We start from the raw sequence: 67,457 nt of genomic DNA, 5'->3' as shown, positions 1-67,457 counted from the left end.
ACAGTAATTTTACACAGTGAGACGATCCTATGTGCCCCCTGGCAGTGTTTATACTTTCCATCCACCTCCCAATCCCATAGGCCTCCGATCCCTAAAGTCTGGGAGTTTCTCCCCCAGCCCAATTTAGAGGCCACTTACCCACCCACCCACCCCCGAACACACACTGTCCTAAAACTAAAGACAAGTATGATGCTGGTTCCTGCGTGTACAGGGCCTGTTCTGGTCACAAAGGAGTTGTCGTCTTATGGACCTTTTCTGGATACCTGCTTCCCCTCTTCCCAGGAGATCAGAGTGAACCCCAGGTGCATTCCTAAGACCCCAGGGAACTTGGGACTAGGCAAGGATTAAATTACCAGGCTCCCAGTGCTTGGGGGCCTCCAATGGCCTCCCCAAAAGTGTGTCGTACTGGCCTGTGTTCATGAGAATGTGGGTGGGCTTGTTCCTATGGGGACTTGAGAGGCCACTCACCGATGACCCAAGCAAGCTCCACCTGACAAGGATCTGGTTTTAACCATTCATGCTGTTCTTCCTGACTGTTGTTTTACAAAACAAGCATTCATCCCAAGGAAGGCTGAGAAGTTTCTTTGAGCTGTAAGAAAAATAAGATCTACTCTCCAGAGAAACGTGGCCAACCCCCTAGCCGCCTGCTCTCCACCTGCCTTGATCCTAGATGCCCAGAAGCCAGTGGACAGAGCCAGCTCCCTAATCTGTACTAAAGTCAGGAGACAAAGGAGCTGGGCTACTCGCACGCCATCACCTCTTTGGGCATACTTGTAAAAACAGCACATGAATAGAGGAAAGGCCCTGGGCGTTCTGCCTTCTCTTTCCTAATGCCCCGGGGACCCTTGCATCTCTTGTCCCTCGACTCCTACAACTTCATCTTTGCTTCTGCATCATCTCATGAACAATTCCAAGGCCTGGTCTCCATCACCTCCACACCAGAACACACTTCTCCCCTGCAGCCCTGCAGGCACCAAGGTTTCTAGTTTGCCTGCATCCCCTTGCCCCACCAGCACGACTCTCAGTTCCCCATCCTCATGGCCTTCTACCTGCTCCTGCGGCAGGTGTGTCTGCAGCTCTCCTTGCTTAGCCAGAACCCAGAACCCACTAACCTCCCCAGGTGCCTCATCCACCGTAAAATAGTGCATGTAGGTGATAGTGCAGGCAGGTTAGGAGAGGTAAGACTTGGAGGACTATCTGTCGCTCAGCCTTGAGGCACAGGGGTGAGGGATAGGGTGCGATGAGAGCATGCCACACCCTGGTGCTGAATCCCGGCCGGGCTGGCTTCCCAGACTCAAGCCAATTTTGCCTTAAATTGGGGGTAAGTAAGGAAGTGTTTTTTTTTTTTAATTTTGTTTTGCTTTGTTTTGATCTTCTTTGTATTCACTCAGCATCTAGCAGGGTGCATGGCGCAACCTGGTTGCTCAATAAACTTTTGATGAAATGGAATAATTTTACTTCCACAGATGCAAACGGAACATTGAACAACCTGTGTCCCTTTTCTTCCTTTACTGCCTTAACTTTCTTTCCATATTGCAAATCTTCTGTTTCCAAGCCATCGCTCTCATTCATTCATTCATTCATTCATTTGTTCATGTGTTCTCTTAGTTACTAAACAAGTAACTTAGTACAATGTGTACTATTGACTATATCCCAGACACGGGATAAAGATGTAATTATGCTGTGACTTCTACTCAGAAACAATCTCACAGAGGAAGGGCAGTAAGTGAAGAGATTGTTAGAATACAGTGGGTAGGAGCAATAACAGAAATAGACACAACATGGAGTACTCGGGGAACATATATCAGGGGTTACAAAAGGATGGGGGACACATTCCAAGGAGAAGCATGTACACATAGGGAATTCAGAATGCTGAGCACTTGACACGGATGAATCATACAGGAGAATGTGTGGGGCAGGAAGTAAGGAAGCCTTGATAGGCCTCTGGGAGCCCAGACATCGTATTTCGTGAAGTTGAGTTGAAAGGATCTCACCAAGAAGGCTAAAAAAAGCAGCATATGGAGAAAGACCGGTTGAAGTATAGGGGGAAAGGTGGTCACATGACCAAAGAAGGGTGTGACGGGACAGGTGTGATAGTGCATGTCTGTAATCTCAGTGCTTGGAAGGCTGAGCGGGGAGGACCTCAAGGTCAACACCAGCTGAAGCACATGGCGATGCCCTCTCTCAGAGAAACCAAAGGGGTGGGGTGGGGTGTTAGAACAGCGGGGACCTTAGAGCACTTCATGCATGAAAAAGAATTCAAAGTGAGATTAGGGATTGACATGTAGCTCTATGATACGGTGCTAGCCTAGCGTTTGATCCCTAGAAAAGAAGATGAGTCCCTAAGTTTGATCCCCAGGAAAGAAGAAAAATAATCACAAAAGAAAACAAAAACATTAAATTTGACAACGAGGGGGCATAAGGAGTTCCAGTCGTCTGTCTTCACGAGCAGAGTTAAAGCCAGGTTGCAGTGGGTGAGTCATGGCTAACCCAGCTGAGACTGGATCCTCAGACCGGATTCCAAAGTTCTTCCTGTTTCAGAACTGCTTGATCCTGCCTATATTTAGTTTATATTACCAGGAGAAATTTCCAGGGAACCAGAAACAAAATAAAATCCAGACAAATCCAGAGTGCTTTAGTACTAATAAAATAGGGAATTACCCTGGGTATTTTGTTTGCATTAGAATTGTATTGAAAAACTATGCTTAGCCACTGACGAAGTAAGAAGAACTGGATCTGAGACACGTAGATTAAAGTGATGTCCTAGAGAGGGAACTCACTGCTGAAGGCGCACAAGACAGCTGGCAAATGAAACTGCTAATCTTCTGTGGAGAAAGGGATTCTAAATTTTCTGTTATTAAAAATCAATCAAAGACGAATTAGCAGATATGGTGATACCTGTGATCTCAGCAACTGGGATGTTGATGAAGGCGAGTCACATGATTAACAGCAGTAAAACTCTATTCAAGTATTGGGGAAAATTAACATAAACAACACAAGAAAAAGGTTAATAAATATACTAGGAAACAAAATGCCATGACTGGGCATTAGACAATTTAAGATACAATAGATTCAAACCCGCAAAGCCTTAAGATACTGCAATTATCAGATACGAGATAATGACGGAATGCTGGAACAGAAGACAACAAAGACTGCAAAGGCTGTAACAGTGATCAAATTAGAAAAGGGACAAGGTAAACTTTCATAAAAACAGGGCTGGTGAGATGGCCCAGCGGGTTGTGGCACTTGATGTCAAAGCTTACACCCTGAGCTTGATGCCCAGAACTTACCTGGTGGAACTGACTCCTACCAGTAGCCCTCTGACCTCCACATGAATGTGTGTCGCAAACACACACACACACACACACACACACTAAATAATTAATGTAATATATACAAAATTAATTGAAATAAACTATAAAGTGGATGTGGGGGCTCACACCTGTGAGCATAGCTCTTTGGAGATGACGACAGGAGGATCAGGAGCAGGGAGGTTCAAGATCAGGAATGGGTAATATGAGACCATGTCTCAAAAAAAGCACAAAAGAAGCAAAGAGTAATCAAAATCATTAAAGTGCACATTAAACAAATCTGAAGAGACGGGTAGCTAATTTGAATATAGCTCTGACACTATACAAACCAAAAGGCAGGAAGATGAAAATGGGAAAGGAGATTAAGGTCACGTAGAATGAAACTGTAGCACATTTTATTCAGACCTGCATGGAGAAATTGGAAGGGAAAACATTATTCATTTTAAAGATGTATCTTATTTTTCTGTGTGTGTGTGTGTGTGTGTGTGTGTGTGTGTGTGTGCACATAAGTGCAGGTACCCTTGTAGGCTAGAGGCATTACAAGTGTCACAGCCCTTGGAGCTGCCTGACAAGAGTTGGGGACCCCAGCCCAGGTCCCCTGCAGTAAGCGGTATGAACTCTGACTGCTGAGCCGTCTCATCAGTCCCAGAAGGCTTTATGTGTGTCTTTTCACACACATTGTCTCAGTATGCTGCCCTGGCTGCCCTGGAACATTCTACGTAGACTATTAGGCTGCTTGCTTCTGCCTCCTGAGTGCTAAGATTAAAAGCTTGGCTTAGCACATCCAGCCTGGAAAGCCATTATTTTAAAAGATAATAGATATTTTTTTCTTTTTAAAAATTTTTTTCCTTTATTTTTATGTGTATGGATGTTTTGTTTGCATGTATATCTGTATACTCATGCATGCAGTCTCTTCAGAGGCCAGAAGAGGACATGGGATACCCTGAATTTAAGCTACAGACATGAGCTACCATGTGGGGTGCTAGAAATCAAACTCAGATTTTCTGGAAGAACAGCCAGTGTTTTTAAACACTGAGCCATCTCTCCAACCCTAGATGTTTTCTAAAACTTGTAAATACAGGAAATAATTAACAAGCAATAAATATGCATAAATGGTAGTAAAAATCCAGTAGGCCCACCTGGTGAGATGGCTCAGTGGTTAAGAGCACTAACTCCTCTTCTGGAGGTCATGAGTTCAAATCCCAGCAACCACATGGTGGCTCACAAACATCTCTAATGAGAAACAATTTAAAAAACCTACGGGCTGCAGTGAACAGGGTTGGGGCAAGAGGGAGAAGGGAAGGGGAAAAAAATCCAGTAGGCCAAAGACAAAATGAAAAATCTTAAAAGCAGAGAGAGAGAGAGAGACAGACAGACAGACAGAGAGAGACAGAGAGACAGAGAGACAGAGAGAGAGGGAGGAACCTTCTACCTTTAGAAGACAGTAATAGTGAACATCATTTGGAAGTAGAACAATTTCTTTCAAGAGAACAACAAAAATGACTGCAAACTAAAAGTATATTGCCTAGTAAAACCATACTTTCCTAGATGAAAATAAAATAAATATATCATCAAATAAAACAAAACCTGGGGTTTCCCATGAATATCAAAGGAACTTCTCACAGAAATACATGACAGAAAATTATTCCAAAGTAAAGGCTTGAGAAACAAGGATAGGCAAATAAATAATAAGTAGATCTGAACAATGCCTTATAAAATAATAGTGTCTCTTCTGCATTCCTCAAAGTCTGAGAACCAAAACACGGACAAATAATAGGGCTTAAATAGGGAGGATTTATCAGAATTAAACTATTTCAACATATTTGAGTTGCTTGGAAAAAAGGAAGTAGTTAAGGTAATAACTTAAGTTTTAATAAATATTCATGAAGAAGATATGAATAACAACTAAAGATTAAAAGTACAAGGTCAAAATTGGCTCTATAAGGAATTTCAGGCCAGCTTGAACTGCATGACATATATCAGTTTATACTTTTATAAATCAATCAGTTTATACTTTTATATATTGATCAGTTTATACTTTTAGTACATACATCCACATAGTATACCTACTATGCTTATAATATGATCCATATGTTATATACTATATTTTTATATATTACATATATATTTAATTCACCAATAAAGAAAGAAACATATTAACGATACAGATATAAATCCAATCCATTCTTCAACTTTCAAGAAAAGAGAAAAAGAGGGTAAAAAAGAAAATGTATACAATACAAAGGAAAAAAATTAAATAATAGGAAAAAGGCTAAATTGTAAATGGTCTAAATTATCCAGTGAAAATATAGAGATATGTCAGACTGCAGTTTTAAAAATCCTTACATATGCCATTGAATTGAAGTATACTGAAAACAATGGTTTGGAAAAGTTGAAAGTAAAATTACTGGAAAAGACAGACCAAGCAAATGCTAAGCAAACAGAAGCTTTGTGACTATTTATATAAAACAAATGGACTATAGGCTGGGTGTGGTGATGGCACACACCCATAATCTAGGCTACTCATACGTTAAGGATGGTCAAAAAGTCAAGGTCTGTCTGGACATTGTGAATTCAAAGCCAATCTGGGCAATGCAGTAAGACCTTGTCTCAAAATAAATTACAAAGGGTGAGAAAAGGAACTAAGGTAATTCAGTGATAGCACCTGTCTAACAATGCAAGGCCCTAGATTCAATACCCCATACTGCAAATAAGAGTAGTATAAAAATAAAGAGAATGTCTGTAAGGGTTCAAAAATCTCTGAAGAAAGACCCCAGACTCAAATAGTACGCAAAGACAAATAGCTTCTTGCATCTAACATGCAAGAGTTACTATTGTTTCCAAATGGCAACACCCACAGACACATTTCTTTTATAACAGGACTGCTTAAATGCTTCTGAGATAACCGCAGACTTCTAAAACTTAGGGCACATTCCAAGGAGTTACAGAAACCATTAACTGAACATCATAAAGAAGGTATACACTACAGGACCCCAGGTGCGAAAACAGGAGAGAAGATATTGACTGAGTTTGTCCAAACTTTAAAGACAACTTAGTTACAGTCTTACACTCTCCATGACCCTGCAAGCTTGTAACAAATGGTGAAAGTTAAGCCAGATAATTGCTCCTAGTGTATGCATGTAGGTGTTCTCTGTTATAACCTCTTATTCACTTTATGACTGAATTTATGTGCAGACCTGCAGTGAGGTTTTTTTTTTCCACCGTGTGAACACAGGCTCTGAGAATCTTACAAGTACAGAGAACAAAGGGTAGAGATAAGTCCCAACCCCCTTTCTCCCTTCAACTTGGAGTAGCTTAATCCCCTGCCTTTACCTAGCCTCCTGCTGTGTCAGTATAAGTCAGGTGGATCAGCTGCAGAAGCAGAATACCTTACACTCAGGATCCATAGCAAATGCTCCATTGTCTAGTTTCTGAGTGGAGATAAAATGAAAAATGAACTCCTCATGTTTATACAGAGAAACTCTGTCTCGAAAAACCAAAAATCAGCCAACCAGTTAATTAATTAATTTTAAAATAAAAAGAACATCTAGAAGATAGACAAGCAGAGTCAGCACTCCTATCTTACTAAGATGCCTTTCTTACTGAGCCTTTTTTTTTTTTTTTTTTTACCAAAACAAAGCACCTGAATCAGGTAAGCCTTAAAAAGAAAAGGGATTCATTTGATGCTCAGCTCTGGAAGTTTGAAGATATGGCACTGACATCCACTCAACACTGACCGACAAGAACAAAACCATGTGTAGGTGTGAGAGACTGCCCCTGAACAGGAACCCTAAGAGTAATTAAATGGTCAGGCTCAGGCTTTTACAACGTGCTCTTAGGAGAACTCCAGGGCACCAGGATTCCCATCACCTTTCATAAATATCATTGACCACATTAACAGATTAAAGAAGACGAATCATCTCAATACATTGCAAAGCAGATATTTGTAAAATATATGTTTATTCTTGACTAAAAGTTTTTAGTAGGGCTAAAGAGATGACTTGGTGGTTAAGAGCACTGTTTATTCTTCCTACGAACCAGGATTCAATTTCCAGCACACACATGGCAGCTCATAACTGTCTGTAACTCCAGTTCCAAGGGATCTGACAGCCTCAAATAAATGCACATAAAATAAAATTCAAAATTTACCTTTTAAAAGTTTTTAGTAAAGTAGAAAAGAAAGAAAGGAAGGGAAAAATTTAAGTTCTGATAACATCTACAAAACCCACAATGCACATTATTAGCAGCTATACATCAGAAACAACCTTTTAAAAATAAAGAAGTAATGATGCTTACAACCATGTCCATATTTAATATTGTACTGATAAAGCAAGAAAGTAATAAAGGTAGGAAACAAAGACAAAGCTGTCATTTATTTAAACGAGACAATTTTTTCTATGCAGCAAACATTACCATCTGCCCTGCAACTAAGTGACTTAAAACAATAACAATTTTATTTGCTTTCAGTCTCCCATATTAACAATTTGTGCTGGGATCAAAGAGGCAATTCATTTGCTGGGGCTTCCTGGGGTCATTTATATGATTGTGTCATCCGACAGCTTGAATCGGAGCTGGATGACTGAATTCCTCACATGTCTAGTGACAAATGTCCAAGTAGGCTTAGAACTCCCTGGCTATAATAGATGATCTCTGTTCTCTGTGCCTAAACCAAGCTAGCGGTCCCCCGAGTCAGAGCTTAAGATGTGAATGCAACGTTTGCAAGGCTTCTAAGGCTTGGTCCTGCAAGTTCTCACCAGAACTTCTGCTGTATTCTGTTGACCAAAGCAAATCATGAAGCCAGTCCAACTTCATTGAGTTGAAAAAGTGGTTTTTTTTCCTTCAAAAAAAATTTTATCTATTATTATTGAGGATTGGTGTATATGTGTTCATGTATGGTGTGTGTGTGTGTGTGTGTGTGTGAGAGAGAGAGAGAGAGAGAGAGAGAGAGAGAGAGAGAGAGTTAATGTATACACGTTGTATGAAGAGGTCAGACATCAATTTTGGGGAGTCAGATCTCCCCTCCTACTATGGGCTCAGTCTGGGTTGTAGGATAAGCATTGTTTTTTTTTTTTAAAGATTATACATATACATGTATATAATATTATGTTATATTCTGGCGTTGTCTTCAGACACTCCAGAAGAGGGAGTCAGATCTCATCACAGATGGTTGTGAGCCACCATATGGTTGCTGGGATTTGAACTCGGGACCTTTGGAAGAACAGTCAGTGCTCTTAACCACTGAGCCATCTCTCCAGCCCAGGGCAAGTGTTTTTACCTGTCTCCACTTTGCTGGTTGCAGGTCTCTTCTTGCTGAGAAGAAGCAAAGCTTGCAAGGGACAGCATAAGGTCTGGTGCGGAGCACTACAGCTACCCTTGCAAATAATCTGCAGTATAGTCCAAAACGTGAGCTAAAATACAGCTAGTGCATAAGATTACACAAATTATAAAACTTTACTGAACGGTGTCAAAGATGCCCCAAATAATGAAGCAAGCCTATTCAGGAGCAAGGAGGCTGTATCGTAGAATATCAGTTCTTTCTATATGTTCAACCTATTTGAATAAAAATTTCACAAAAATATCAGACACTCCTGAGAAAGAAGTGAGGGAAGTAGGTTGAAACTTCAAAGCTCACCTCCAGTAGTACATCTCCTTTAACACAGTCACACCTCAGAATTCTTCCCAAACAGTTCAACCAACTGAGAGCCAAGAATTCAAACACAGCATCCTATGGAGGCCGTTCTCATTCAACCTCCCACATTGGTGGTGGGCGTGCTCATAATCCCAGCACACAGAGGCTGAGACTGGAGGATGGTGAGTTCAACTCCAGCCTGGGACACGTAACAAGACCCTAGACAGACAGACAGACAGACAGACGGACGGACAGAAGGATGGATGGACAGACGGACAGACTGACAGATAAATTTTAAAGCTGATCACTTCTGAGGATTCAGTGTTTCAAGAACATCAAAAAGAAAACTGATTTTGAGCAAAAACTGCATATCTTCTACGGTTGAATATGTAGACATCCCAAGGCCCAGACATTCTTCTCCTGGGCATATGACCTTGAAACCTTATTTTACTATTTCTTTGTGGAGTTTTTGTTGTTTTATTTTATGGCAATCTCTGGCTATTCTCAAGTTTGTTATGTAGCTGAGGATGGTACTGAACGCCTGAACCTCCCACCTCTGCTATCAAGTCCTGGGATTCTAGAGTAGAGAACTACCTCCATTCAGCTTGCTCTAGAGAAACCATTAAAAGTAAGATTAGACTGGGAATCTATCTTGGTTCATTTTGTGTTGCTGTAACAGAATACCTAAGCCTGGGTAATATATAAAGAACACAGACTTATTTCTTACAATTTTGGAAACTGGAAAAGCCAAGATTAAAGTCCCTACACCTGGTAAAGTCCTTCCTGCTTCATGGTCCTAGGCTTTGGGGAGGATTTATTCAAATGAAATTCTGAGGTAGTTGTGTTGACTAGTCTTTAACGTAAATTTGATACAATCTAAAGTCATCTGGAGGAGGATGCCTTAAAAAGATACCTCCTTAAGATCTGTTGTAAGGCATTTTATTAGTTAGTAATTAATAAAGGAGGGCCAAGTCCTTTATAGGTGGTGTCACCCCTGGACTGGAGATTCTGGGGTCTATAAGAAATTAGGCTGAACAAGCCATAGGGAGCAAGCCAGTCAGCAGCACTCAGCGTGGCCTCTGCATCGGCCCCTGCTCCCAGGCTCTTTCCCTATTGAGTTTCTGTCCTGACTTCTTTAAATTATGAACAACAATGCTATGGAAGTAGAAGCCAAATAAACTCTTTTCTCCCCATGGTGTTTTATCCCAGCAATAGAAACCCTGACTAGGGCAGCAGTGCTGTTTTTCATAAAAGAAGATGAAAGGAAACTATTTGACTAGGCACTACATTGGGAAGAAAGATCCTGTTTCTGTTCTGGAAAGAAAGCATTAAAGAATGCTTAAAGAATCTTCCAGATTGCACCTGATTCAGGGTCCTTCTTTCCTTGTGCCTTCTTCATAAATATTCCTGATATGACCCAATTCTACAGGAGTGGGCCCTTCCTAATACCCTCTTATTGAGACACCACACATTCCCCCAAGGCACTAATGCTTCCCAGCTGGGAACAGTAATCAACACAATGTGCTCACACACAGGTAAGCCTGGTGGTCTTTGGCTAGGAGGCATAACAGATGGATATCTATAGATGACATCAGCCTTTGAACCCTCCAGTTGGACAATGTTCACTGTAGGTGTGATCCATAATTACTTGAAAAAATGGAGGTGATGTGGAGTTGAGAGAAAAGATGTGTTGCAGCTGGTAAGATGACTTAGAGAGTGGGTAAAGGAGCTTGCACCAAGCCTGACAACCGACAACCTAGAGCTTTGTAGAAAGAGAGAACCAACTCCTACAAGGTGCCCTCTCCTCTCTCCTTCCTTCACATTCTCACTCTTTCTCTCTCTCACTCACTCACAGACACACACACACACACACACACACAAAAGTAAAAAATAAAGACTTTAAGAGAGCGTTTGTGTGTATACACAGATATGATTTCAGGCTTTAGGATCAGGAGCAAGCACTAAGATATAAGTCGAGCCAGCAAAATGACATCAGGACACTATCGTAGCCAACAAAGGGGAGTCATCATTGTGCCCTGGCTTGACTCAGTTTCCCTCTAGCCGTGGGCAACTTGGGACAAAGATGAAAAGCTTACACATACTGACACCAATCCTTACTTGAGAAGGACTACAGAAATGGCTCTGTACTTAAAAGCACCGCTGCTCTTGCAGAGGACCAGGGCTCACTTTCCCACACTCCCAAGTTGGCTCACAGCTGTCTGTAACTCCAGTCCCAGGGTATCCTATATGTTCCTAGGGCACTGCAGGCAGAAGGAGCCCAGACACACAGGAGGGGAAACACCCATAAACATAAAATAGAAGTAAATAATTTTTAAAAAGAAGAAAAGAGAAGACACAAAACAGGCAAGGCCTTTAGGCCCCGTGTATCTAAGGTTGGCTGTGGTTCACTGTAGCCAAGCTGGTCAGGAAGAGGGCGGTGCTTTATTGTAATGCCCCCAGTTAACCTGTAAGCACCCCCAGCCCAGGGACCAGGCAACTTCTTAGAATTCTGGGAATTGTAGTTCTTAACAGAACCTCATGGGGAAAGTACCAATCAATTTGTCCTTACTAAGGGCCATTCTCAGCTGGAAAATTTCAGAGCATGGTCCTAACTTTAGTCCATCTCTCAGTCAGTATTTAATATTTAATAAAGCTTGCCTTAAATTTGGCTAAAATGGTGGGCTTGTTATTTCTCTGGCAAATCTCAAGATTAACAGTACCAGGAACATTTAAGGGTCAATGAACATATATGGAGTTTTAAAAAGCATACTTAAATGCTCATGACTCATGTGGTAGGCTCTTCCTTAGCCTGTGGAAAGGAGACAATTGGAGTGCTGGAAATGAATGTGTATTACTGAGTTTGCCTGGATGCATTTGGAGTTTTAATGTCCTACAGGAATGGTTCACAGTCGATGTTTGCTGTGATCGACTTCATAGCCCTTAGGATGTTTCATGGATGAGGAAATGACCTCAGAGGGGTTTTACAACTAATTTCAGGTCACTTGTTCAGAAGAATAGATTCTTATCTGTATCTGGCTTCAAATACCACTTAAGTTTGCCCTTTGACCCTGACAGCTTGCAGAGGAATCCCCAGCTGCATGTGCATAAAACACAACTACAGGAATCCAGAGAAACAAGGAGTCAGACATAAAGAGACATTTGCTCTGAAGGACCACTCAAAAGGCTGCCTGGTCCTTTTCCTCTCTTCTCTCTCTTGCAAACAGCCAAAAATAGACTACTCACAAAATATTAGAACTAGGGGTAAAGAAAGGTACAATTTAAACGGTCACTGGGGCTTGCATGTCGCCAGCCCCCTAACGTAGCCAACTTCCCCAAAATAGAAAGAGACAGGAGGTGGCTCCCATGCACGATGCAGTCTCCTGACTCATGGGGTAGGCTCTTCCTTAGCCTGGGGAAATGAGACAATTTGAGTGCTAACGGACCAGGTTGCTGGAAGTGAATGTGTATCCCTGAGTTCCGCCTGGATACATTTGGAGTCCTCATGTCCTGCAGGAATGGTTCACAATGTTCCTGGTTGGCTTCAGTTCTCAACAGACGGCTCTTCAGAATAGTGAACTTTGAGTGTGGGGCAGGACACATGACTATAGGTAGAGGCTTCTCTTCCGCTGCCATGGACTCTGGGTTCCAGGCCTATGTGACCCCCACTCCGTCTTTCTGCTCCGATGTTCTTTCTACTCAGCTGAGCTCAGAGCTGGCAATGAATCTGAGCTCCTTTGAGACTGACCAGTTTTTTTCTTTTGAGGAAAATATATGCAATCTTTCTGGATCATAGAAACTGAATAGAATCACGTTGGCGATGGAACATTAGCAGAGAACTTGGTAAGTTTTCATAAGTAGAAGCAAAAATGCTGAGAAAGGACTGTCGCCAGTAATAGCATTCTTGTGGAACTCGGCCATTCTTGGACCCTGTGTACCTGGGAAATCCCAGGTTCATTGGATCTGCCTGCCACACCCTTTCCTGTCACATCTCTGGCTGACTTCAGCCAATGTAAATGTCCCTTTCTTCAATCTGACCTCACACATCCTTGACACAAAAGGCCCAGACTTGGCCAACAACACCCTTAGTGCTTCCATTTTTGCTTTGCTTTATGTTTTGTTTTGTTTTGTTTGAGACAGTGTCCATCCTGGACTAGACTCAAATTCATAATCCTCTGTATGCAGGGATTCCAGCCATGTGCCACCACACCATTCCTGAAATCTCACATTTTAGTTGGACCACAATCCAGACCCTTCTATTTAGAATCACTCTATTCACATCTACTCTGTAGCCCACGGACCCACTCAATTTGTTGAGACTGTCGTGTTTTCTTTCATTGATTCTGCCTTAAATCTGTCTTAATCAGTCTTAATTTGTCTCAGGAGAGAGCGGGGGGTGGGGGGGAGAGAAGAAGAAGAAGAAGAAGAAGAAGAAGAAGAAGAAGAAGAAGAAGAAGAAGAAGAAGAAGAAGAAGAAGAAGAAGAACAAAAGTCCAGTGGTTAGGGCTGAGGCTGATCCTGAAACCCAACAGGGAGGGGAGGAAGGGAGAAGGGTCAGCTGTGTTGGGGGCCTCCAGAGAAGCTGGCCAGAACAATTAAGAACAAAGCCTGCACGCTCTTCCGCTGAAGCCCAGAGGCTGGCCTTGGCCTTCCGTGAACAGCTCTAGGAAATGGCTGAGATTCCAGATTTGGAAGGAAGAGACTGGTAAACAGGGGCTGGGCTCTGAGAAGAATGCAGCCTCTCTGGGTTTTAGGGAGGAGACAGTGCAGTCAGCTTAGTTGCTGTGTGGGTTGTTAGCTACGTAGACGCCAAAAAAGACGAGTATCAGGCCAGCAAGCCTCTGGGAAGGCTTCATTCCAGCCATCTTCCCAAAGCCCACACTCACCCCACTGATGATGCTTCCAAGACCTTCGGAGATGGGACATGCATAAAAATGAGCCAACGCAGGTGGCACTCGTGTGTCAAGTGTCCTGTGTCTGTGCTCGGTAGTTTTATGTCTAATCTCATTCCAGTTTTACTCTGGATCTCAATGTGGCGTCTACTATTAATATCCCCATTTCACAGATAAGAAAACTGGCTTTTCAGATGAAGGCATCTGCCCAGGAGCCCACAGACACCATTTCCAAGTCTTTTGAAGAAAATGTGGACACAGTCCGTGGGTTTTCAAAGTTTTAAGGTTCTGGGGTCATTCCTACTTTCTAGCCTCCCAAGACTCAGTCTATCGGCTCCTGGGGAACCGACCAGAGCTACGCACTCGCTACCTCCTAACCCCCATGCGCCCCGGGATGTCTTGGCCTGCAGCCCCTTTGGATTCTATCTTCAGCTCCTTACTCCTGTGTCTGAGGCTCGACTCTGGTCTTCATCCTTCTCTGTTAGGTGACTGACTAATGGGGAAAAAACAGAGACCAAGATTTAAGCATGAGCTTTGAATAGAGCTGTGACGTCGGCAGATTAAGAGTATGGGTACAATTGGGATCGGTGTGAGGATTTCATTTAAGAAACCCTAACTCAGACGTGAAGTAAGCCCTTAGCCTGCCTGCTGTCAGCATCCTGCCTGGGGGATTACAGCTGAAGTGTGGAGGTCAGAGAGTTTCTCACCTCTGGTCCCCTCCCAGTTCTCTAAAGCACCGAGGGCCAGGCAGGAAGCATCCATTTCCTCAAAGCTGCTTCCCTACTGGGACAGAGTCTCAGTCACAAACAACTACCACCACCCCACCCCTCCCCTTCTTCCCTTACTGCTGTGAGCTCAGAACAACAGGACAAAAGTGTTTGGGACAGGAGAGGAGCTGAAAGCAGCCATGGGCTCGGGAGGAACGGGCCTCCTGGGGAGTAAGTGGCCTCTGCCTCTGCTGCTTCTTTTCATCATGGGTGAGTGGGGCCCTCTCTCTCCTAACCCACGCACTCCTGGGTTCTGGCAGGATCCACAGTCTGGATCCACGGTCTGGGTCCAAGGCCTGCAGGACAAAGGACGATCTCCTTTGTCTGGCGTCTTTCTTCTAATTCGCAGTGAAGTTCCAGAGACATAGATGGGGGTTGAGGGTCTAAGCATGAGCGTGGTGTGTGTGTGTATGTGTGTGTGTGTGTGTGTGGCACAGACCTTGACCTATGAACTCAGATCCTTTCTCCTCCTAGTTAGCGTCTTATTTGGAAATAAATGATCAGTAATGTAAGCCTACACAAGACTGCAGATTGCTACACAAGACACAGAAGGGGTGCAGTACAGGAGTCTCTCTTTCCCCCTTAGGAGGCGAGGCTCTGGATTCTCCACCCCAGATCCTAGTTCACCCGCAAGACCAGCTACTTCAGGGCTCTGGCCCGGCCAAAATGAGCTGCAGAGCATCAGGACAACCACCTCCCACTATCCGCTGGCTGCTGAATGGGCAGCCCCTCAGCATGGCGACCCCAGACCTACATTACCTCCTGCCTGATGGGACCCTCCTGCTACATCGGCCCCCTGCCCAGGGACGGCCACAAGATGATCAGAACATCCTCTCAGCAATCCTGGGTGTCTACACCTGTGAGGCCAGCAACCGGCTGGGCACAGCAGTGAGCCGGGGTGCTAGGCTGTCTGTGGCTGGTGAGGCTTAGGAGGGTAGGCCCAGGGTGAAGTCGATGCTTGTGTCCAGGGAAATATGAGGGTCTGTCTATGAAGGGAGCCCTGGGCTGCGGGTCTTGGGATGGAGAACCAGGTTAAACTAGACATAGAGGGGCAAGGAAATGGTAGAGCAGAATTGGGTAAGCGTGTTAGGATAAGCCAAAGAAGGACTCGGGGCAGGTAGACATGCTCCCTGCTGATTTGTTGACCTCCCAATAGTCCTCCAGGAGAACTTCCAGATCCAACCCCGGGACACAGTGGCCATGGTAGGGGAGAGCTTGGTTCTTGAGTGTGGTCCTCCCTGGGGCTACCCAAAGCCCTCAGTCTCGTGGTGGAAAGACGGGAGACCCCTGGTCCTCCAGCCAGGGAGGCGCACAGTGAGTGAAGCCCCCTTGCTGGGAACTCCTTTGCCCATACATCATCCTATCCTGGGCACATCAAGCAGCTGACCCGCTCTCCAGTGGCACGTCCCTGGGCAGATCTGAGGACGGGAGGGCGAGGACACTGCAAATTGCCCTCCGACCTCTAAGCTTCTCACATTGAAGACTTCATGGAGTATCTGCACCTGACAGGTATCTGGGGATTCCCTGATGGTGACAAGAGCAGAGAAGAATGACACGGGGACCTATATGTGTATGGCCACCAACAATGCTGGGCAGCGGGAGAGCCGAGCGGCCAGGGTGTCTATCCAGGGTAAGCCCAGGAGTATACAATCCAGTAAGGACTCGGAAGGGAGCTCTATGGGTAAGGGGCTTGCCTCAAGCATGTGAAGACTCGGGTCCCCGGCACCCATATAAAATCAGAGTATGGCAATGTATGCTGATAATCCCAGTAGTGATGTGGCATACAGACAGGTGGACCCCAGAAGCCACACAGACAGTCTAGTCTACACAGTGAGTTCCAGGTTCAGGGAGAGACCTTGTCTCAAAAAAATAAGACGGAGAACAATAATAAGGGAAGACTCCGTTGTCAACTTTTGGCTTCCATACACACGCTCATTCACATACATGCATGTGATTTTTAAAAAAGATTTATTTATTATTATATGTGAGTACACTGTAGCTGTCTTCAGACACACCAGAAGAGGGCATCAGGTCTCATTACAGATGGTTGTGAGCAACCATGTGGTTGCTGGGATTTGAACTCAGGACCTTTGGAAGAGCAGCCAGTGCTCTTAACCGCTGAGCCATCTCTCCAGCCCACAGACACGCATGTGAACATATACTTAAACCCACACTCAAAGTTCAAGGTAAGGTAGGAGACTCCAGTCAGTGTGGTGGCCACGTATGGGGTTTGGGATCCAAGTGGTGAGACTAGAATGGACATAGGAATACCCTAGACCTCAAAACTCTGGCAGCCCAGTCTGTCGACGATGAAGATATGTTCTACTCCTCCATCCCAGCCCCATGTTCCTCCACAGAATCACGGGACCCTAAGGAGCATCTAGAGCTTCTGGCTGTTCGCATTCAGCTGGAAAATGTGACCCTGCTGAACCCAGGACCCGTGAAAGGCCCCAAGCCAGGGCCAACTGTGTGGCTCAGCTGGAAGGTGAGACAGAGGACCCAGGAAGCACCCAGAGTTCAGGTGAGGACTGCCGTGAGCTCCTTAGTCCCTTTTCCTTACTGTGACTTCTTCCCAGGTGAGCGGCCCTGCTGCACCTGCTGAGTCATACACAGCCCTGTTCAGGGCCCCGAGGTCCCCCGGGGACCAGGGGTCTCCATGGACAGAAGTGCTGCTGGGTGGCTTGCAGAATGCCAAGCTTGGGGGTCTCCACTGGGGCTGTGACTACGAATTCAAAGTGAGACCGTCCTCCGGCAGGGCTCGAGGCCCCGACAGCAATGTGTTGCTCCTGAGGCTGCCTGAGCAGGGTTAGTGGAGGACTCTGCTTGGCTCGGGTGGGTGAGGGGGTGGGGAGGTGGTGTCTCACCTATGCCAATCCAATCCAGCCTGGAAGTGCTGGGAGCTCAGGGGAACTTCCATTTGTGGATTCTCCTGTGCAGGGTGAAGCAAACAGCTGTAAGACATGGCTTTCCTTAAGGAACTCTGGCTCTCCACACCCCAGTCTCTCTTTTCACCCTCTCACAGAGTCCCCTCCTTTAGCACTTCTAACAGCCTCTTCCTCTTCTCCAGTGCCCAGTGCCCCACCTCAAGAAGTGACCTTAAGACCTGGCAATGGTAGCATCTTTGTGCGTTGGGCTCCACCACCTGCTGAAAACCACAATGGTGTCATCCGTGGTTACCAGGTATTCCTACAGAGTGACCCTGACCAGCATTTCTGTCCCCTGGAGTGCCACATAACCTTTCCCTGACTGCTACAAACCAGCCTCGAAGTCAAAAAGTGAAGGGATTGGTTTTTCTTGAGCAGGGAGCAAGGGCCTATTTACTCTGTCAGATCCTGCCAACTCTCTTGTAAGCTCCTGTCTCACATTATCTCACAAGTGGCCTTAGGCACATGGAAAGTCAGATTGTGGTCATAGATGGAAGAGGAAGGTAGAAATCGAACCAGATTGGGTTAGGCATAAGTCTTTAAGACCAGAGTGCTCCAAATGTAGGTGCTGGGCTGGCAAGAGGCAAATCACCTGGAAACTCCTCTTGGGTCCTTTCCTAGGCTCCCTGGATTGGAAAGTGAAGATGATGCTTGGTACCTGTGTTTTAGCAAGCCTCTTGGCGACTCTAAAGCAGACCAAACCACTTGTCCTAGGTGTATTGTAACAGATTACTTTGCTTTTCTGTCTAAAAGGAAGTCTCTCTTGATAGAGGAGGGGGCATAGGGGCTGTGGTGTGTCTTGTGGGACAGCCCCCAGGAAGATAGCACCCTTAGGAAGACCACAGGCCCATCTGCATATGAAGTGTTCTGCTGCTGTTGCCTGGTACAACAGGCAACTGATCACCTTTGCTGGTGCCCTAGGTCTGGAGCCTGGGCAATGCTTCATTGCCTACTGCCAACTGGACCGTAGCGGGTGACCAGACGCAGCTGGAGATCGCCACACAAATGCCAGGCTCCTATTGTGTGCAAGTGGCTGCAGTCACTGGGGCTGGAGCTGGAGAGCTCAGTACCCCTGTCTGCCTCCTTTTAGGTGAGGGAAAGGTTCTATCCATATCCTCCACCCCTCCCCCATGTCATCCTGTCTCCCTGTCCCTGTCTTACATTTCCAGCTCCTTTCTCTCCTGCCTGTCGGTCCCCCTCATTACCCCACTTGCCCTCCCTCTGAGCTCCGCATCCCTAACAGAGCAGGCCATGGAGCAATCAGCACAAGACCCCAATGAACAAGTTCCCTGGACCCTGGAACAGCTGAGGGCCACCTTGAGACGACCGGAAGTGATTGCCAGTGCTGCTGTCCTGCTCTGGTTGCTGCTGCTTGGCACTGCTGTGTGTATCTACAGACGGCGCAAAGCTGGGGTGCACCTGGGCCCAGGTAAGAGAACAGAGCCCATATGTTCAACTCTCCCCAGGGCCCACACAGAGGCCATGGGGATCCTGCCTAGATCTCTAGGAAGATGCTGGGCTCTTCACGCAGCTGTTCCCTCATTTTCTTCCAGGTCTGTACAGATACACCAGTGAGGACGCCATTTTAAAACACAGGTGAGAGGCCAAAAAGGAACCCTTAGGGAGATCCGAGAGGTCAGTGAGTAGAGTCCCAGCAGAAATTCAGGTGGAATTTTTTTTTTTTTTCTGAGACAGGGTTTCTCTGTGGAGCCCTGGCTGTCCTGGAACTCACTCTGTAGATCAGGCTGGCCTCAAACTCAGAAATCCACCTGCCTCTGCCTCCCAAGTGCTGGGATTAAGGGCATACGCCACCACCACCCAGCAGTCAGGTAGAACTTTTCTCTACAGTCCTGCCAGGCAGTATAAGGTCCTAGTACCTGAAGCTCTCCTGGACTCAGTGTGACAATGAATCTATAGTCCTCTTGTCAGCTGAGCGACCTACTTCAGGCCTCCTGACCACCTATGTGTTGTCCTTGTCGCCTACTCTCACTACTCTTGCTGTGAAGTGAGTAGTGGCCTGCAGAAGATGAACCCCGGTGTGTCTACCTCTGTGTTCCCACTGTCTAGCTGACTGCATCTTTCCATTCTATAGTTGCCTCTTGAGCCATCCAACTGTCTTGCACTTGCTGCACACTTCCAGTAGGGGGAGCCTAGCTCCTAGGTCATAGATTGTTATTCATTGTTCCAAACCAGGGCCAAACAATAGGTACCTCTGCTCCTACTGCTTAATTACCAGAGTTAGTCTCCCTCCAACCTCCCCCCACCCCTGCATACATACACCATTAGCTGAGTTTTACATTAGAAAAACATTTCCTCTCATTGTCAGCTTCATTAGTCTTTTCTTCGCTCTGGGTCTGAATTAGTTAAGGAGGGTTTATTGAGTACCTACTGTGTACTGGATGTGGCAGTGAGTACCTACTGTATACCTGATGTGTCCGGCCCTCAGGCTACCAATTTTCTCTCCTATTCTCAGCCCAGAACAAGGTTCCAGGCTGCCTGGCACTGTGTTCCTGAGTTTTATTTTGTTCTCTGGCTTCTCTCTTGCAACTATATCCTGCCTTAGTCCGCTCTGCTCCTCTGAAACCTCTTCCCTTGTCCTCGAGAGAACTTCTATTCAGATCGGTTCATCCATTCCTTTGGAATAATCTTGACCACAAACTTGCAGACTAGGCAGCTACAGGCAGGAGAGCAACCTGGAGTTGGACATGCAGTGTGGACCAGATACATGGAAGGGGACAGAGAAACAAAAGAAAGAGGCGCCCACACTTACTGTACAAAAGAGTGGGTGAATAGCTTGCTATATTCATGGGAAATGTGAGCCATTGTTCTGGCTGGGATATATGGTATATAAGCCAGAACAAAGGGTAATGCTAAAAGCTGGAAGTCCAACCAAAGAAGCTTGGCCGTGCTAGACATCTGAACTCTGCCTTGATAAACAGGGAGCAGTTGAAGGTTCTAGGCAAATTAATTTTAGCAGACTGCTGATCGTGAAGGATTGATTATTCAGGCAGTGGGAAGCCAATAGCCATTATAGCAAGCTTCTAGTCTACCAACAGAATGATCGCAGATCTCCTCATCTCAGATTTCACAACATCAGTCTTGTCTTTTAACAGCTGAGGCTCTCTCTGTTTCCTGGGTTGTGCAGCTAAACTGTAGCAGGTGGGAATTTTCTATTTGTGTTTGCCTGGTTCCATATTCGTTCTTTTCATCTCAGTGTCTCTAACAGTTGCTCCTAAACCCCCCAGCTCTGGACAAATTAGCCTTCTCCTGATTCCAAGATCGAAAATATATGCTGAATTCAGGGACACCAAGTCAGAGAGAGGCCCTCGGGGGACTGCAAAACCTGAAAAACAGCTATAAAGTTAAAACAAACACTACCATTTCTGCTCCTCTGAGCTGCACGTCTTGATGATTCCTATTCTTCCCTGCCTTACCTTGTCACTCTACCACCCCACCACTGTCCCAGGATGGACCACAGTGACTCCCCGTGGCTGGCAGACACCTGGCGTTCCACTTCTGGCTCGCGAGATCTGAGCAGCAGCAGCAGCCTCAGTAGTCGGCTGGGAATGGACCCTCGGGACCCACTAGAGGGCAGGCGCTCCTGTAACTATGCCTCCTGCCCAGGGACCTCGGGGATGCGAGGGGGAGGAGGAGTGAAATGTGCTCACTATAACTCCTTTTGTCGTTTTTTTTTAATGTCAGTGATCTCCTGGGACCCCCGGAGCCCCGGTGTACCCCTGCTTCCAGACACTAGCACGTTTTACGGCTCCCTTATTGCAGAGCAGCCTTCCAGTCCCCCTGTCCGGCCAAGCCCCCAGACACCAGCTGCTAGGCGCTTTCCAGCCAAGCTGACCGGAACCTCCAGCCCCTGGGCTAGCTCAGACAGTCTCTGCAGCCGCAGGGGACTCTGCTCCCCACGCTTGTCTCTGGCCCCTGCAGAGGCTTGGAAGGCCAAAAAGAAGCAGGGTAAGTATGGGAGAAAAGCCACACTCTGGGGCAGATGGGGGTGGGATTAGTAGTGGTAATGTGGTCCGCTGGCTTTAATCAGGCCCGACTTGTCATTGTCTCCCAGAGAACACAGACCTTTATCTCCACCCGCAGCGGAGATAAAGTTCTTCTTTACAGTAGTGGGCCTTGGCTCTGCACTCAATGTGACATAGAGAACATTTGACAAGCACCACTGCATGCCCAGCATGGTGGATACAAGAGACTTAGGGCACATCTTTTTCTTTCTTCTGAACACCATCTGTGACCACCGGCAAACAAATACAGGTGGAGCCTGGCCAAAGAGGATCAGCGCCGGGCGGTGGTGGCGCACGCCTGTAATCCCAGCCCTCTGGGAGGCAGAGGCAGGCGAATTTCTGAGTTCGAGGCCAGCCTGGTCTACAGAGTGAGTTCCAGGACAGCCAGGGCTACACAGAGAAACCCTGTCTCGAAAAAACCAAATACAAAAAAACAAAACAAAAAACCAAAAACCACCCCCCCCAAAAAAAGCAAAAAAACCCAAAAAAAACCCAAACAAAAAACAAAGGGGATCAGTGCTAAAAATATAAATGAATAAATAAATAGACAAACAACAACAACAACCTAGGTTTTTTCAGAACTCATGTTCCACACATTACACAGACCACTGCTTGGACACTGACTCACAATTTGTTTCTCAGAGAGAAATATATATAATCAGCCCTCCTTATACACAGAGTCTGTATTTGCAGGCTCAACCATCCAGGGATGAAAAATGTTCTTCCAAAAGATGCTGGATCCAGTCCCCTATAACATGAAGAGATACCTGTAATACTTACAGGACAGATTTATCTGTTTATTTCCAGCTGCCTGTTTTGACTTTCTAGAAGACAACTATAATCTCCATTTCTCATGCAACTACTTGTGTTGTTAGAGAAATGTGCCAGCTGCTTTACTTAGATTTGTTATCGTGTTTAATCCTTGAGGCAGATTAGGTGGATGAACATTGTTTCTGAAATTTTACAGGGAGAAAAAAAATGACACAATGATTGGGTAGCTTGTTCAAAATTCCAAAATAAGATGCAGAGCTCAACTTTGAAGCCAGGATGATTTCTCTCCAGAGGCTAGAGAATTTCCAGGGAATGACTTAGGAAGGCCCCTGCTTTGAGGGCTGTTTTCCCAGCTGCTGCCCTACAAAGCAAGGCACTATACTTCATCTGCCATCTTTATGGACTTTCTGAATGGCTTAAAGAGACTTAGCCAATGTCTTTATAGTCAGTTGTTTTTAAGTAGATAAAATCCAACTTCAGGAAAAAAAGGGCAAGGGTAGATGAAGAGTGATTAAAGAGCTTGCTCAAAATGGCCAGTTTTATGTGACTGTAAATATTAATAAGCTGGCACTCTTTCCCATTTTGCCTCAGGGCTATTGCATGATCAATCTTGAGTGGTAATGAAGCGACAGCTATAATAGTTGGAATAAGCCTCACTTAGGGGTCATAAACTCATGGATTAAGCCTGCAGTTGGCACGCAGCTGGTCCTGAATTCAATCCTCAAAACCAACCAACCAAATAAACAAACAAACGAACAAGCAAACAAACAACAGTTTTCTTCTGTGGAAAGCCACAGTGACTTAAATGGAATATATATGGTCCCTCTTGGAACATTAACCGTTCTAGGAAAAGAGAAGTTATTTTCTCCAGCCATTTATTTCTTTTCTTCCTCCCTCTCTTCTCTCTTCCTTTCTTCCCTTCACTGCTGGAGCCTGAATCAGGGGCTTCACATGCTAAGCACGAGCCCTACAATTGAACCACACCCTCATTTCTACAGCCATTTCCTAGGAAGCTTCTAATTTTGCCTCAGGACTTCCTAGCATGTCTTTTAGCGCTTTGGTGGCTCACCTCACTCTAACCCCGTCTTCCCACCTCCCCAGCCAAGAAAACAGTCAAGTAGCTCAGGACAAGGGTAACCACTTGCAAGTTGAGAATTGAAAATCACTAGCAGATTCCCTCTGAGAAGAGGAATACTTGTCTTCGTGGAGCGGAAATCGATGGGAGAGCGGAAGGAGAGGCTAGAGATCAGGAACATCGAAGAAAAGAACGTTGGTTTTGGAATATCTGTCTGGAGCCAGAAGCTTTACAATCCGTTTTTATTGACTCCTCAACATCACCCTTTGAAGTGGCTGTTGAGAAATGAAGTTGATGTTCATAATGCTTCGTAGCGCTTCGTAACGCTTGATGCATTTCATGGAAGTCATACAGCTAAACCAGCCAGTGGGCTTTCCAGTTTATCAGGGATGGAGGAAGATGGGAGCAGAGAGGAGGAGCTCACTCCCTCCTTCTCCCTGTAGATTCAAGGTCCTCAGTGAGTGAATAAACAAGGCTAAAGACAGGGCCTAGGATTGGGGCTGAAAGCCTTCTCTTGCTGCCCCTAACAGCTGTCTTTCCCTTGTAGAACTGCACCAAGCTAACAGCTCCCCATTGCTCCGGGGCAGCCACCCCATGGAAATCTGGGCGTGGGAGTTAGGAAGCAGAGCCTCCAAGAACCTTTCACAAAGCCCAGGTGAGAGATATCCCTAAGGGCACGTGAGGGATAAGGCAGGTTTTCAGGCCCACCAGTCCAGGCGCTCCTTGCTTCTGCTATGGTGTGAATGTGGGGTGGGGGTGGGGGTGAGGGGAGAGTTGTGATTAAGTGGACTGGGCAGTACACTGGTGGTCTGAGCAGGTTGGGATCTGGACTGCATGGAATTCTAGGGAATCTGTTGTTCTCAGGCCCAAACTCTTGTTCTCCACGAGAAGCGCCCCGAGCCGTGGTAGCCTGGCGTGCCCTAGGACCACAACTTCACCGTAACTCCAGTGAGCTAGCAACGCGTCCACTCCCTCCGACGCCCCTTTCTCTTCGTGGAGCCCCAAGTCATGATCCACAGAGCCAGTAAGAGGGCATGGGTCAGGAAACAGAGTTGGGACACTGAGGGCGTCGGGGTTGTTGATGAGACAAGACCAAGGCTGAGTGAAGTGGCTCTGCAGAATGATTGAAGAGTAACTAATGAATCTGCCGTCTCTCCCATCCCCCACCCAGGTGTGTGGAGAAGCTCCACGCTGCTCCCTCCTCTGACCCACTGCCAGCAGCCGCGCTCTCCATCCTCAACTCTTCCAGGCCTTCCAGCCCCCAGGCCTCTTTCCTCTCTGGTCCTAGCCCATCCTCCAGCAACCTGTCCAGCTCTTCACTGTCATCCTTAGAGGAGGAGGATCAGGACAGTGTCCTCACCCCTGAGGAGGTAGCCTTGTGCCTTGAGCTCAGTGACGGCGAGGAGACACCCACGTGAGTATCCGAGGAGAGCCGAAACACTACAGCTAAGCACGCTAGGGAGCATACATGCCGGGTCTCACTTGCCATGCTCCCGCTACTGTACGCTAACCAGTGTCCTGTCGCCCATTTTCCCCGTTCAGGAACAGCGTATCACCTATGCCAAGAGCTCCTTCACCCCCAACAACCTATGGCTACATCAGCATACCAACATCCTCGGGCCTGGCAGACATGGGCAGAGCTGGTGGGGGCGTGGGGTCTGAGGTTGGAAACTTACTGTGCTCACCTCGGCCCTGCCCCACCCCGACGCCCAGCGAGGGCTCCCTGGCCAATGGTTGGGGCTCAGCTTCTGAGGACAATGTCCCCAGCGCCAGGGCCAGCCTGGTTAGCTCCTCTGACGGCTCCTTCCTCGCGGATGCTCACTTCGCTCGTGCCCTGGCCGTGGCTGTGGACAGCTTCGGTTTCAGTCTGGAGCCCAGGGAAGCCGACTGCGTCTTCACTGGTATGTGGGCCCGCCCACCGCCCTTAGAATGGACACAGCTCCCTTTCTCCCTAAACAAAAGTCAAGGTTTCCTAGTCACCGTTAACAAATAAAAAATATATAAATAAAAAAATAATAAATCTATATAAAAATAATATATCCGGGTCAAAAACGCCCATTACAAAAGGAAGAGGATATCTAATGGTAGGAGAAGAGTAAAGGGAGTCAGAGCTGGTCTGGAAGAAAACAAGCCAAACCACTTTCTATAAAGAAACACATATATCAGCCGGGCGGTGGTGGCGCATGCCTGTAATCCCAGCACTTGGGAGGCAGAGGCAGGTGGATTTCTGAGTTTGAGGCCAGCCTAGTCTACAGAGTGAGCTCCAGGACAGCCAGGGCTATACAGAGAAACCCTGTCTCAAAAAAACAAACAAAAAAAACAAAAAAAAAAAAAAACAAAAAACAAAAACAAAGAAACACATATGTCAGGTCCCAGCGGCTGCAGCAGTTAGGTTATATGTAGGGGTAGAGATGTATGCGGACTCTAAACCAGTCCTAAGCTTTCTGCTGTAAATTGGTCCCTAGGAGGTAAATATTACACTTTCTACTGACTGATCTACTTTCCTTGTCAGATGCCTCATCACCCCCATCCCCTCGGGATGATCTCTCCCTGACCCGAAGCTTCTCTCTGCCTCTGTGGGAGTGGAAGCCAGACTGGTTGGAAGATGCTGAGATCAGCCACACCCAGAGGCTGGGGAGGGGGCTGCCTCCCTGGCCTCCTGATTCTAGGGTCTCTTCCCAGAGAAGCTGGCTAACTGGTGCTGTGCCCAAGGCTGGTGGTAAGTATCTGGCTGACTGGTTAATATGATGACCTTGATTGAGAAGTCCTAGAGAACAGTCCAAGGGAGCCTGGAATCTTAGTAACTATTCTCCTTCAACTTCCAGATTCCTCCTGAACTGTCCCTGAGATGGCCAGAAGAGCACCCAGACCACTCTCTTGTCTGTCCCCAGGCCTTCTCACAGGTGGAGGTCTTGGTCTATACTTCTCTGTAATAGAGGTCCATCATTACTGGGCTTCTGGAGAGCTCTGTCACTGTGATTATCAAAACACATGAAAGCAAACCAAAATATGATCAAGGGAGTCTTGGATTCCCACTGAGAACAAGACACCATCTTCAGGACATCAGACTCTCCACAACCAAAACCTTTGGCTTGAGTAAGCCTGGCTCTGTTCCCCACCCATGTGGATCACGGAAAGACAGGAAGCCAACCATGTCTTCAGGAAGGACAGAAATGTTTGTTGGGGAAGGCTATGGTGGAGGACCTGTGGAAGAACCCTCTCATAGCTACTTGGACTCTTCCCTTAGAGGCCAGCTTAGCCCTTTTCCCCAGTCACACCATGCAAGGAAACTAAAGGAGGAAGGTCATGGATGCAGTGGGCCCTATCCGGTGTCACAGTGGGATCAGTGGGGGAAGCTGAAGGAGAGGACGCGGGAGAGCATGGAACCGAAGCACTATTCTCATGCTGCTGGCACTGTGAGCTCAAGGAACTTAATTCTATAAAACTGTAAAGACTTGAGTTCTGTGACATCTTTCCTTGGGCTCTATTTTGGGAAGGGCACCTGCAGAGATGTAAGAGATACCTGGCTAGCGAGGGAATCGAGTGTTCATTGTTACTCAGAGAGCAGCCTCATTTCTTTCTGGTGTGCAATCGAAGGGAGGGAGATACACCCAGCAAGTTTAAACGAAATGTAAAGAAGAAGAGCAGGTGGATCTAAGGGTCTGTGGACCTTGGGGGGCCAACTCCGGTCTTCTCTAGCCCCAGCTTTGCTCCCTAGAGTTCAGTACCAGGTGGTGTCTTAAAAATAGACAGACAGCTAAATTCCACGGAAGGTAGAATCATCTGGAATACTTGGCTAGTGGACAGGTTTTAGATACAGCTACAGGACAGTCTGGTGGAGGACATGGGTTCCGAGCCACTGAAAGCCACTAACGGGAGGGCTATCTGCATCTCTCACACATGCTGGGTAGGGTCCTGGGCAGAATTGTGCTACTGAGTACCGTCGTAGCCAAGAAGATACTTCTGGTGTGTGTGGAAGGAGGGTGTGTCCGCAGCAGGGCCCAATGGTGCTACTTCTTAAACCCTGCAGCTCTTCTTGAAGACCACTCTGAGTCAGGAAGCCAAAGGGTTTGATCAGGGTGACTGATTTCTGAGATATGCTCAGTGAATCAGCCTGACTGGTTGGCAGGATCTTGAAAAAAAGCAATGAGTGTTGCAAATCCGTTCAATTCCTTTCCTATTTTAGATTTTTCTTTCTTTCTCTAGCTTTCTGGCAAAATTCCTCTCAAAACTGTTCCAACTCTCTTTGCCAGACTGAAAGGGGAAAGGGTATCTGCACGCACCAATATTCACGTCAAAGTGGAGGGTGATGTCATAGCTCTGAAGGTCCAAGCTATTTAGAGCACTGAGGATAAAGCAAGCAGCCAATGTGTGGGTCAGCTCTGGGGTGAGAGTGATAGGGACTATGACGCAAGTCTATGACTGTCAAACTTTAGATACAATGTTGCTAAGAAGTATCTTTTGCAGACACCCTCAGTGAAGGAGCCTGGGGCCATGAAGCACCTATTTTCTTCTTGGCTGTGAGGTCACTCATATATTCTTCGTTTTGTTTTTGTTGGAGACAAGGTTTCATGTAGCCCAGGCCCACCTCAAACTTGCTGTGTAATTGAGACTGGCCTTGAACACTTAATTTTCCTGCTTCTCAAGTTCGGGATTTATAGGCAAGTGCCACCACACTGGCTCTCTTTGGGTGTTTGTTTGTTTTAAAGATGTATTTATTTTTTATATGTAAGTACACTGTATAGCTAGCTATCTTCAGACACTCCATAAGAGAGCATAAGATCTTCTTACGGATGGTTGTGAGCCACCATGTGGTTGCTGGGATTTGAACTCATGACCTTCGGGAGAACAGTTGGTACTCTTAACCACTGAGCCATCTCTCCAGCCCTGTTTGTTTTAAGATGAGTGAGCAGATAGACCCTGGAGAAAGGCACCAAAGAAGAGGTTGGCTCAGTTCTCTGAAGGAGGAACAATGATCTATGTGTTGGCTATCTGAATATCCCTATAGTAACAGAGTATTATGGTATGGATATAAATTATCCCTCCAACAGGCCTATGTGGTGAGGGGCTATATCTGGTGTCACTATATGAGAGGTGACTGGGTCATAAAGGCAGTAACTTCATCTATGGGCTAATAAGGGGTGTGGTATGACTGGAGGAAGTAAGTCACTGGGATCATGTCTATGACCTTGGCCACTTGTATACTTCTTTCTGCTTCTTGGATACTATAGGTGAGCAACTCTGTTCCTCCATGATACTTTGCCTCACCGTAGCCACGAAATAAGACCCAGCCAACCATCAGCTCAGTCCTGAAAAACTGAGCGGAAAATAACCATTTCCTTCCTTAAGTTGTTTTTGTGTCAGTGAATAGTGGACTAACATACTGGGAGACAGTAGACTAACACACTGGGGGACAGTCCTCTGTGACTCAGTCCAGGCCAGTGTCACTTATCATCTGTCCTTATCTTGAGATTTTAACAGAAATTCAAGAGCATGCAGAAGCTACCAGTGTGTTCTGCTCTGTGGACCTTCATAGCCTGCTCTACTTACAACACTGCACACAGCAAGCAGGGGCCAGGACTCAGATCGGGGACTTTTTTTTTTTTTTATCCTTTTGTACAAACATGTCTCCATCAGAAAGAGAAAGAAAAAAGCTAGCTCTCTGATTCCCAAGACAACTAAAGCTGTTGTGGATAGACTGTGCTTCAGTGAGTCACAAGCATCATTGCTGGAAGGAGAGGCCGCCCTGGCTCCTCTTGGCTCACATCTGTTGACCAGGGAAGGGGTTGGCATTCTTGCCCTGTGGAGCTTTCCAGAGGCTCCTTGCTTCATGAAGGGTCATCTTGGTTCCTAAGGAGAAAAGAATATGTGTAATGCAGGGGGAGGGCCTGCTATTTTGTCACTGGCCATGCACAGGAAGGCATCTGCCTTCTTTCTAGTCTGCTCTTCCAATGGCATACCCAGACTCTCCTCTTATGTGTCATTACACCCTCAGCCCTTGTCACTTCTTCTCAAGGATTCCTCCCTTACAACCCTCTCGGGGACCTCTCTCTGTGATCTCCTCTGGGACCCTTTACTACTTCCCTGTTTCCCTTTGGCCTATCCTCCCAGCCCTTTGTTCTGTTTCTTCATGTCCTCTGGTTCCCACCTCTCTGCGTTTCCGTCCCGGCCTCTGGCTCTGACTCTGGCTCCGGCTCCGGCTGCGTCCAGGGCCCCGAGAGCCCCGAGAGCCTCGAGAGCTGTTGGAACCCCTAGAAGAATTGCTACCGGCGGTAGAGCAGGTGCTGGCGCCCTGGCCGTGGCTCAGGAAGCTCGGTCTGCCGTATGGAAGCCAGGCCTCTTCTGCAGCACAGCCCAGAAGTGCAGCTGGGCCCACAGGAGGAAACAGAACTTCCTTCACCACTTGTCCACTGCCACCCTGTACTCTCTCCCAGCTCTGGGTGATTTCTGGGGGATGGGCACTGGCAGGTTGAAGGCCTAACACATGACCTTGACATGACATGGGTTCATAAACATGGAGTGCTCCTGAGCACAGAGAGATTAGGGAAGGGAGGACACAGCACCCAGACCCTACTTTTTCCTTATCCTTGGCTTCAGTCCTTGGGGGGGAGGGAATCTTGGGACTCTGAGGACTTTTACTTAGAGGGAGTGAAAGAGACAAGAGACAGTATCAATGTTGACCAGACACACGAAACCAACTTAAGTTGGGGACTACTGGGACGTCTGCAAGCCTCCATCCCCCTCCCTCTGCCCTGGCTCTCCTTACCATCTGGGTGGGGCCCACGTTGGGCGCCTAGAGGTTGAGTCCCTAGAGGCACTGCTTGCCCTACTCTCTTCTCCCCACTGCGCTCTCGCTCTAGGGAAGACATGCTGCCTGCTGCCCGCAGACCCGAGGGCCAGCTTGTCTCCTCCTCTGGTGGTGGCAAGGGTGGTGGGGGCAAGTCTGAGGAGAAAATTTGTTTTCAGCCAAGTCTCCTGCTTCTCCTGACACTAATACTCCTTGTGCTCCACCCCCCCCCCCCATCCCTGACACTGGGAGGCAAATAAATGACCCAAGGTTTGGTGTCACCTGTTCCATTCCTCTTGGTCTCCTGCCCATTCTCTCTACTAACTGTCACCGACTCCCAGGCCCAGGGTTCTTCTCACCCCCAGGACTGTGCTCCCTTCTGTAGGAAAGAGCCTTGGGTTTCTTCCGGATTCGAGCACGGTGTCCATGGAGTGGGGGAGTCATCTCTCCAGTTACCTGGCGGGTTCTCCCTGTAGTATTAAGAGACAAAGGGGGACAGGTACGGGAAGGCATTGAGAAAAGAGGTTGAAGATAAAGCTTTGAAGAGACACAGATGAAGTGGAAGCAAGTCAATTGTTGGCAGACTCACCTGGTGCACTGCTGGCTGTACTAGGGACAGGACTGGGGCTAGCGTAATAGGAGACTATGGGGCCAGCACCCAGGCCAACAGCCCTTCCATCATGGCTACTCAGAGTGGGCTGGGATGCACTGAGAGGAGAACTTGGCCCAAGGGGCACCCTCCTGTAATGACATAAGGCCTCAGCATGTGTTCACGCCACAGAAGCAAGAGTCTACTATGCACCAGGCCTTGTGCTGTACACTCAGGCTAGTATTTAGATAAGCAAGACATGAGTTGTCCCCCACACAAGGCCTCAAACCAGGGAAACGTGAGGACATCCATGTTTGTATGCAATGCCTTGGAAGACTGCAGACCTACTCCAAAGGGAGACAGCCTGAAAAACGAGCTAGAACTCTGCTCCACGACATCTTCCTTCCCACGGCATGCTATCCCCTGAACACAGCCATGAGACCTCTGAGCCCTCTATATATCCACCTACCCACCGAGCAAATGTATATGAAGAGGCTATCACATGCAAGGTCTTCAACACCTCCTTACCTGGGCATCTGATGGAGATGTGGGATGTCAGTAGGGGGCTGGGGAGGATCAGGAGGTGAGGGGGTAAGAGTGGCCGTGGACTGCTGTCCATAAGAAGAGGTAGGGGAGGGAGTTTCCCCTCGGGCTGGAGCCACCATGCACGCACCACTGGAGCTTGACTCAATCAAGCGGCTTTTCTCCGGCACTGGTGGGCACCACTCCTCCAGATCTGAACTGAGGTGGGGAAGGAAGATGAGAAGAAGCAAAGGAATGAGTGGCTTCACGTTTCCCTCTGGAAGCAGCTCTGCCCATTTGCCGCTCTAGGAAGTCTCGGGCTTCTCTAAATGTGAGGGGCATCTGCTGTTGGCAGTACCCTTACCTGCCCTTCTGTTCCTCCTCAGGGCCCTCTGGACAGCTCAGTTCACAGGAAGGAGGAGGTGGTGGCAGGGCTTCCGGCCAGCTCAAAGATGGCATTTGTACAGGTTTGCCCAGAAGCTTCCCTTTGCCTCCCCTGGCTCCTGAGGAGAGGAGATGGGGGCATGTCAGGAGCATGCAGAAACGAGTCAGTGTGACAGAAGGAAGTGACAGGCCAGGCACCAGAGGATGGAGGATACTGTGGAAGGGACTAAAATGAGGAAAAGAATTGGGGTCATACCACTGTCCCCCTCGCTCCATTCGGGAGGAGCATACTGACTCCAGGTGCTTGGGTCCCCAGAAGAATGTTGAGGGAACCCTCCGTGGAATGTCTGCAGCTCTTCCCCTACTGGGTCAATGGTGCTGTAGACAGGACCCTCACCAGGGGCATTGGCACCCCGTGCAGTCTGAGCCAAGTACAGGGAGATTCCTGCCTCTGAGGAGGAGAAAGAGGGAGGCCCAAAGGAGGAGGCAGACACGCAAACATAGGGGGCAGAGGAAGATGGAAGGCAGGAGATTCCATAGGGCCAACTTCCTCCCCCACCCCAAATCTGACACGTCAAGCCAAGGCAAAGGTTAAGGTCTGACAGCTGTGCATAGCTCAAGCCCGAGATCCATTTTCCCAGTCCTCCAAGGACTAACCAAACTCAGGAAGGCCAGGGTTCCTCAGATCCCTTCAGTGTGCCCCAGGAAGCTGACGGAGTGAGAAGCGAGGGTGGGAGAGGGCTAAGCCTTGGGGGATGGGGGAGGTGCACCCCCTTCAGGGAATGAGAGCGCCTCACCATTGTAGTATCTATCATCTGGATCAGGATTGCTGGGGCAGCAGCTCCCCCGGGGCTCCTGAGCTGAGGGACTTCGAGGTGGGTGGGGCCAGGAGTCTGCCAGCCATGGGTAGGCAGCAGGGCCAAGGCCCATGGGTGGCCTGAGGGGAGCAGGTGAATATTGGGAATGGGGAGCCAAAAGAGGCCAGCAAAGGAAGGAAGACGGCAGAAATCAAGAGTCACTGGGCAGAAATGATGGTCAGGGGTGGGAACTGAGAGACGCTGAACATGGAGAGAGGTGGCCGGGCCTGGCGCGGGAGGGACACTCTCTCTGTAGAAACAATTATCATCAGAAAGGTCCCAAGAATTACCTGGAACTGGATCCAGAAAGGCCCTCTGAGTGTGGAAAGGACACTGAGGAAGATAAAGGGGGAAAGTGGTAAGAGGAGAGCTGGTATTGGGGTTCTGAAGCCCACAGAGGAGAGACGCTTACCTGCAGGTGTGTAGGCAAAGGAGGCTTCCGAAAAGGAACCCGGAAGACAAAGAAGAGGGGAGATGAGCTGAGTGGTTAGGAGCCCCATTTGTTTGTCTACCCCTCGATCCTGGTCCCAAATCTACTCATGTTTGTACTAATTTCTTGGAATGAGATTCAAGTCCCTCTCTGTCTCTGACTCTCTGTTTCTCTGTCTTCTGTCTCTGTTTCTATCTCCTCCCAAACCCCCTTGAGACAAGATTTCACTTAGCCCAGACTGGCCTTGAACTCACTATATGCCAAGGGTGGCTTTGAACTCCTGACCCTCCTGCTTCTGCCAGTCTGCCTTCCCCTGTCCTCAGAATACAGGTGAGAGCCACCACATCTAGCTCCATTTTCACTTTTTTTTCCTCCCTAAAACTTTCCCAAGTGATTCCTACATGCAACCAAACTTCCGAGATTACTTTTATTAAGGAATAGATCTTTGAACCGACCAGTCTAGACGTCAAGGGGTCATACAGACCCTCCGACCTGAAAAGGTACTTTCCTGTTTACTGAGGTTGAGCTGCAAAGCCAGTGTCCCGTCCGAGTATTAAATCTAACCCCTCTGTCCAAATCTGGGTACCCGCCCTCTCACTTCCTCACTTCCTCGCTTGCTCTCCACTTTTAGCGCCACTTTTTGGCCGTGCACTCTTGGACCCACCTCAGGCCCCGCCCACCTGCTCAGTTGAGGCCCCGCCTCCCCTGAAGCCCCTCCTATGTAGGATCCTAGTGCCCGGAGGCGTGGCTCTCACCGGTATAGTGACTGAGCTCTTTGCGCTGCTTCTGGCGCCGGTAGAGGGCGGCGCAGAGCCCGAGTAGCAGCGCCCCGCAGGCCGCGCTGCTGCCAGCCAGGAAAGCGGGCTTCCTCAGCACCCTAGCCAACCGTTCCGCCAGCCCCTCGCTGACCTCGGGCCCGGGCTCCGCCGCCGGAGGCAATGCTGTGGGGGTCAGAAAGATGAAAGGAGACGAACCCGAAATCCAGGGGCTCGGAAAGCATCATTCCAGATCCATAAGCCCAACTACCCCACTATTCCCCTAAGTTATTTTTTATTACTTTATTTTTTTTATTGCACAATTTCATTCTATTTATTTATCTTGAGACAAGATCTCACTGTATCCTTGGCTGACCTGGAACTCTCTATGTAGACCAGGCTGGTCTCGAATTCACAGAGAGTCAACCTCCTCTGCCTCCCGAATGAGGGAGTTAAAAACTCTGCCACTCTTGACTCCCCCAAGTCCTCTAGCTCGGCTCTCCCACGCCCATCACCGGACTCACGCAGCTGCACCAGCACTGGGGCACTGGCCACGCCCACGCCAGCGCTGGTAGCTGCTGCCACCAAGGTTCGGTAGAGCAGGCCAGGTAGCAGTCCCCGGAACATCACAGAGCGTGCCCAGCCTGCTGCAGATCGATTGAGGTGGAATCGGCTTTCGTTACCCAGGCACCATATCTATGGAGATCCCAGATACAAGTGTGGTCAGGAATTGGATTTAGGTCCCAAGGAGAAACTTGGGGTTGCAGCTAGAGGGAACTCAGCCCTGGAGACAATGCTTTGAACCCCTTTCCTCTCTCCCAGACTCTTCCCAAACCCAAAGATTCCCTCCACCTGCCACCATAACTTTTGGTCCTATGTCTCACCTCCCCCACCCCACTCCCAGCCCCCAGTCCACTCACCCAACCCCCAGGCTTACTCTATACCTGATATTCAGTGATGACCCCATTTTGCTGGGAGGGAAGTGGCGGCTCCCAGGACACAGTGATACTGCTGTTGCTATCACCCCCCAAGGCCACAGCCACTCCCTGAGGGGGGCCACTGGGGGCTAGCCCAGGGTGGAGGAGCATGGTAAGAAGAAGGACACAGACGGTCATTGCAAGCTGCCCCAAGCTTTCTCCTCCGAGCCCTTACGCGACAGAACAGAAAGGCATCCTCCCTTCCCGCCTTGCTGTTTGCATCTCCCTCCTCTCCAGTCTCCAACACTCTGCATCGCATCCTTACCCTCCTCAGGGATGCTCCTGGTCACAAAAGGGCTTTCAGCCCCCAGCCCCTCCTGGCCTTGGACTTGCACCTTGATCTGGATTTGGGCCCCTGGGGGGAGTCCTCTTAGCACAGTACTTTGCTTGTGGGGACTCTGTAGGTCCAGCACTGTCCAGCTTCCCTGGTCAAGGCCTGCCATCCTCCAGGACACACGGAATCCTTGCACCAGCTGGACTGGACCATCCACCTATGGGAAACAGAGAAAAGTGTGTTTCAGTCCCGGAAGAGGCTGGGGCCACACAGGACCTCCAAGCCCAGCCCCTATTCCACTGCAGTGTTCCCTAGCCTCTCGCCCACTGCTCCCCTCACTCCTCAGATGCCCCCATGTCCCTCGTTGCCATGCCATCTTTAACCACATCCTGTGGCACACTCACAGTCCAGGACACCTGCAGAGTTCTGGGCCCAAGCACGATGGGCTCCTGCATTCGCACGGCCACTTCCGCTAGTCCTCGCTGGCCTTTCCACGGGTCCTCCACGGGCCTAGATAGGCTGCTGTCTGCTGAGCAAAATGCCCAGTCAGCAGGGGGCGCCAAAGGCAAGAGGTTGGTGCTAAGGCTGTGTTTATGTTCTGTCGCTGCCGGGCTCGCAGACTGTGATGCATTGCTGCGTAGCACAACTACCTTAAGGAAGACTTTAACAGAGGGAACCAGGAGGAGCGGCTAATAGGAATTTTTTCCTTCTGCATTCATTATAAGGCTTCAAATCATTGTTTGTAATGTGCACTTGATTCCCCCAAGTCCCTTTTAGTCTTAACAAAGTGGCTAAGAAATACAGTGGTAAGGGAGCTACTGAGACGGATGGCCATCACACTCCCTCATTTTCCTCTCCTCCCTTTCTTGGGCCTTCCGTGAGAGAGAAACGTGGCTTCCTGGTGTAGTCTGGGTTATCAGTATAGGCCCGGCATATGAAAATAAAACCTGGTGAACCGCCACCATTCTATGGTTTGGATAGGGTGGAGGTGGGGCTACTATTCTGTTGTACGCTCATTCATACCCATACCCACGAGACCTCTGGCCTTACCCTGGGTTTGGACAGGCTCAGAGACAGGACTGGGCTCACTGAGGCCCCAGGCTCCCACGGCTCTCACTAGGAATAGGTAGATGGTATTGGGCTGCAGACCACCGACGGTGTACGTTTCCAGCTGCACCCCATCTGCCACCGTCCGCCACGTGTTGCCAGCTGCTTGGCTAAGAAGGAATGAGATGACAGAACCGTGTAAGCCAGGGACGCCCAACCTATCTACTCAGTCCCACCCATTCCCTATAGAACCTTACCTTGGGAGAGGAGGCCTGGAGAATCATTATCCCAGAATAGCAAAGGCCCTAAGGACATAGGATCCCCCTCTTTTTAACTCTCCAGCTTTGTATTCAACTATTGTCTCCATGGGCCTGGAGAGATGCCTAAGTAGGTAAATGCCTTCTGACTAAGCATGAGGACCTGAGTTCAGATCCCATGCACCCACATAAACCCCAGGTGTGGCAGCATGCATCTGTAATATTAGCATGGGTTGGGGGAAGAGGATAGAGACAGGCAGATCCCTAGACCTGACTAGTCAGCCTGTCTGACCAATTAGTGAGTCCAGACTTTGTGTCACAGACCATGGGGGCGGAGGTCTCTTGCACTATGCTGTGGTCTCTAGGTGCACGTATACATACACGCATGAACACTTGCAAGCACACATACACAGACACACAGCATCGTCTCCATACCTGAAGGCCTCTATCACATAGGAGGTAGCAGTGGCCCCGGACTGTGGATTGGGCTTCCAGGTCAAGGTAATGCTGTTTGTGGTCACCTCTGTGACTACTGGCTGAGAGGGAGGGCCTGGAGGGCTACTGGGTTCTGTTGCTGGACCTGGTGATGCTCCCCAATCTTCTGCGGTGATAGACTTATTGTTAGACAGAGAGACTGGGGAAGAAAGTGAGACACGCCTCCTTCCTAGGAAAGCTGTGGCGCTCCAGGATTGGCACTGGTTATGAGGTAGCATGGTATATTAACCCAGACTCACATCTGCCTCCCGAGTGTACCAGTCCATCCTCAGCCCCACCCACAGAGCGTTTGGAGGATAAAACTAATCCTGGGGCTTGGAAGATATTGGCTGCTTTTAAAACAAATCTGAAAAAGCTACTACTGCAGGACTCGACTGATGGATAAACTTACCTCGCTTCCTAAGCCAGCTAGTCCATGTGGCCTCCCCTATGGAACTCTTGGCCACACAGCTGTAGAAACCCAAGTCTGTCTCCTGTAGGAGAAGGTAGAGTGCTGGCCCACTGGGAGTGGGGCAAAGTAAGGTGAAGGGGTGGAGAAGGCAGGTAACAGAGGATGAGGAAGATGCTGGATACTTTAGGAAGTCTGAGAGAGCAGAGAGGTAGAAATGGATTAGAGGCCTAGTTGGTACTTACTAGAGTTGGAAGGTGGACCAGATAGCTACTCTCCAGTTACAAGGATTCCGGGGATGACACTCACCTGTACGCTGGCAATGTAGAGAGTGCCGTTGTCCATTAAGGTGAACTGTGAGTCATCCTCCTGCAGCCACCTCTCATCCTTCTTCCACTGCACATTGGGCTGAGGGTTTCCAGTCACTCTGCATGGCAGCCACACAGAAGAGCCGAGTACCAGCGTCTGATTGGCTGGTCCCTGGAGAATGACGGGAGGTAGTCCATCTATGGAGCCTGAGAGAGGGAGAACTCGGTCAGGAAACCTTTGTCCTGCCAGAGTCGTTTCATCAGCTCATTCCTCCCTCCTCGTCATCCGAGAAGGCTTTAACAACCATTTCTAGTCTCTGCCTGGGACCATTTTGCTGCTAGTTTCCAAAGATCAAGAATGTCCCTCAGGAAAATGCCTTTTCCCTTGCAAACACATTGAACAGCACCCAAGGGGAACAGACCTCTTTAAACAATGCCTTTTATGGATCCTGGGTCCAACCCTCTCTCCAGGAACACATACCTCCTTTTATCTCTAACAGGGCCTTAGCCAGGATGCTACCAGCCACGCTGACAGCCTGGCACACGTAGTAGCCACCATCCCCGATCTTTACTCCAGTGATGTTGAGCTGGCCTCTGGGAGACACTAAGAGGCGCCCCATGGGCTGGAGGGTCTGACTAGGGAAAATCAGGACCTAGGATGGAGCAAGAAACAAGATGGGCAGTGGGCAGGATGTAGAAAACCCTACACCTGCCGAGAGAAGCCCTAAGGTTTTAGTTTGCACTCTGCCTCCTGCCATTGACATGACCCTGGCAAGATTAGTTAGGTCAAGCGGCAAAAATGATGGACATTTATTAGAAGCTCTTGGGGTCCGTGCCCCAGTTCTGTGACGCTATTGGTTGAGAAACTCTAAGGAACTAAGCTCTGAGATAAAGCAGGAGGATCACAAGCTAAAAGACTGGCTTCATCTCAGAAGATGACCCATCTGGGTCCTGGAGAGATGGCTCAGGGCTTAAGAGCACTGGCTGTTCTTCTAGAGGCCCTGGGTTCAATTCCCAACATCCACATAGCAGCTCACAACTGTCTGTAACTCCAGCTCTAGTAGATCTGACACTCTCACACTGACATACATGCAAACAAAATACCAATGAACATAAATAACTCTTGAAGAAGAAGAAGAAGAAGAAGAAGAAGAAGAAGAAGAAGAAGAAGAAGAAGAAGAAGAAGAAGAAGAAGAAGAAGAACCAACTAACCAGCAACAACTAAAATAAAACCTCTAGGCCAGTATATGAGCTCCAATTTCCCCAAATTTGACTCTCAAAGCTTAGGGGTCAAACTCAGTATGAAGGAATCATGTGAATGTTTTATAAAACACAGTGATAAATGTTACATGTTTTCTGGCTTAGCATTTTACTTTAGTGAGACCCGTGGAAAAGAGAGAAAACAGGTTTGGGTCTCTGAACAGCAGACCAGCTGAGACTCTGACTGACCCCCTCTGACTCCCCCCTATCAACACCATTTTCATCCCCATGGGGACCTAATTAAAATATAACAGTCACAAGAACTGGAGACAGTGGGAAATTGTGACCATAGGTTTGGGACAAAAATCTTGCAGTTTTCTTGAAGTATGGAGAGCCCCAGATTTACTATGGTGACCCCATAGCACAGTGCCCACTCTTCCCATAGAGAAAATCACTTAGGTTGTAACATCCATTCTTTTGGGTAGTGTGGTCTGGATTTGTTCACCAGGTGGAAAGGAGATGGCTGTGAGTACCCCTGGTGGAATGAGTGATCAATGAATCCTCTATCCTAAGAAAGCTTCGATTCCTTTCATACTTGGTTTCCAGGTACAAAAACCAAGGTCTGGAGGGCTAGGGGGAAGAAAACCTTAGCAGGATTTCTACTTTCAAGACAGCACTGGTGAACACATAAAGATTCTCTCAACCTGCCAGTCACAAATGTTCTGCACCACCTAACATGTTGCTGCATTATCATTGAATTGTCCGAGTGCCCAAATGCTCCGGACCTTTTTGTCCTCGTTGTTTCATTTGCCCCTCTCAACCTGCAAGAGTTTCTGGGACAGGAAGCTGAGAGAGACGTTTACAAAAAGTGGAGGAAGAGAAAGATCCGGAAGGAAAATCGGTCAGCGCTTTGGGAAGGGCTACCTACTTGACTCCCTTCCTTCTGCCAGAAGATGGCAGGCGGAGGGTTTCCTTTGGTCTCACATTGGAATGACACGTTTTCTCCCGGAGCTGCTCGCTGGTCCTGGGGCTTAGTCACAAATTGTGGTGGGACTGGGAAGGAGAGAGATAGAAAAAGGAGCCGGACTCAGTGGTAGAGAAGTCCAAAGCTGGATTAATAGAGCAGGTGTCCGTCTTTTGCTCAGATCTCTTTGGTTTTATGGTTTTTCCCTCCAGAAGTCTGTCATGTGATCTACCCACACCTCCTATTCTGTCCTCACCCCCATTCTGCTCTAACACCACTCCTCATATCACCCCTGCAAGCTGACCCAGGAAGAGCCCTCACCGTGAACACTGAGGGAGCCAGACGCCTCTGCACGGCCCACGCTGTTCTCCGCCACACAGGTGTACGTCCCCTCGTCCTCAGAGCTCACTTGGTCGATCCAGAGGCTGTGGTCACTGCGAATCTCATACCTGCACCATCCCCCCACAGCAAGTCGAGTTGGTCACAGCCACAAACCCCTTCTCTCTCCCCCAAAACAAACACCAGGGTCAAGATAGACAAGGTAGGATTCAAATGATCCAGAAGAAGATGGCACCCACTATATGAAGCCAAGGACCACTAGTTCTGGGAAGTAAATTTCTCTATGCCATGGCCAGGTAGGGTCTGGGGTTCCTTTGATCCCTGTGCTGTCGGAAGGAAGGGGCTTCTCACCTGCCAGTGGGCAGCTCCCCGTCATCCTTGCGCCAGCGTAGATTGGGCTGGGGATCTCCCTGCACCTCACACAGGAAATTCACAGGGGCATCAGCCAGGACAACCTGGTTTATTGGTCTACGCAGAAATGAGGGACGCTCTACAGAGTAGGAGCCATTGAACTGTCAGGGGTTCTGCCCAGCTAGTTGCTCACTGGGCTACACACTCCCATGACTCCAAAACGCCCGGTGCCTACCCAGTACCACAAGCTCAGCTGCCGCACTCTCTCGTTCTCCCGCCATGTTGGAGGCTACACATTTATACATGCCAGCATCACTCTTGAACGTGTGTGACATCATCAGCTTTCCTCCACGTATCTGGAGAATAACAATGGTAGCATTGGTCTTTGACAGCCGTCAGAACGTTGTGGGTGTGTATGTATGTGTGTGCATGCTTGTACATGTGTAAATTTTACTTGGTTCTTATAGTAAGCTAATGGAGAAAACTAATGAAATTGATTCGTGTGTCAGATATGAGGGCTTTGGGGCGTCATGGTGTTCTCTCGACTTTTTTCTTTTTTGTTTTTAAGGGGAGGGATTGAAACAGGGTTTCTCTGTTTAGCTCTGGGTGCCCTAGAACTCATTTTGCAAACCAGGAGGACTGGCTGTCAATCCAGGGATCTGCCTGCCTCTGCCTCTCAAGGGCTGGGATTAGAGGTGTGCACCAACACACCCAGATCTTTCCACTTCTGTTTTTAGCCTGCGTTCTTTACTTAGTAGCTTAATTTCAGATCATCTTCTGCATAATATCAAGACACTATTCATAGGTCTTAAGACCCTTAAGACTAATGGTTCTCCATCTTTAATGGGATCTGATGCCCTCTTCTGGTGTGTCTGAAGAGAACAACAGTTTACTCACACACACCAAATAAATAAATAAATCTTAAAAAAACAAAAACAAAAAAGAAAAGACTACTGGTTCTCAACCTTCCTGATGCTGCAACCTTTACTCCATCCAGTTTTTCATGTTGTGGTGACCTCCAACCATAAAATTTCGTTGCTACTTCATAACTGTAATTTTGTGACTGTTAAGAATCATAATGCAAATATTTGATATGCAGAATATTTGATATGCAACCCCTCCCCAAGGGATCACAACCCAGAGGCTGAAAAGCACGATCTTAGATTCAAGACTTCCTCCTGTGAGGCATGTCCTAGACTCATACACACACACACACACACACACACACACACACACACACACACACACTTACGGTGATCCTTCCGTCCTCTTCCTTAAGCTTTGTATTGCCTTTTTTCCAGTTCACCAAAGGCTCTGGGTGACCCTTCGGGGGCACACATTCCATTACTGCTGGCTCCCCCACCGCTACTACCACATTGCCAGGAGATTGCCGGAAATCATCACGAAGGACTGAGAACAGAGAAGGGGCCATGGGGGGAAAGGTCAGAAAAATAAACAAGGTAGAATGATGTTAACAGGAGCCGAGTGTCAGAGAGGGAGTCACAACTGACCCGGTTTTCTGAAATACCAAGTCAAAGCTCATTTCTCCCAGGTTTGGTGTTAGAGACCAAAGGTTCCAAAAACAGACCTTCAGTGGGCTGACCCCACTCCACCCCGCCCCCAGGCCAACTCTGTTGGCCAACCCCAGGCTCCTAGAAGCATCAGCTGACGGAACTCTCGCACCAGCTACTTCCAGAGAGGCGTTTCTGCTAGAGGCTGCTCCCAGGTAGTTGCGAGCCACACAGGTGTAGACACCCTCGTCAGGCCGAGAGCGACGCCCGTGCACAATGCGGGGAAAGAAGAGGGCGCCGCTGGGCAGCAGGAGACGGTGAGCACGCGGATCCTCCCGTGCAGTCGCCACGCGCGCCCCATTCTTGTACCACTCGATGTTGGGACGAGGCCGGCCTTCGGCACGACAGGGCAGAGTGGCTGGCTCGCCCCTGGAAACCAGCAGATCTGGCGGCTGCTCCACGATGCGTGGCATGGCATCTTCTGGTCCAACTCTTGACCCTGGAGAAGGAGGTAACTCAAAGCAAGGCAACTGGGGGAAGACCAGGGCTTGCTCTGGAGAGCAAGAGAACCCTCTGCCTCGCTTATCTCCCATGCTTCCTTTGCTACAGAACCGTCTGCACCGGCCCACCTGTCCCCCCCCCCCCCCCGGTCTTAGCCTGGAATGGAAATGCCCTCAGATAGGCCGATCTATAGAGGGATCCCGGCACAAACTCCTAGGAAGGCTTTCTGAGTCTCCTTGAGATCCAAGCCTCTTTTTTTGAGTAGTGAGAGATGGCTGAGCATGGTTTGGTGAGGAGCCTGTACCCTAGCAAGTTGATCTGCACTCACACACACTGGCTCGCATATAATTCTTGCTCAGTGAGCAACCAACCATGCATACTGTACTGTAGCAGAAGGTAGATTATTCACCTCTGAGTGATCTCTGCACCCACAGATGAAATGGACAAAATGAATTGCCCTGGATCCTTCGTTTAAGAAAAGGTGTTAAGAAAGGCTAGGGCTAAGACTAGAAAGGTTCTTAATTTGAATGCTATGAGGCTCCAGGTAATCACGGTGCCCCCGCCCCATTTCCTGGAATCCTGTGACGTCACAGAAATTAAACACGGTGGAAGTGGAAATTTGAGTGGTGTTGCTTTTCCCGAAAGGTACAGTTTTAAAGATCAGTAAATTCCTTTCCTTCCTAGCTTTCTTGAAATCGTTTCTCTGTAGATTCTGCCTTTCTCTTGTCCTACAGACCTCCGGCCTGAAGCTGGTTCATCTCCTGCCTCAGGTTTGGGATCCAAGTGTCATCCTCACCCACAAATGTTCCCAGGCCTACATTTGTATCCTCATTCTCGCCTAGGGATAAATACTGAGCTCTCAATTAGACCTATCAGCTTCTGCCAGTAGGCGGCGCTGAAGCCTTGCACAATCTGGTGTCCTTAAATAACCAGGGACTACTGGGCGCATCTGTTCTGCGGCTCTCTCTCGCCCCCACCCCGCCTACCCTGTTCCAATATCCTCAGGGACCTCTTGGTTCTAAGCTCAGTGGAGGATTAGGTTTCATTTCTTGCCCTTCCTTTTAAGAGTTCTGGTGTAGAGAAAGCTGGGGTGCGCCGGGTGCAGGCTCCACCCTGGTAGAGTTGATTCGATTGCTCGGAGTAAAATCAGTTTCTCTCCCACGTATGGAAGAGAATAAGTTTCTCAATCTTTTTTTCCCTTCCAGATGGAAGGGATCTCTGCTGCTCGCGTGTCTCTTTTCTCTGTCCCATCCCAATCCTGATTTGGAAACACTCCACCGAGAGAGGCCCCTGGAGTGGTGAGAGACCAGGTTTTGTCTTCGAAATGCTCTGAGCTAGAAGCTCAGATTTGACACTTCCCCGAGTTAATAAGTTGGACATATTATTTAACTGCAGCCCACTGGTGACCCATGCCTGGAAGCCCATTGCTCTGGGTGCGGAGGCATTCGGATAAGGAGTTCAGAGGCATCTGGGTTATATAGCTAGTCGACGTCTCAAAAAACAAAGACTCAAGTCTCTAAATTTCACTTCTTTATCTGTGGTGTGGGAGTCCAAAACCCCAAGAGGGTGCAAAGGCCAACAGTAGCTATGACAAGGTTACCGTTATTTCATATCCTTTCCTCTCCAGCACTTTAATATGGCGCCCACGGTCTCTACCTGAATGAGACTCCAGGCTCTATATCCCTAAACCTATCCCATCTCCACGTCACAAGCCTCTCATATGTGATGAAAATACACTTAGGCTCCTTACTGCAAAGATTTTGCTCACCACCCTACTCTTATCCCTCCCGTAGCTGTGTTTTCCTAGTGGCACTGTGTGGCGACCAACCCCCATCTTCCCTCACTGGCTTTTCAAGCTTAAATGAGAAGATAGATGCCTGGTATACAGCTCTGGGTGAGTCGAAAATCTGAGAAAAATAACGGCTTGGTCTCTTGGGACTCTTCAAAGGTGACAAGACTGGAGAATCGCAGCCCTCTTCAAACTCCTTCAAACCAACACCCTTCTGGTCCACCCTTTCCCCCTAATTCCTGCAGACACAGCCGAGGCTCCCTTTTCCTGGAATTTCTTTCCTGTCATTCCTGGTCTCCAGAGATGCTTCGACAGCAGCCTAATGAATAGCTAATGACCATGCAAATAGGGCTCTGGGGCTCCTCCCCTGCACCTGAGTACGGGGCGGGGGGGGGAGAGAGAGAGAGAGAGAGAGAGAGAGATCCTCCCCCTATCTTTTAGACCCCCGCAAAGGTGTACGGTGGCCAGAGCCCGGGGCCCTAGCCTAAGTGGGGCAAAGGCTTCCCAGAAGGAGAGTTCCCGACTTGGCCAGCAGGGAGCGCGATCAGGCCTCTCTCCAGACTGCCTGCGGCGCCCAGGGAAGCCGCGCTGTCTCAAGTTATTTATTAATCACTGTAATTAGCGGTAACGACCTCGCCACCGCTCTGCCAGGCTGGGTCAGCTGTGAGTCTCACCGGGGATACAAACTTAGTACTAAGTTTCCTTGAAAAGATCGCTGACTTTGACCCTCCGCATAAAAACACCTACAAAGTTGGGGGGTTTTATCCACCCTTGCTCTGAGTGAGGTTTTAGAAAACTTTAGTTCCTGGAAGTGGCATCTACTGCTTGGACGGATCACCTAGTGCCGGCTTTAGCCTTGGCCGACTGGCGACAGCGTGGCTTCTTCTGACATTCCTTCCTAGCTTGGAATTTGCCCTTCACGGTTTTCCCACCTGGGGTGGGTGTGGTACAAGGGTAGTAGGAGTGCTGAGCAGAAAGGGACTCAGGAGAAAGACCCTCCACCTCAGGCAGATACACCAACTCAGATGCTCCTTTGGGACCCCCACTTCCCAGGAGGGCCTGGGTTTTTCAAACAGCCCTCTCATCCCGACCCCCAACTCTAAGGTCCCCATCGAACAGTCTCACCATTGAGAGAGAGGTCTCCAGGAGGAAGCTGGCTAGGGTTGAGCGCTGCCAGCGAGGAGTTGAAGCCGAAGAGTAGCTCGCTGGAGTTGGAGATGTCTCCCGCCAGGGAGTCCGCGAACAAGTTCATCTGTAGTAGTGTTTTAAGCAGGTAACGCAGCATAGCGCAGCCCGCCTGGGTCTTGGGCGGGGGCCTCGGAACCCAGCCCCTGGGTCTGGGACCCGTGGGCTGGGAGCCGTAAGCCCCTCCACAGCCTTTGCGCGCTGCGGCAGCCACGGTGCCGCTGTCCTGCAGGCGTGCCTGGGTACCGGCCGTGCCTCTGCGCGGGCTGTCCTCCTTCTCTGCTTCTTCTCTCCACCCCCCAGTGCCAGAGTCCCCTGGGAGCTGGGCGGGCGGAAAGCAGGTGCCACTCGGATCACGCCGTAATTAAGGGCTTAATCCGCCTCCCTCCATAACCCCCACCTCCACCAGAACGGCCACTCGCAGGGCAGCGCGCAAGTTAGAGTCCCCGCCCCACGCTCCTCTCATCAAATGTTGCTCTGAACCTGGCGGGAGAGTTTTCCTCTCTCGCGGAGCACCCAAGACATGGACTGAGGCTCTGTCAGACTCTGCCCTTCTTTCTAAAATTATGGCAGGGATTATTTCCTTTCTTGGACGTCAGGGAAACCGAGGCATTGGAAGAGCAGACACTGTTGAGCCCTCAGTGTCCCAGCTCCAATGCCTTCCAAATTCTGGGGCTTAGAGATGTGAGTGCAGGATGCTAGGATACTTGGGAGTGGGAGGGAGAATTCCACCGCTGGATCACCTCTCGCCCCACGTGCCCTCCCGATTCCCCCTAATCCTGTGGTTTGCGTCTAGGAGCCCACAGAGATACAGTGACCCAACTTGACCTGGAGTCCTGCTCCAGATCCCCCACCCCCCCCCCCACCCCGTCGGGAATTCCTGCCGGGTGCTCAGAACTGAGTAAAACTGCAGGAGACTTCGAAAATCCAGGCAGCTCGCGCCTGTTAGCATGGTTCATTACTATGCTCTGACTTGTTTTAGGACGCTGTTTTTTCAATTTTGAAGAGACCAAAAGTCTAGAACAAAGGAAGCGAAGTGCCATAGGCCGGGTGAATGCCAAATCGTGTGAAATTGCTGGAACCAGATAACAGCTGGTTATCCTCCGGGTTGGGATGGGGTGGGGTGTGCAACAGGAAAACCAAAACCCCGTTCTGTCTTGAATAGGGCTACTTTGGCCTTGGAAGTGTCGCAGTCAACCGTCTCTGCTTTTGTCCCTCTCCTGCACACACTTCTTCTAGACTGGAAATGGTGTTGAATGTAGAACAAGAGATCCTGGGTTCCCATCTTGTGGCAGGTTCTGTGGACAAGTAAGAGATGGAGTTTGGATTGCACTTAGGCTACGTGGTGGCAGTCGTGAAGCCGCTGCTTCTGTAAAGGGGACGCCCGCACAGGAAGACAGCTCAGAGCGCTATAGGCTACTCAACCCCAGGGAAGGTGAAGCTGCGGCGGATTTCAAACCGAAAGCAGGTCAAACGAACAGAGAAACTTGGTTCCGCCAGTCAGTTTGCCCCTACTATCCACTCTCCTACCAACAGAACTCAGACTCTGGGCCATTTAGTGTTTCCGAGTCCTGTCCAGGACCAGACACCTCAAGGTGGAGTGAACTAGTGAGGGTTGGTGGGGCTCAACAGTCCCGCGGAACTTAGAGCCCTGGTCGTTGATTGTGTCATCTGTGGGTGCTGGACTGGGTCCCTGGTACATCCACCGAAGACAAAAGCTGGGCAGATCTTGAGAATGGAATAGGTTAGGGCACTAAAGAGATAGGAGTTTTTACATCAAACCCTTGTCACAGGGGTTTGCTGCAGTGCTAGACCACATTCAACAGGAGAGGTAAGGTGTGTGTGCTGAATTTGCCAATCACAAGACATCACTATTCGAGACCAATCCCTTCTAGGTTAAGGATGAATCGGACTATTTAATCTGGTCTGATCCTCAGGTTCAGGATCCTGGGAACCTTTTGCTTGGCTTTCTGCTGGCCGGTCTTGCAAGTTCCATCACATTAGAAGCCCACGCAGGGCACAAACTCAACTCCATGGCACCAGGTCCTGCTTTGGAACTGGGAAGGCTGGAAACCCCCCTAACCTTGCAAATTTTGCCCTGTCCTAATCCCTTGATTTGCTTGGGCCAGCCTCTGAGCAAACACACCCCCCACCGGCGTCTAGGGGCTTGTCACCCTGTTAGCGGATTTGTTTCCGGAGACCGCACAGTTAATTGGCCCTTTATGTGGGGATCAGGGCGTATTTGCTCTGGGTTCCCTAAGCGGAGGGCAGCAGCGCAGCCCGTGGGCACCGCTGCTTCCTAATCCCTGTCATCTGGGTTTGGATGCCTGACAAACGGAGGAAAGCCATCTCTTAGGGCTCTTGGCGCCTATCTGGTCCATCCTGTGAATCTCGGCCTCTCTCTCTCTCTCTCTCTCTCTCTCTCTCTCTCTCTCTCTCTCTCTCCCTCTTTTCCTCCCTCCCTATTTTAAACCAACTTCTAAAAAAAAAAATCTCCCTATTTTCCCGATTGTCTTTCTCTACTCTTTTCTTCGCTGTGTTTGTTGTATCTCTAGAATATTATTTCTTCTCAGAAAACCAGTCAGATCTAAAGACAAAAGAAGGTTAAGGACTCAAGGGAGGTGGCTAGAAGATTAAACTATGCCGTCTAGCGCACAAGTTACTTCCATCTCCTTTCTCCACTTCCTGATCCCCCAGGGTCCCCAGAGATTCTCCAGTGGCAGAGGTGGAACCCAGAGTAAGAAGGGATGACCCAGTGGACGTCACATGCCCAGCAGTTCTCCAGCCTTCCCCCATTTTCCCTGACTCAGTACTCTGGACCTAGGGCAGGCAGGAAACAAGGCCTTGACCTCTTCACGTACAGCTGCTCTGTGAGTTGCTTCCAAAGGCAGTTGTGGCTTTGGAATGTGACTCCTGCCTACCTCCTCGTGCACCAGACTGCAACCAAAAAATACCACAACTCTGCCTTTTGTCTTTTGCTCATCTGGGATGGGCAGCGATACTCCCTCCTCCATTTTCTAATCTGCGGAAAGCACTGCCCTCGGAGGGGTTCACTTGTGCCTTTGACTTACAAGCTTCCTTCTTGGGCTGAAGAAAGACCCAGCGCTCCATTGCAAGCAACTCTGTTTCCTCCGGGTGTTTGTTTGTTTGTTTTGTGTATCTTGTTGTTTGATGGTTGAGACAGGGTCTCATGTAGCCCAGAGCGGCCTCATACACAATGATAGTCTTTTGTTGTTGTTGTTGTTGTTTTGTTTTTTTTGGTTTTTTTCGAGACAGGGTTTCTCTGTGTAGCCCTGGCTGTCCTGGAACTCACTCTGTAGACCAGGCTGGCCTTGAACTCAGAAATCCACCTGCCTCTGCCTCTCTAAGTGCTAGGATTCCAGGCGTGCACCACCACCACCGGCTACAAAGGTAGTCTTGAATTCCTGTCTCACATCCCAAGTTCTGGGATTATGCCTCCTCCCCCACCCCACCCCCACCCCGGGCATGTGCCACATCCAGCCGAGGACTTCTTGTTTTGTTTTTGTTTTTTTGGTTGTTTTTTTTTTTTTTTTTTTTTGGAGACAGGGTTTCTCTGTATAGCCCTGGCTGTCCTGGAACTCACTCTGTAGAACAGGCTGGCCTCAAACTCAGAAATCCGCCTGCCTCTGCCTCCCAGAGTGCTGGGATTACAGGCGTGCACCACGACCGCCCGGCTTCGAGGACTTCTTTATATTACCCCCAGGAACATCTTTATGCCAATTGTATGTAGAATTGAACTTTAGAAAGAACTGGGGAGGGCTGGAGAGATGGCTCAGTTGTGAAGAGCACTGACTGTTCTCCCAAAGGTCCTGAGTTCAAATCCCAGCAACCACATGGTGGCTCACAACCATTTATAATGAGATCTGATGTCCTCTTCTAGTGTATCTGAAGACAGCTACAGTGTACTTACATATAACAATAAATTAATAAAAAAGAAAGAAAGAAAGAAAGAAAGAAAGAAAGAAAGAAAGAAAGAAAGAAAGAAAGAAAGAAAGAAAGAACTGGGAAAAGAAAAGGAGGGGTTTTTTTTTGAAAAGGAGGTTTTAAAGGGGACTTGGCAAAGAAGGAACTTGACAAGGGGCATGGGGCTGGGAAGGGTTGAGTGAGTATCCTGATAGAGAGGAAAAGAAGTGTGTGTTTACAGGTAGAGCTGCAGAAGAGAGCATGGGGCAGGGCTTGGTGAGACAGACATCTTTCTCTGGGTTTCATTTTGGAGACAGCATTAAGGAAGAAACTGATTGTGTTATATAGGAATCTGAGATAAATGGAGTTTGGGGAATCAAGTGACTCTAAAGGAACTCCCCACCTGTCAGGGAGAAAGGGAGAGGGGGGGAAGGAAAGGGAGAGGGAGAGGGAGAGAGAGAGAGAAAGGGAGAGGGAGAGAGAGAATCTGAATTGGATAAGAGAATAGTACCCCAGGCTAACATTTGTTGGCCTAGTGCCAGCACAAAGGCCAGAGAATGTGGTTGGGAATTTTCAGTGACCAAGCTGGGGGCCATATGGGAAGGCTTCTTGGTGGTCCAACACCCATATGCCAGCTGGTAGTAGCTGAAGCTGCTGGCATGTGATTGCCCCAGAGGGTAGTCTGAAGACAGCCCCTGCAATCTCACACTGATTATTGCCTCTGTCTCTTCTTGACACACACACACACACACACACACACACACACACAGAAAGAGATAGATAGATAGATAGATAGATAGATAGATAGATAGAACGTTGTTTATATTCCCCTAGAGCTTACTGCCTCCCACCATCCTCTCTGCCTGGATCTCTTCCCAGGGCATGAATTCCCACTGAACATATGTGTGGGTGTATGTGTTTGTTTGTGTGGGAGGGGGAGGGGACACACGGACCTAACATCTGCCCCACCCCCACTGAACTATGCCAAGAATAGCCCAACAGGGTTGCTAACTTCAGAATAATGATTGGTGGGGAGGGGGCAATGACCCAGCCAGCAGGGGTAGAGGGGTGACAGGAGGGGACCAGAGAGCAAAGAACAGCACCCAGCTGGCAGGCAGGCAGCGGGAGCTTCCCCTGGCGGGAGCCGAGGCTCCTTGCCTAAAACCCTGTAGCTGCTGAGATAATAAGCCAGAGCCCCCTGCCCAAGAGTACCCCTTTCCCTACGGGGTTCCAGAGGAAAGCCCTGCGGGGGCTCACGGTGCCACGCACTCTCCCAAGCCCACAAATCTGGAGGCACCTGGGCGGAAGTGTGCACATCTCATTGCAGATATAACAAAGGCTGAGCACAGTGGAGCGGTTCTCTTAAAAAAAGCATCTAAGCCCATGTATTATTATCCTCTGGGAACCTGAGTGCCATCATAGTATGCCGAACCGTGCGCAGCTGGACCGCGCACCTACAATCAGCCTCCCACTTAGTCACATTTAGATTATTTCTGGATTTTGTTTTGCAGACCGCGCTACAAATAAATACACATGCATATGTCTTTGCATATTAGGATATCTGCAGGATACATTCTTATTATTCTGTAATTTTGTTCGTTTTAGATTTTGGTGTTGTTGGACAGAGGCGAACACTGTTTGTGTTTGTTTGTTATTTCAAGGCAGGGTCTCACCATGTAGCCCTGTTTGTCCAGAAACTGCTTTGTAGAACAGGCTGGCTTTGATTGAACCTTACAGAGCTCTTCCTGTTTCTGCTGAGACTGAAGGTACTTGCAACTGTGCCCAGATGCTTTGGAGTTTTCGATACAGACTCTTACTATGTAGGCCAGGCTAGATTAAAATCTTCCTGCTCAGACTCCAGGGGCTGGGATTGCAGCAAGCACCACTAGACCCAGCTGTTTTGTTTTATGGGAAGTTTTGCTGTGTAGCACAGGTTGATTTCAAACGCTTTTCCTGGAATTGGAAGTCGGTACTGCCACACCCTGGTAAGATAAACTGTTTTTAATCTTATATTTATTTTTATATATTATTATTTTATTATTTTTATTATTATTATTATTATTATTATTTTAAGTTTCTTTGAAACATGTAGCCCAGACTGACCTGGCTATGTAGCCAAGGATAGCCTTGAACTCCTGATCTTTTTTCCCTATTGTTGTTTTTAATGTGTATGGGTATTTTACCTATATGTGTATCTATGCACCACGTGTGTGTGTGTGTGTGTGTGTGTGTGTGTGTGTGTGTGTGTATGTGTGTGTGTGTGTGTGTTGCCAGAGGAGGGGGCATCAGATACTATAGCACTGGACTTACAGATGGCTGTGAGCTGCCATGTGGCTGTTGGAAACTGAACCCTGACCTCTGGAAGAGCAGCTAGTGTTCTTAATTGCTGAGCCATCTCTCCAGCCCCAGCTTCCGATCTTACCTTGACTTCCCAACCATCATGAGTAAGCTGCCCTTAAACAAAAAACTTAATTATTGTTTTAATTTTATTTATGTGTGTGTACTTGTATGCATACACATTTACGTGTATGTGTGTGTGTGTGTGTAGATGGAGTGTGTATGTATGTGTGTGTGTGTGTGTATGTGTGTAGATGGAGTGTGTATGTATGTGTGTGTGTGTGTGTGTGTAGATGGAGTTGCAGGTGGTTGTGAGCTGCCTGATGCGGGTCTGGGGAACTGAACTCCAGCCCTTTGCTAGGGCTACAAGCTTCCTAACCACTGAGCCATCTCTCTAGCCCCCTTTAAAAGCCCTTTTTTCTTAATAAGTACTTTTATTTGTGTGGGAGGTTGGGGGAACCATGCAATGGGATGTTCGCGGAGGTTTGATGGCAGCTCGTGGGAACCGGTTATTTCCTAACATCATGCATGTTCCAGCGGATAAAGTTCAGGTCGTCAGGTTTGGTGGTGATTGCCTTTACTCACTGACCCACCTTGCTGCCTTTCCGGCGGCAGTTTGTCTGTGGAGGCCTGTGAGAGGGTTCAGCCAGTAGATCTCTAGTTACCAAGCCAGTTGACCGAAGTCCAAACCGCAGAGCCCACATGATGGAACAAGAGAACCAGCTCCTTCAAGTTGTCCCTCTGACCTCCACACGCATGTGTGACCTCCATGCGTGCGTGCACACACTCACACGCACACAAATAAATAATAAATGTTAGTTTATATGTTTACCTTCTGTGTATGAGTACTTTGTGTGTACCTATGTCTGAGTCATTTACAGCTGTAGGCTGGCAGGTAGGTGCTGGGTGAACCGCGCCCTCCAGAAAAGCAGCCAGTGGTCTTAATCACTGAGCCAGTCTCCAGCCGGAATGCAAAACTATTTTAAGGATAAAAACCATTATCCTTAGGCAAGTTGTGGTGAGCAAATGCTTGTGGCCTCATCACTTGGGATGTGGAGACCAGAAGATCAGGAGTTCAAGGCTTTCCCAGTGAATTTTGAGGCCAGTATGAGCTATATGAGACCGTGCCTTAAACAAACAGTTACTTTAATTACGTAAACTGCCTAAAGTCTCATAGCAGCGTACAATTTTCTTTCTTCTATAATAATCTGCATTGAATGTGGCCTTGACTTCAAACTCCCTCTGCTCTTCAGCCTCTCGAGTGCTGGGGCGTCATGGCCATGGTCCGCCATACCTAGTGAGCTCAATCTGCTTGCTTGCTTTCTCATTTGGAGATTAATAATATAAGCACATCATTTACCCCTCCCCTTTTCTCTGTCCAGATATTTCCATACCTTCCTCCCTGTTCTTTATCAAATTTATGGTCTTTTCTTTCATTAATTGTTGTTGCATATATGTACCTGTGTGTGTGTACATAATACATGTTTTGGGGGATGACTGTTTGGCATGCTCTTCCCCTGGGAAGACTGTTTCTCCCACTCTCAGCATTCCTTAGTCTCCTGTAGTTCTTTGTGTAAGGTAGAAAGGCTCCATGAACTTTCTGCCATTCATATTAGCATGCCTACTGTTTGTTTTTTTGTTTTTTTGTTTTTTCAGCTCATGTTTAGGAAGTTGTGTTGGTGAGACTTTATGAGTATAGCTCTTTGACATGCGGAAACACAATCTCACAGCAAACTCTGTTCCTCTGGCCCTTAAAATCTTTCTTCCTCATCTTCTGCAATCCTTCCTGAGCTTTAGGTATAGAAGTTATATATGTTGTAGATTGTCTACTGGGACTGGGTTCTACCACTCTGTATTTTTTATTGTGGTTTTCTGTAATCATCTCCGTCCATTACAAAGAGAAGTTTCCTTGATGAGGGGTAAGGACTACTTCTATGCGGGTATAAGAACAAATATTAGAGTGTAGTTAGTTACATTGGTTTCGTAAAGGGACAGTTATAAATCTACAACTTCATTAGCCCTGAGTAGTTGATTAGGTTTCCAATATCAGGTATAATTTCCCTCTTGTTGAGTGGGTATTAAATCCAATTTGAGAGCTGTTGACTAGCACCAAGGTAGATGTGCCACTACTACACTCTTAGGGTTACCAAGCCTTGTTGGTCATTGTTGTGGCTCCTGGGTGTCGCAACATGGTAGACCTCTTTGTTGCTTCTCTCTTTCAGGAGCTGTTGATGTTTGGTCTGTTGCTATGTATTGTAGCGTTGGATTCTGTATCCCAAGGTCTAGTTGTCTCTAGATGAGTGAATTCTCACATATACCAGCTTTTGCTATACAAGCCTTGTTCCTTAATTTAAAACTATTGGTTGAAAACAGATGCCTATAGCCTAAGTTGGGCAGAAGAGATGTAGGCAGGGCTTCAGTTCTGGAGCTTGGGGTCTGAGGCAGAGAGAACACAAGGATAGGAGTAGGAAGAAGGTCCCATGGAGTAGGTGGATCCTGAGTGCATGGTCATGAGGACTGGCCGTTTGCAGTAGGAGAGGCCCAGGCAGAACAGATCTGATGCCCTCTTCTGGTGTGTCTGAAGATAGCTGCAGTGTACTCACATATATAAAATAAATAAATCTTAAAGAAAAAAAAGAAAGAAACAGGATGGAGAGAGAATATGAAAATGCTTGAAATTGAGATCATGGAGTTGTTACTGTTTATGATGGTCCAATAGGATGTGACCACAGGTCACAGGAACACGAGGCTAAGGTTGAATAGACAAGGCTGTGGGAGAACAGGAGGTCAGAACATGCAGCAAAGGTAACAGATGGGTTGCTTGAGTTCATATGAATGTCATGGAATGTTAGAGCTGAGGGTGGAAGAGTTGGAGAAAGTGGCAGAGATCTGAACAAACTGTGTGAGAAATGAGATGCCATCGTCTTAGAAGGACTTAGCGGTGGCGCTCACCTTTAGTCTCAGCACTCAGGAGTCAAAAGGAAGGGGACCTCTGAGTTGGAGGCCAGCCTGGTCTACAAAGCGAGCTCCAGGACATCCAGAGAGACACCAAGAAACCCTGTCTCAAAAAATTTCTCTGTGTAGCCCTGGCTGTCCTGGAATCACTTTGTAGACCAGGCTGGCCTCGAACTCAGAAATCCGCCTGCCTCTGCCCCCCAAATGCTGGGATTAAAGGCATGCACCACCACCGCCCAGCTACAATTTTTTAAAAAGGAAAAACAAAAAAGTAAGCTCTGGATAGCACGGAAATGGAGAGTACCAGAATATTACCATGTTTGAGGGAGGAGGAAGAGACTAAATCGGATCTAACCCTGAGAAGCTTATTCCGCCTCTAAGTCCAGGGATACAGGTTGTGAGATTAGTTACCAGGCTTACATTTAATAATCTTCTACTTTATTTATTTATTTATTTTTTTTTTTTTTTGGAGACAGGGTTTCTCTATGTAGCCCTGGCTGCCCTGGAACTCACTCTGTAGACCAGGCTGGCCTCCAACTCAGAAATCTGCCTGCCTCTGCCTCCCAAGTGCTAGGATTAAAGGCGTGCGCCGTGCCGCCGCCCCCGCCACCACCACCCGGCTACATTTACTAATCTTAAAGCTTCATTCTTTTCTCTCCAGAACAGTTTTTGTTATGCTTCTTCTAATGTTTATATCACTGTTGAATTGCTTTAATAAATGGTCTTATCTCTCTCTCTCTCTCTCTTTTTTTTTATGAACTTTTTCTAACTTCATGACTCAAGCTCAAAATTACCATGCCACTCTGGTGACGTCACATCTCCATAGTCGCTGGGTCGGTTTAGATTCCTGCCATCTTTCTCCCAGACTACTGCAAACCCTAAGTCTCTCTACCTTCCCTCTTCTACTGGGAATCTTTCCTGCACGCCAGTATGACAGGAAACTGTTATGCATTTGTCCAACTCCTACTAAGTGGCCAGTCACTGCAGTACACGTCTGCCTCTGTACAATCTGATCATGTCACATCACAATGGCTCCCTCCTTTCTGTAGGATGGATCTCCATACACGGACAGACAACATTCACCATAGTTCCAAGGAGCTGTCCTGTTGTGGATAGCCCTGGGCTTGTATTTTGATGCTAATTCCACTCCTCAGAGGGGCTACAGATGAGGAGTTGCCTTGTGAACCTTCTCCCCTTAACTTTTCAAATAAAGGCTTGAGCCAATGATTGGGCAGGAGGAAGGGGGAGGAGCCGAGAGTTTAGGGGAGGAGCCATGGGAGATCAACTGGACAGAGAGGAGCTAAGAGGGATCGATGGAGAGGCTTCAGAGAGAGAGAAGCGTGTGACCTAGAGAAACCGCAAGTTATATGAGGTAATATAGATGGAAATAGAGTAGTGTAGTGTAGTGGGAGATCTGCCCAATCTAGGCTTATAGCTTGTTTTGTTATTGATTGATTTGCGATTTCTTTTACCAGGGAATTGGGTTGGAAACAAAGTAGCAACACTGTCCAATGTTCCCGAACCATTGTCATTACTCTTTGCTGTCACCCCAGCACCCCCAGCCATCTGTATCCCAACATCAACCCCCTCTTGTCCTTCTCTATGTGACTGTCTTTATACTTCTGTGCCTAGGTGGTTGCTATTTCTTCCTAGAGTACTACCTGCCCCTCCCCCCACTCACCAGCTTCTAAATTCCTTCTACGCATTGATCCAGCCTTAGTCACCTGATTAGAGCATCTTCCTGAATCTCTTAATGTATAGCCCTTCCCCAGACCATTTTGGTTTATCCCTCTCCTATATGCCTTCATAGGTGGTATTCTTTTTGATGTTGCCTCAAACCCTCTGTCTTAATCAGGGTTTCTATTCCCGCACAAAACATCATGACCAAGAAACAAGTTCAGGAAGAAAGGCTTTATTCAGCTTACACTTTCACACTGCTATTCATCACCAAAGGAAGTCAGGACAGGAACTCACACAGGGCAGGAACTTGGAGGCAGGAGCTGATGCAGAGGCCATGGAGGGATGCTGCTTACTGGATTGCTTCCCGTGGCTTGCTCAGATTGCCACCACTGGATTCCTTCTCCTGCCCTAGTCAACCTTCCACAGCCTACAGCACCCCCCCATCCCAAAACCACGTGTGCAACTGAGGTACACATGGGGCGGGATTTCAGATATGGGCCTGGTGACACCCACTCTCTTCTAGGAAGGAGTGTCACAGCTTCCTTACTGTAAATACAGCTGTTATTGTCCTGTTTTGTGTCACTGTGATGACTACAGGGCTGTGGCATTCCTGGCTCTGCCTCCCTGGCACTGGAATTATAAGCATGCATGACCACCCTAGTTTTTCAAGTAGTTTCTGGGGATTGACGTTGGGTCTCCATGTTAGCAACACAGTCCTTTGCCAGCTGGGCTCCCTTTCCAGTCCCCTCCCCTTCCTTCCATTAGCTGAAGGCTCACAGAAGTCAGCTTGTCTGCTACTCAGGCAAATGCAGTCTGTGAATCCAGGGACACTGCTTTTTCCCAGACCATTATTTTCAATGATCTAATGAATAGGAGATGCAGAGGCCACGGAGGGGTGCTGCTTACTGGATGGCTTCCCCTGGCTTGCTCAGCTTGGTTTCTTACAGAACCCAGGACTACCAGCCCAGGGATGGCACCACCCACAGGGGGCCCTCAAGCACCCTTGATCACTAACTGAGAAAATGCCTTACAGCTGGTTCTCATGGAGACATATCCTCAAGGGAGGCTCCTTTCTCTGTGATAACTCCAGCCTGTGTCAAGTTGACACACAAAACCAGCCAGTACACCCTCTATGCAAATAACAGGACCCTGAACTTCTGATCCTCCTGACTCTGCCTCACAAGTGCTGGGATTACAAGCAAATGACATCACACCCACTTTCTACAATGCTGAGGAGCAAAACCCAGGGCCTGGTGGTGCACATGGTACATACTAAGCAAGCCCTCTACCAACTGAGCTACATGCCCACGTGGCTCTCAGAGATGGTGTTTTGTTTTATTTCTTCCCCATAAATCCCAAGTTTTGTTTAAAGAACAAGGGAGTTTCTTTTATCCTTGTATTTCTAGTGCCCACCATACATATGACACATTAGTAAAAGGCCTCCTTTAATGTTGGAGATATTATAAACATAATATTACTAAGACTGTTCTGTATATGTTTGATGTGGCTACTCTGTTAACTCTAATAACTGTAAAATTAGGTACAATTCTTATTCATATGTTATAGATGGGGAGATGAGCAGAATGCTTAAGGAAGTGGCCCAGAGCTATCTGATTAACTGGTCCGGGACCCTACACAGATAAGCTTAATCAGAAAGGCTTACAGTATCTTCACGACAGCCCTGCATCTCCTCAGCAGAAGAAAAGCCCCCTTGCCCCGCCTCCCACACGAACATATTCCACCCTCATGCATAATTCAAGGGGCAGAATGACATCTACAGTCACTTTGCGGTATGAAATTCACCAAGACCTGTGACTCCTTTTCTGCTTTTCTGTTTTTAGGTCTGAAATCCTCCAGCCTCTGGAGTAACCCTGCTGCTAGCTGTATTTGTTCATATTTGTAATACCTGGCATTTCTCCAGTCTCAGGAAAGTCCAAAGTGAATTCGTTTACACTCCTTCTTAATTTCTTCCATCTTTCTCCCTCTTTTTTTCCCCTCCACTGGCCCTTCTTCTTTGGTGGGAATGAAATTAACAAAGGAAGAGACCAATTAGGATCTTCAAATCCCCTAAGTCCTCCAGAGGATGTCCCACTTTTTCAATTAAAGAGGAATATTCCCTTGTCTCTAATGAGTCTCATTCAGAGGGAGATGCTTTTGTGTTAAATACATACGTGAGTTTCCAGGTCAGAGAGCTGAGAGTTGTTCGTGCTTTGTTGTTGCTTCATAGAATTTTTTTCCCCTATTCTCCTTGAATCTCAGATTTAGCATCAAGAATCAACAGGGGACCCTTTGCTCCCTGTTGGTTTCTCACACCATGAGGTGTTCTTTTCCATTGGCTCTCCAGGATCTCAATCCTTAGCATAAAGGTGACTCCAAAAATCTCTCTGGGCTCCCCACGGAGGACCACAACCTGATAAACCCAGCCTTTGCATAGAGAGCAAAGGAAAAGAAGGAGAGGTTACTATGCAGAAAACATATTTTCCTTTTCTTTCCCCCCTGCCTATTGACCACCCCCCATCCTGCAGCCCCGTTTATTCTTTAAGCCGTCCCCCCTCAGTCCTGATTGCATCCCTCATACATATTCAGCGTTTCCTAGGAGCAACCTCCTGATGCTATTTCACCACCGGTGTTGTTCACCCATCTCATCATAAAGGGGGCTGGACTTTCCTCAGTCTCTTTCCTCAGTCTCTCCCGCTGTCCCTTTCACCTTGCACTTATCTGCAGGAGGCTTAATCACAAAGGGATTTCCTACTGTGACTGGAACCCCTTATGAATTTGAACACTGATAGTCTCAGGCCCCTATCTCTAAATACTCCGTGATGAGAAGATTTACCCAAAAGCCCTGCCTCTGAAAAAGGAGAAAGAAACAGGAATGCATCTGCAATTACAATACAGGTATAAAAAACCGATTAAGTGCTATGCCTGGTATATGACACTCAGTAAACTTTTCTATTATTATATTAAATGATTTCTGCATATGGAAATAGAAAAAAGAAACCAAATGCATAAGCAACTGTTTACTCACATGAGAAAGATTGTATCCTTTTTTCCCCCCATGCTTCCCGCACTTTTCCTTATTTGAAACAGGGTCTCAAGGTCTGGCTGACCTTGAACTCAGCAACCTCTCTTTATCTACTGTTGGGATTATAAGCATATGCCAAACACACTCACACTCCGACCTGGTTTTCAACTTCAATAATGAAAATAATTTTAAAAGATCACTTAGAAAAGGGCTGAAGAGACAGACAGCTGTGGGCTTTGAACCCTCAGGCTGCAGAGCTCCTGCCTCGATGGACACTTGAGAACTGCCCAAGACCAAATAACCAGCATCCCTCCTTCCCTCCTTGGTTTGGTATGATGGTCCACCTTTGCGCTAGATGAAAGGAAGGAGCAGAGAGGTTAGGATGTAAGTGTGGGGAGTCAGACAATGACGGCCCTTTTGCAAACATTCCCCTAAAACAGCCTTCTGTGAAATGCTGAATAAATGCCGTCCCACTTGTCTTGACTCTTTCCAAGTCAGGGGACTCAAGCCTGATGTGCTATGCAAATTAGCTCTGGGTTGTAGAGTCAGTCTCCTCTGTTGGGTTTTGTTCAGGTCCGGCCTCAGAGCTGAGGAGTTAGTTTGGAAGTGAGTGGCAATAGAATTATGGTTATAAGACAGAGAGGGGAGGCCAAACTGTGAAGAAAAGAGACGGTGGATCCCTGCTGTTCACCTCTGGCCAAAACTCACATGGGGACATAAGTTGGCAAAGACTGTGGATGGGCTATGTAACGATGAGTTGGATCAGTGTCCGAGAGAGTAGCTTCATCACCCCATGTAAACCCCATGCATTGCGCACGCACGTCAGACATGAGTTTGGGGACTATTCCATGGGGCTACCTTTAAGAGATGAGGGACGCTGCCAGCGCACACTGCAAACGTGTCAGGGAGGGGAGCAATCTGTGTGGAGACAGGGCCCATGTGTTTTGGGCTCTATTAACTAACTCCCTCCCATCCATCACAGCCTCCCCCCAAGGCCGCTGCAACCCTGGCAGCTGGGTCACCCCGGGGAGGCTGGGCTGGGGGGTCCCTAAAGGGAGCCAAGCTCCAGGCAGAGCAGCGGAGACACATGTGTGTCTGGCTGAGTTGGGGCCGGCACCTCATTGAGAAGGGGTCCCTCCAAGCTGGGCTTCATTAGGGCAGTGGCGCTAATAGGGAGGGGGTTCAGGGGGCTGGGCTGACAGCCAATTACTTGCTCCTCTGCATTATGGATTAACCCATCTGGGCCTGGGAGATTGGCTCTGAAAGGGGCACAAAAGGGGGGCGTGACCACAATCACACACTGAATTATCCTGTCTGAACACTATTGTCCACCAACAAACGGGGCCTCTGGATGGGTGACCCCCTTGGGTGATCTCCATCCCCAATGCTTGCCTCATTGGAAGAGCCAGAGGTAAACTGCTGCCTGGTTAAAAGGCAAGGTCTGCTCTGACCTAGGAGAAAAAGGGCACCATTTCAGAGAGGCAGGGGATTTAGACAGAGGAGCCAGGCTGTGGTGTTACACTCTCCTGTCTTCTCTCTTTCCCTTTTCTCTCCCAACCAAAACACTTTGGTTTTGATTTCAGTTCTTTGAGACAAAGCCTTAGGCAGCTCAGGCTGGCCTCAAACTCATTATGTAGCCAAGGATGACCTTGTGCTCCTGATCTCCGTCCCTCTACTTTCCAAGTGCTGGGCATATGGGCATGCACCAATGTATGGGGTCCTAAGATTATCTTGACATACTTTTTTAAACAACAACAACAACTTTTTCTCGTCATATTAGCAAGGAATAAAATAAGAAACTTGCCACCTTGAATTCAAGGCAGAATCCCAGTGGAGAGAGCTCTTTTGGGGAGATGGGGGAGAAGGGGAGGAGGCTAGGACCAAAGTCAGGTGCCTCACATCTCACCCATCACCTCTCCTGAGCTAATTGATTCCAGACCCGAATAAGGGGCTCTTGCGTGAGTCTTGAAGGGCCCTGGCCCTGCTCTGGCATCTTGGATTCTCGCCCCGTGGGAGGGCCTAACCCCCTCCCCCACACTCCTCTTCCAGGAGTAAGCCCACCCTGCCTGGTGAGGGGGAGATGTTGGAAATAATGGGAGAGGGTGGCAAGCAGGGGGCTCTCTCCTCTAGCTAATCCCCTCATTACCATCTCATAATCAGAATCACGCTTTCAATGTAAATGGGGATGCTAAATATTGGTTTCTCTAGACTCAAGCTCCTTTGGAGAAAATTATTGGTGCTTCCCTTTTTGTAGGTGCTGCTGGCTGTCACTGTGTGTGTATGTGTGTGCGAGGAGGGGTAGCATCAGCAAGGATGAGGTTTTCAGGGTTTATTTAGTGTCTGACAAGAAGGGGCAGATAGGTGTGTTTTCCATGGACCTGAGTAGCTTCAGTGTCTTAGATTCAGCAGAAGATACCTGTCCAAACTCATCTGCTCTGTGTTGGAAGCTGACTGATTTCAAGACTATATATATATATATATATATATATATATATATATATATACATACATACATACATACACATATATACATACATATATGTATACAATATATGTATATATGTATGTATATATTCTCTCTCCCCCTCTCCCTCTCTCCTCTCCCTTGTGCACACACATGTGCGCATACGCGTGTGCGTGCATGCTGGCGTGATTGTTGGGGTCCACAGGAGTCAGAAGAGGACATTGGATCCCCTGGAATTCAAGTCACATAAGGTTGGGAACTGCCCAATGTGGATGCTAGAGAGGACAAACACTCTTGATTGCTGAGCCATTTCATGCAGACTCGCCAGGTTAAGGGCCAAGGATCTTTGGAAAGATCATCATCACTATTCTCTTTCAGTTTGAGGGTTCTATCCCCAGCTGTCACTTTGAGAAAAGCACTATATGTAACTCAAATCTAATGACTACGCCTGTGTGCACTCAGTTCCCTGTTCCACTGCTTAAGTGCTGGGTCACTGGATCACAGCAGACAGGTAGCTAGGTTCTGTGACCATGGGCTATATGTCGTGGTTCCCAGTTCCAGTGCCCTCATCAGTGGAATCAAGGTATTAATGTTAGAGCCTGATCCCTAGAGTAGTTAGTTGGGAGAGTAGTGAGAAAGACACACCAAGTTCTTATGGTCCATTTCAGATAACAACGAGCCATATTTAGTATGCTAGAGTATGACTCCGGTTTACCTGTGCACTAGTGTCTCACAGAACCAAACCTGCCTGAGGTAGTTGGATTGATGATGCTTCTCAGTTCTGGCCAGGAGTGAAATCTGCAGGTGGTCTGAGACTCAGGTTCAAAGTTTCCCATAAAGAAAGTACAAGTGGACTCTCCAGATGTCCTTTGCTGTTTTAGATGCAAGGTCAGGTTCTGTCTGTTCAGCATTCACAGAGGAAGGACAAACGACTTCTACATTGAGGCTGGCTGTGGTAAGGTCACCCCCCTCCCCCTCCTGAGTCAAAGCTGAGAGTGGAGCCAGGGGCACCATGTGGCTGGCGCTACTGCCGCTGCCACTGAGAAGAGGGCGGGAGATGCCTTCGGAGAGCCCCCCTCCAGGACTACAGAGAGGGCTTCCTCTGCTCGGCTCCGCCGTTTAGCTTCCTCCTCATTAACTCTCCGGCCTCATTAATCAGCCCCGATGAAATGCGCCCCCGGGAACACTGCCCGCCCGCTCCGCCTTTTGGCGCTTTAATTATCCTCCCAGCGGGAGGAAGGAGGGGTCTGCGGTTGCCGAGCTACGCCGGTACACACAGACCCACGGATCCACACACTGTTCGGAGGATGGCTGAGTTCAGGTAGGGCCAGGAGGGACCTAGCCAAAAAGCACGACTTTGGGCTGTTTCCTGGATGCTGCATATCAATCACAAAGAATCCTAGTGTCTGTCGGGCTTTTATCCAGGAGCCACTGTGGAGTCGTTTTTCCTCATTGTAAGGCTTCGAAGACCCTCTTCTGTACAAAACTCCACCAACCCATTTCTGTCATCTAGGTTCAGTTACTTGCTACATCCTTCAGGTGTTGAACGTACAGACATAGCTCTGGTTAGGAGCATGGGCCCAAACACACTTAAATATCCAAACAAAGCAAAAAGCCACCAGTAGCAAGGTGCTGTTCTTAAGGAAAATACAGCAAGCTGTGGAAAGGCAGGCAAAGTGGTTGGTGTGCTGAATACCAACCTGCCAAGGCGGGTCAGGAACAGAGTGTAAGTTCAAGCCTTGAAGTGAGTCTTACCCTGACAGTGCTAAGTTTCACTCCGATGTACTATAAAGGCCATGGCGAGTTAGTTGTGGATTTTAAAACCACTAGACTTAAGTTTTGGAAAACCTCTGTGCAAAGAAGGAGGATGAATGCGAGGGGCCTGGAATGAAGGCGGGGAAGCTAAGTAGCAAGCAAGGTGACTGGGTGTGGGAGGTAAAAGAGGTAAAAAGAATGTTCCCAGTGTTCTTCTGCAGAGCACGCTCTGGGAATCAGGAAGGAGATTTTTCTAGGAGATGTTCCTAGCTAGGCTCCTGGCTCAGCTCAAATAGAAGGTAAGGAAGGCACCAGCCACTCCTCCCCACCCCCACCCCCACCCCCACCCCAACCCCAATCTGCGTCCTCCTCTTGGTAAGTAGCCAGGACACTTCCATCCAGGCCAGGTTAGGTAAATTATTGTATCAGTTTTTATCATTTATAAGATGAGAACATTGGAATGTATCTAGCTTACACACACACACACACACACACAGAGCTGCAATAACTCAAGGAAAAGATGGAAAAGAACCAGGCAAGATTAAGTGCCCACTGGAGGGATGATGCCCCTCAGGCAAAGCCTGCTCTAATCTTCTGGAAAAGGGACAAAGAACAAACACCAGAGCTTAGTGGTTTTCCCTGTGAAATCTCATTTTAAAGTAGCAGTCAACACTGACTAAGTCTAAAACACATCAACTGTATTGAAGTCTAAATTGTAGCGATGTTTTTCTTTTGGTTACTCTTTGCAATTCTAGGGACAAAGCCTAGGCCCTCTCAGATCCCAGGCAAATGCTCTACCACTGAGCTAACCCCCAGCCACCCATTAGGGTAGGTTTTGGTTTGGTTTGGGTTGGATTTAAAACCACCATTTATTTACCTTTAGAGGATGCCAAGGAGTTAACTTGGTTATTTCAAAAATACTAAGTAGGCAGGGAATGCTGGTGCATACCGTTAGTCCCAGACATTGGGAAGCAGAGGCAGGTGCATCTCTGAGACCAGCCTAATCTACAGAGAGAGTTCAGGCCAAACATTTATCTTGCTATTCTTATTCAAAACAGGATAAACAAATAGTTGAAGACAGGCTCACCTTAGAAAAGTATCTTAGCTCATAATGAGGGAATCATAGAGACTGAATGTCATGAATTAGCTGTCTCTCATGAATAATGAACCTGGGTAATCGCTGTCACCGAGTGCTTATATAACAACAAAGCAGAGCGGCAGACATTACTCCTGATCGACGGAGACACATTGCCTATGACGTATTCTGGCGGAAAAAAAAATCAAGCCTTAATTGATCACGCCTCTATATCTAACAGCCAATTTACAGGAAATAATAGGGGCAGGAAAACATGTTAAACGATACCAGAGGGATACATTCAACAAAACCCAGGCTGGAAACTCCACGGAACAAATGACCTGGCTTCCTCAACAAATGAATTGCAAGGAGAAAAAAAAATAATTAAGGGGTGGGAAGGACAGCAGATTAAAAGAGACAACACACTGTATATATTCACTTGGGTCTAAGTCTGAACAGTGACGGGAGGGAATAAGACAGCTGGGAACAGTTGTGGAGTAGGACAGACAAATCGAGATTTTCTATTATTTCCTCTTCACCTGTGAGCTGGAGTCTTCTCTAGAGAGAATCCATCATCAGATTTGTAGATTTGATGATAAAGAATTGTTGTTTTAGATACACTAATCCTGTACTTTATTTTTAATTAAAATGTTTTACTGCAATCTATTCGTGCGTGTATGTGTGGGACTGAGCACGCGTCAGAATTCATCTGGTTAGAGGAAGACTTGTGAGGAGGGCTGGTTTTCTCCTACTCTGTGGGTCTGAGGATCAAATTGAAATAGTTTGGCAGCAAGCACATTCACCCATAGAGCTGCCTCACTGGCCCATTAATGCTATTTAAAAGATTCCTTATTTTCTTTTAGGACTGCATTGAAATAGTTACAGAAGAAGTTGTAAAATTTCTGATATTTGCTCCAAAACCACAAACAGATGCTGGGATTGATATTGATACTGACAGATATTGGGTGTATAATGCTGAATATTGAATGCTGAGCTGAATATTTGAGGGCTCTAATTATGTGTATTTTTGTTTTATCCATAACAATAGTCTGGGTAACAGAGTGTATATAGAATACATATATAGGCCAAAAAGTGCCTGCGCTCTAAATTTGGTCCATGGGCTGTGACAGACTGTGACATGTGGATCTCATCAAAGTTGACTTTCATCCATTCCGCCTCTGTGCCTCTGTAGTGAACTCTACCAGACCTCTCTCTCATAAACCCTTCTTGGTCCATTTTTTAGGTCCTTTTCTAGAGAGGAGAGTTAAATAAAGCCACCCGAGTCCCTGGCCATGGGACACTACACGATAAGGACCGTGGGAATTAAATGTTGCCGCCTAGAACGGGTCCTTAAGTTCTTTATCCATTTCTCTCAGAGCTGTCTTCTCACCCTAGCATTAAAGGTGGACAGCACATGTAGTCAGGCTTCACTCTTGCAGAGGTCAAAGGCATCTACTCCCGAGGAGAATAAATAAACGAAGGAGTAGCAGGAACCCCGCTACCAAGCAGCTAGAAAAGGGTCATAAAATGGAGTGATAGGGCGCTGGGTCCGAAAGAGGAAGCTGGGGAAAGTCTGCTCATCGAAAGGAAAGGCACGTTGAGAGAGTCGACCCCAGCAGCACCGCGCGACTGATTTCCGTACTGTCTTTCCTCTTTGCACTCCTCCTTTATATAAGGAGAACCCCTCTCAAGGCACAAGTCTGTGGCGCTTACTTAGTGAAGGAAGGGCGGCTGTGAGAATGAATTGAACCCACGCGGCGCGAGCGGCAGTGGGGCGCAGGCTGACTTCGCGTAGCGACACACAATGGGCCATCGCGGATGCCGGGCACCACGAGAGACGCGCATCGGTCCATCCCCAGCCCCACCATCCAGCGCCGATCTGGGGACGCGCTCCTCCAGTTGGCCGTTGGTCCGCTGTGCAGACCTCTTTATCATCCCCGCGTGCCTCGGCCCGCTGCCTTTCTAGTGACCGGGTGGCAGCGCTCTTGGCTCCCACCTTCTCCATCAGCCGCTCCCCGGCGGGCCGGAGTAATGAGCCGCCAGGCAACTGGCCCCACGCCATTGTGTGCGCGCCGGGGCGAGGCTGGGTCTCCGTGGCGCGGTGGTGGGTGACCACGCGCGCCGCTGCGCCCCTCGCTTCACACCTGCTCCCCGCCCCCGGCCGGCGAGCATGGGCGTGGCTTCCCCTTCCCTGGGGGAGGGGCCTCAGCTGGGGCAGCACTTGGTAAAGAGGCCGTGGAGAGGACGCCTGCGGCCGGAGGAGGCGTCGTAAATTTGGAGCAGATGCGGCCTGACAGTCAGTCACCCAGCTCGGGGCGGCGGGGAGGGCTCCGCTCCGCGCCCACGCCCCTCTTCTAGTCAGCAGCTGAGTCCCGCGGACTCCACACCTAGGTGACCCCGGACTTAGGACATATGGAGCCTGTCTCCCACTCCCCCGCATCTGTCCTGTTCCTTTTGTGTGTGTGTCCTCACTGCTGGGAGAAGTCATGGAGGGAAAGGAGAGATGCTTGAATTCAGCTACTACTTTCTTCCTAACCGAATGGTTTCTTCAGATTAGACTGTGACAGTCTGCTGCCCTGGTCTTGTCGTTTTTTGACAGTAGTTGAAGAGAGCTAGAAAAAATAGAAGAGGCACGTTTCGATGTGTAATGCCCGTTTTAAGCTAGAAACACACAGATAGGATAGGGTGGGGTGGACAAGTAGGGCAGAGTAAAAACGCTAAGGAATGATATTTGCTGTACTATATCACCATGATACTGTATAGTTAACACTGTAACCATTCAACAAAGCAAGGAGGGTTGGTTGCCCCTGGGACTTGATGGAGTCAGTTCTGTCTCAGGGCACTTTCCAGTCTTCCACACTGTAGGGAAGTGAGGTGAGTCTCCCATGAGTCTCGCTCGAAGAGATGGAGAAAAGGATACTGGGGTGGGAACAGTCCTAGTTTTCTT

The 67,457-nt window shown here is 48.2% G+C and overlaps 2 protein-coding genes across 6 annotated transcripts; one reads left to right on the top strand and one right to left on the bottom strand.

Moving 5' to 3' along the window:
* The first annotated feature begins 14,662 nt into the window (after positions 1–14,662).
* On the top strand, positions 14,663–26,847 carry Robo4 (roundabout guidance receptor 4). 2 transcript variants are annotated; one of them, XM_052188687.1, is made up of 18 exons: positions 14,663–14,767; positions 15,183–15,515; positions 15,753–15,910; positions 16,106–16,226; positions 16,954–17,081; positions 17,173–17,401; positions 17,664–17,776; positions 18,442–18,610; positions 18,764–18,949; positions 19,074–19,116; positions 20,987–21,123; positions 21,223–21,486; positions 23,936–24,043; positions 24,253–24,412; positions 24,560–24,802; positions 24,931–25,289; positions 25,901–26,107; positions 26,214–26,847. In XM_052188687.1, the coding sequence occupies exons 1-18, from the start codon at positions 14,737–14,739 to the stop codon at positions 26,222–26,224; spliced, it is 3,000 nt and encodes a 999-aa protein (XP_052044647.1). In that variant the 5' UTR covers positions 14,663–14,736; the 3' UTR covers positions 26,225–26,847. The 2 variants fall into 2 exon arrangements, with proteins under 2 accessions (XP_052044647.1, XP_052044646.1); XM_052188686.1 differs by having other exon boundaries at positions 14,663–14,806.
* Positions 26,848–29,013: 2,166 nt separating this feature from the next.
* Robo3 (roundabout guidance receptor 3) lies at positions 29,014–45,398 on the bottom strand. Of its 4 annotated transcripts, XM_052188684.1 has the most exons (28): positions 45,239–45,398; positions 41,996–42,322; positions 41,565–41,722; positions 40,548–40,668; positions 40,313–40,451; positions 39,944–40,071; positions 39,587–39,711; positions 37,940–38,111; positions 37,460–37,665; positions 37,154–37,235; positions 36,703–36,868; positions 36,014–36,180; positions 35,368–35,489; positions 34,955–35,180; positions 34,657–34,778; positions 34,237–34,408; positions 33,713–33,898; positions 32,940–32,963; positions 32,818–32,860; positions 32,468–32,607; positions 31,927–32,121; positions 31,651–31,789; positions 31,293–31,505; positions 30,765–30,916; positions 30,535–30,645; positions 30,155–30,331; positions 29,537–29,754; positions 29,014–29,238 (listed from the first exon to the last, which is right to left on the bottom strand). In XM_052188684.1, exons 1-28 carry the CDS (start codon positions 45,396–45,398, stop codon positions 29,227–29,229), a joined length of 4,203 nt encoding a protein of 1,400 aa, XP_052044644.1. In that variant the 3' UTR covers positions 29,014–29,226. The 4 variants fall into 4 exon arrangements, with proteins under 4 accessions (XP_052044644.1, XP_052044641.1, XP_052044642.1 ...); XM_052188681.1 differs by lacking the exon at positions 29,014–29,238 and having other exon boundaries at positions 29,458–29,754; XM_052188682.1 differs by lacking the exon at positions 29,014–29,238 and having other exon boundaries at positions 29,458–29,730.
* Between the last annotated feature and the right edge of the window lie 22,059 nt (positions 45,399–67,457).

The sequence above is a fragment of the Apodemus sylvaticus genome, chromosome 7 (genome assembly GCF_947179515.1).
Source record: "Apodemus sylvaticus chromosome 7, mApoSyl1.1, whole genome shotgun sequence".
In the NCBI taxonomy this organism is placed as follows: domain Eukaryota; kingdom Metazoa; phylum Chordata; class Mammalia; order Rodentia; family Muridae; genus Apodemus; species Apodemus sylvaticus.
Note: the sequence above shows the minus strand (reverse complement) of the source record. Positions and strands in the feature narration are given on the sequence as shown.

Coding starts and splice junctions, on each gene's coding strand:
- Robo4 (XM_052188686.1), top strand. CDS start 14,737: ATGGGCTCGGGAGGAACGGGCCTCCTGGGGAGTAAGTGGCCTCTGCCT. Junction 14,807..15,182: donor GCTGCTTCTTTTCATCATGG/GTGAGTGGGGCC, acceptor TTTCCCCCTTAG/GAGGCGAGGCTCTGGATTCT. Junction 24,044..24,252: donor GAACCTTTCACAAAGCCCAG/GTGAGAGATATC, acceptor TGTTGTTCTCAG/GCCCAAACTCTTGTTCTCCA.
- Robo3 (XM_052188681.1), bottom strand. CDS start 45,398: ATGCTGCGTTACCTGCTTAAAACACTACTACAGATGAACTTGTTCGCG. Junction 39,712..39,943: donor TGGCTCCCTCAGTGTTCACG/GTGAGGGCTCTT, acceptor TCTCCTTCCCAG/TCCCACCACAATTTGTGACT. Junction 34,409..34,656: donor GGGTCATCACTGAATATCAG/GTATAGAGTAAG, acceptor GGATCTCCATAG/ATATGGTGCCTGGGTAACGA.